This window comes from Silene latifolia, chromosome 2 (assembly GCF_048544455.1).
Source record: "Silene latifolia isolate original U9 population chromosome 2, ASM4854445v1, whole genome shotgun sequence".
NCBI lineage: Eukaryota > Viridiplantae > Streptophyta > Magnoliopsida > Caryophyllales > Caryophyllaceae > Silene > Silene latifolia.
In genome coordinates, this window is record NC_133527.1 from 177,882,481 (window position 1) to 177,953,874 (window position 71,394).

Here is a 71,394-nt window from a genome sequence, read left to right on the forward strand (position 1 = left end):
TGTTCTTTTGGACTGAAATTGTCTGAACTGAACTGAACTGAACTGAACTTAACTGAACTGAACTGAACTTAATGGAGCTGAACTGAACTGATCTGAACTGAACTGAACTGAAATAATAATAATAATAATAATAATAATAATAATAATAAAAATAATACCAATAATAATAATAAATATTATTATAATATTATTCATTAATAATAATAATATATTAATATAATCTAATAAGATATATAAAAAATAAAATATTAATATAATAATAAATATAGTAATAATAATAATATATTTGTAATATAAATGATAACATTATTAATAATAATATAATATATTTAATAATAATAACTAATAAATAATAATAATAATAATAATAATAGGTCTAATATAATAACTTATTAACATAATAATATTAAATATAATAATAATAATAATAATAATAAAAATAAATATGTGATTAAATATTAATAATAATGAGTATATTAATAAAATAATAAATATTAAATAATAACTTATTAATATAATAATATTAAATATAATAATAATAAATATGTTATGAATAATAAATAATAATAAATATATTAATAAAATAATAAATATAATATAATAATAATAATAATAAATGTATTAAATATAAATATAATAATATAAATAATACGAATTAATTATTAATAAATATAATAATAATATAATAAATATAAAAATAATATAATAATAACAATAACAATAACAATAGTAAATACATTAATATAAAAATAATAATGATATCAATAAGAATAATAATAGTAATGTTGAAATAAATCGAATCGAATCGAATCAATCGATTCGAATCGAATCGAATCAATCAATTGAATTGAGCTGAACTGAACTGAACTGAATTGAATGGAGCTGAACTGAACTTATTAGAACTGAAATTAAGTCCAAAAGAACAGGGCCTAAGAGTGTTTACGTATATCCGACACGGTATCGAGCATGAGACGACTAATTAGGAGGAGTGCTCGTCGAGGTGGCCTATTAGTTTGACTCCCTCTTTCCACTTTCTCTCCTCAATTCGGCTTCCAGAAACTTAACAAAATTAAGCTTGATATTTTGTGTTGAGTAAATACAAAGTCGAAAAGGTTTAGCACTTCAAATTACAAGGTACTATATTCTTCTCTCTCTCTGTTTAAGCATATATTTTACTGGTTGTTGATTTAACGCTTTTGTTTTTGTGGGTAGTTTCCAACTACTGTAAGCAATTTGCACAGTTATGCTGCTTAAATTTCACAATGGCACGGGGGCTTTCAACTTGCGCCCTACGACTATTGTCGACATATAGTAGACAATTACTCCGATTTAATCATCACCGGTTGAAGAATTGTGTGGTTGGCATTTCATCAAGCACTTTATGTGCATCCAGCGTGGGCGAAAGGGTTATAGTATAAGGTAGCCTTGAAAAAATATCGAAACTTTTAACTAAAAATTTCGAAATTTTCAAAAGTCAGCTGTGGCAAGCGCCCCTGCTAGCCCCCCAGTTGCTCCACCACTGTGTGCATCGCGCAATTTCTGTCTAGTTAACATCTTGCTGTTTAAATTAATGGTTGTGGAATAAATTCAACCAATTTGAGCTGTTAGGTGCCTCTTTTAGTAATCGGGTTTGTGTTGGACTATGCTGTCGAAATTTTGATGTATTTGGCTTCGTATAATGTCTTATTCTGCTAATTTTATTTGGTCAGCCATTATGAGAGAAGTTGTTACTATTCAACTTGGAGATTTCGCCAATTTCATTGGCTCACATTTCTGGAACTTTCAGGTATTTTTCGAGTTTTCAGTTGCACAGAATATTTGTTTCCCTGTAGTTCTGATGTTCTGTTAAATGGATTAAAGTGTTCTATCAGCAAATGCCATACCAAGGAAGTATATGTTTGCAGGGCATTTTTGATTGCTGATTTTGTGGCCATACTCGAGTTTGATAGCTGTCATTCACCCCCTCCATCGCTGTCTTTCGCGTGTATATTGTAATTTTTGCTTAGTGGGAGTGTTTTCTATTCTTCAACTATATCAGATTATCAGCTCATTGTCTGAAAATTACGATACATGATAGAGTTGTCATTATGCAAGAAGAGTACATTAGTTGGAAGTTGGCGTAAAATCCTCATTTTGTTATCAACGTAAGTATAAATTCATTCTAATGTAAATGGGGAGGATTTCTTATCTCTTGAGGCGCTGGAGACCCTGGAGTTATATTGTTGGTGTTGTTGCTGTATATTTGACTGTTACATATGGAATATCTGATTTAATGATTTCTACAAAAGCTATGTCATGTTCATCTTCTGTTTTTTTCCCTGCGTCCAACTACCAAGTAGTTTAGACAAATGTATATTGAGAAAAAAATGAGGAATTAAAAATCATGGTGTTGTGTGGTTTCAGTTCTAATATAGTTTCTTTCTAATAGGATGAATTACTTGGTTTGGTTGGTGATCCTGATACTGATCCCGTATTCAAGAATCATGGTTTAGACATGGATGTGCTGTACCGCAGTGGAGAAACTCAGGAGGTAAGATAAGTAGCTCGTTTTTCCATATCAGCTGGTTTAGAGGCTTTGGAGATGCTTACATACGGTCATAGCTTAGTGAGCTTTCTGCTTTTTGATCGTTTATGAATTTGCTGCTTTATACAAATTATTTTCCCTTGTATACTCCGTATTTAGTTATTTACAGAACTTTATTTCCCTGTATCACTGTATGCGTTAGGAATCTAGGATAGCACCTTCTCAAGTTTTTACTCAACTTTTAGCGGTTATTAATTTAGTTTAGATGTTCTTCTATCTCAGTGATAGTGGGGAAAGTGAGGTTTAGGTAGTGTGCTTATGACTTCTTTTTTGTTCTCCACGGTTTATGAGTGAACTTTTGTCGTCATTTGTTGCCTTCTATAAAGGGATTAACTAAGAATATGTGTGAGGGGGCCTAATATATCCCAGTACTTAAGCTCATACTAGAACCTGTCCAGATGACAAATTAATATTTACACTTTGATCATTTTGATGAGAAAGTAGATCAACATGCAAGGCCTAATATTGGTCGCATGTGGTTCTCCAACATGAGTATTGTTGATATTTCTTTTTTGTTGGATGTGGAAGCAAAAGGATGTTGTTGCTGTGTAGCTACGACTAGTTGTCTTCACATTTATGAACTGTTTATTGATCTAACCATTTGCTTAGTAAAGAAAGGGAAAGGGAGGGAGGGAGGGAGGATAGTGCAAAGGAGTTTTTCCTCCACATGTTGGAGGTATTATAACTTGGCATGTAATTGCGAAAATAGATCCCTCCACCTTTAATTATCTCCAACCCTTGCTAACTAAACAAGTTTGTCACCCTCCCTTTCTCTCCCATTCCCTCGTACAAATCCTTCCATCCAAACAAAGGGTAAGTGTTAACATGCACTGCTGAGTATTCATTCTCTTATTTCTTAAGTTCACTTGTCCACTTGTCGAAAGAAAACGTCAGTTATGTCATACTATTTACTCTGTGTTTGCTAGTCGGCATCAATGTTATTTTGCTAACCCTTCAGTAAGTTAACATATTGGGAATGTTTATCTGCTCTTGTTTGTAAGTTTGTTCATTTTATTCCAAGGAAGGTATATTAGTATATATCATGATTTTTATTGTTTGCAGGGTGCTCTTACATATACTCCGCGGTTAGTCTCTGTAAATTACCAGGGTACGTTTTTCCCCGCTCTCTCTTTTCTGCTGAAATTTTGTGTGGAGATCATGATACATATGCTTTGTGGTTTGAGCAGGAACCCTTGGATCAATGAGCTCAAGTGGGACATTGTATAATCAAATTCCAGAATTGTCGCCGTCTGTTGCCACCTGGTATGGCTGGCCTTCTTTCTTTGCAATTTGAAATGCTGTCTAGTAATGCCTTCTGAGGAGTCACATTTTTAGATTTTGTAGAAATGTGGAATCTCATCATAAATATGTCTTTAGACTCTGAGAGCGATAAGCACTCAACGTATCCATTCATGAAATCAATTGCAAATATTAGTTTTTGCTTACATTAGAGAATTGGTGTTATTGGTTTGATTTTAAATTATGATTACTTTGCAGGAGTTTGCTGTTTTTATTTGCTTGATTGCTAAGAATTTAGGCAGGACAAATAAACGAATTAAAGGACAGGAAAATATAATCTGTGGCTCTGTGTTATGTATATGTTAGGACAAAAATACTGCTAACGACATTAAAATGACTCTTGTCCTTGTAAACCCTGTCTTTATAATATCATGCTGTTATGACTGAGCATATTGACTTACCTACTAATAGATCTCCGTTTTCACTTTTCAGAGTTTCAACTATATTTTTTTGTGCTTTTTTGTTTCATGCATAAGAACTAAGCTCGTAAGTTCAACTTGCAGGAGAGGGAGTCTTTCTGTCCAACATTCTCAGCGTCAGAGACGAAACTTATTCTTGCAACGTTTGTACGATGAAGAGAAAATTCAACCGAGTGGTGTGGAAAATGGACACGCTGATTCCCAGAATGATAATCAAGACAAGAATATTGTAGAATCTTTGGAAAATGATGTCCATTTCTGGACAGATTTTTCAAAAGTTCATTATCATCCACAGAGTATATATGAAGTAAGTGGATTATGGATGGATGGTCAGGAATTTAATAACTATGGTGCTGGAAAAGATGTTTTTTCTGAAGGTTTTCGAGGCGAGGAGATGAATGAAAGGCTTCGGTTTTTTCTAGAAGAGTGTGACCATATACAGGTATCACCTAAAACCTATAGAAGTTTAATTGGGACTCCGAGCTCCTATTTATTATATTGATGGACCATCTTTTTTGTCACTTGACATCACCCTGGTCATATTAGGCTATTAATCTAGTGGCAGTTTAGCCACCACTAGAATTTTGTTGTATCAGACTAACTTCTCGTAGCATCTTGCTTGCTGAATTGAAGAAAAGATGAAAAACAATGCTATTTGATTCTTCACGAGACTGTCTCTCTGCTTACTAGGGGCTATAATTTGTATATTTGGTTGTTATCCTGTAATGATGGGATTGGTCTTCTCTACTGTTTCCAAGAGATGTATTTGGTCCACGATTATATTTGAGTGGCCAAGATTTTATGCATGAGTTCAAAGAATCCAATTAATTAATTTACTTTATTTTGATTGCTTATTAGTAACCAATGAAGTAATTTCGTGTGATAAAATTAATTTCGTACATATGACACACTTGCACACCTTCTCCATTGATTCCTATGAGCCAAATACCCTATTTTTTGTTCTGGACTTCTGGATTATGATGGAATAAAGCAAGGTTGCATACATCCTCCCCAACCACACCGCATCCCCACCACTAGACTTGCGGGTGCTCTAGGCATTGGGGTATATGTTGTTGTAGCACAGTTGAACAACACCATCAACTCAAGAGATTGTATTTGTAATCTTTGGTATTTCTACTGTTAGGACTGTTGGTTTCTCTTTTATGAAAATTAGTGTAAAAACTCGCATAACAGTTTTGTAATATATGGTGTTTCTACTGTTATAATCATATATTTGTGAGCTCTTTTGCATTGTTGCTATTTGACCGTATTAACTGTTTGGGCATTATATACAGGGAATTCAATTTTTAGTTGATGATTCAGGAGGTTTTTCTAGCGTGGCGGAGAATTTTCTGCAGAACATTGCAGATGAATATACAAATACTCCTGTAATGCTTTACACTGTCCGGGATCCTAGGTCTCATATGGGCAGTACAAGCCGGAAAAGGAACATCTCCAGGGATCTTCACGATGCCGTTTCTTTTGCAAGATTATCTCCCTTTTGCAAATTGATCATACCAGTTGGTTTACCCTCACTGGGTAAGTGTTGATTCCTTTCATTAGGGAAACACCAAGAATCGGTATTCGGTACTAACGACTGTCTACGTAACACATTACCCACTGCCTCAGACTCTTTCAAATGGTGGGTTAGGGGGGGAGCCAATATATGCAATAATAAAATTCCATCAAAATTTCCACTAAATGACTAAAATACTTGCCTACTTCATACTGCAGTAAACACTAATGCACTCACGTGACTCACCTCACTTTAGTAAGTGATTTTGCTTTATTTAATCATAACACAAAAGCTAAAATAAATGAGTTTTTGGTTCCAGTGAAATTAAAACAAAGTATTAATCATTGAATGATCTCGAAAAATGCCATCTTAGTTTTCATGCTCTTTTTTGCAGGCAAAGCCTCCTCTTATCTGCATGTTAATGATGCAAAGCCTTATCATTGCAGTGCAGTGTATGCTGCTGCATTGCATTCTCTTAGTCTTCCTTTCCGCATGGATTTGCCAGGACCTGCTTCAATATCAAGCGGTACTTATGGTGCTTTGAATATCAACGAAATTGTGCAAACTCTATCTGGCCAAAATCGACAGAATATGGTGACCATATTAGATGCTGCAGTTCCAGCACCTTATTTGACTGGTATTTTGTTAGATCATTTGTTCTAGCATAGCCTTTTACATATTGAATTCCCTTATGCTCTTTTTCTACACACTAATATTGCTTATGTTTCTGGACTCAGGGAAGCCGTCTGAAGAACCTATACTTAGCAATTTGCAGTCTTTGACTCCAGAAGTATCAGAAGGTGCAGAAGACCCGCAGTCCGTGGAAACATTGGTGGTAAATGGAGCTCTTCGATCAGGTACTTTAGATCTGCACATGGTTTCTGCTGTCGACGAAACATATTTATATCTTCAACTCTCACATCTCTCTAGTGTTAGAAAAAAATTACCCGTATGCATGCCTGCATATAGTGAAAGCATAAATTAGCTCACATTTTTATGAAAATGTGTGGTGAAAAATAAAGGCAAAAGAGACTAGTTTGTTCTATTTCATGGTCTGGCATGGTATAGTCCACTAGTCCAGTATACGAACTGCATAATGTATAACGTACAAACTGTAAAGATTATCCGATTGCCAGCTGTGGACCTCCAATGGCAGGATCATATGCTTTCTGTGTTTTTTGTTGTTGCTGTTATTCTTTGCATAATCATCTGATTCTTACCTTATTATCTTACCCAGAAGGACATCGAGCATCTGTCTCTGAAGTGCAACAGGCTATTTCCGCTGCTTACGGACAGGCGGTGCTGAGGCCTAGATTCTGTCACCTCTCTGTGGCAACTTGCCCTCTCCCAATTCCCTTACCATTCCCTACCATATTCTCTGATACTGTCAGCCAAAGTGGTCAACTTCTTGGTACTCCCAATCCAAGTTGTGTACTGAAAGGATCGCTTGATGTCCATTCGATCCCAATGGCTGCAAGACTCCGTTCTAGCAGTGCTGTCTTACCGTTTTTGTCAAACAGGCTGGAAAACCTTCGTAAACTTGGTATCCAACAAGGAGCTATTGGTGGAGAGTTATTAAAGACTTGGGGTTTTGGAAGGGAAGAAGTGGAGGAAATGGGAGAGACCGTCTCTAAAATGGTGAGGGCACTTGATCCTTATTCCGATACTTCTTCAGATTCAGATTAAGTACTGAACTTCAGAAGATACGGTCGTACACAATTGCTGTTATAGGTAGTTGAGTTTGCCTCACTTTCAATGAGCTAGACAGTCTCATGAGAAACAACTTTTAGGTTTTAGCCGGTAAAATGGGCATCCAAGTTTTTGATCTGTGGTAGTCCTTTTTCTCTCTTGCAGCATTTAGTTTAATCTAGATTAGGTTTTGGAGGTGTAAAAAAAATAAAAAAAATTAGTCTGGTGTATCTATTGTGACTTTTCATGCTTGTTTTATTCAAAGAAACGACAATTTAACTTTATAACTTAAATTCACTAGTGGTGTCGACCGGGGGTTAAAATTGTTAAAGTTGTTCTTGCTAAGTCTCCGGAAAATCACCAAGTTACTTGCCCAACCATTCAAAAAGAATTAATTAAATGTTGTGCCCATGAGACTACTAAGCTTATTATTGAGGATCTAAATGGTGATTACTTTGGTCTATTAGCCGATGAGTCTAGTGACGTGTCTCATAAGGAAGAATTAGCTATTGTTTGCGTTATGTTAATAAAGATGGTAAACTTTGTGAAAGATTTCTTGGGATTGTGCATGTGAAAATACAACTAGTTTGACACTTTTTGAGAAAATAAAGAAACTACTTGATGGCCACTCATTAAGTATGTCAAACATCCGTGGTCAAGGCTATGATGGAGCTAGTAACATGAGAGGTGAGCTTAATGGTTTGCAAAGTTTGATAATGAGGGACAATCCGTGTGCATATTATGTTCATTGTTTTGCGCACCAACTTCAATTGACATTAGTGGCGGTGGCTAAAGAAAACAAAGATTGTGACAAAAATTTTCAACATCTTGGAATTATATTGTGCTTAATAATATTGGATATTCTTGTAAACGTTTGGAGATGGTTAGGGATATTCAAGCGGATAAGGTTTTGGAGGCATTAGCATCGGGTGAATTTGAAAGTGGTAAGGGATTGAATCAAGAACTTGGTTTAAGTAGACCGGGGGAGACTCGGTGAGGATCTCATTTTAAATCAATTGTGAGAGTCATGTCTTTATATGGCACACTTATTAGAGTTTTTGAGATAATTAGTAAAGGGGCTAAATCCGTTGATGATCGTGCTAAAGCCGAAATTGGGATAGATCACCTTGAATCTTTTGAGTTTGTTTTCATGTTACATTTAATGAAAGTGGTGTATGGATACACTAATTCTTTGTGTGAAGCAATACAAAGGAAAGATCAAGACATTGTTAATGCCATGACTATTCTTGATTTAACTAAGGAGCATTTGACAAAGTTTAGGAATGGTGGATGGGATCAATTTCTTCAAACGGTTTCTAACTTTTGTGCAAAACATAATATTGAAGTCCTGAATATGGATGATTTTTATGCTCCTCCGGGAAGATGAAGACGTCGCCTTGTCAACGAGCTTAACCTACAACGATTTCGAATTGACATGTTTATAGGTGTTTTGGATAAACAAGTCCATGAACTACATAGCCGATTTGATGTAAGAAGCATGGAGATGCTAATGTGTATAGCTAGTTTTAGTCCCGCCGACGTCTTTGCTTCTTTCGATAAGGACAAATTGGTTAGACTTGCAAAGTTATATCCCAATGAGTTTAATGATACCGAGATAACACTACTTGAGTTTGAACTTGATATTTTTGAAAGTGATATGCTAAGGGATTCAAGATTTCATCTTATCAAGAGCCTTGGTGAGCTTTCAATTATGCTTGTTGAGACAAAGAAACATATTTCATATTCACGTGTTTATTTGTTATTGAAGCTTGTATTTGATACTTCCGGTGACAACGGCAAGTGTGGAAAGAGTTTTCTCCTACATGAAGTATGTGAAGAATTATTTGCGAAATAGTATGAGCGATGAACTATTAGATAGTTGTTTAGTGACTTATATTGAGAGAGATTTTTTTTCACAAGTGAGTGATGTTATTAGGCGTTTTCAACATATGAATCCTCGTCGGATGGCTTTAGATTTTTCCTTTGTAATTTACTATGTATTGTTATGACATCTCTGTTTACTACTCTTCATGAAGCAATGTGAAATGATTGTTATGACATCTCTGTTTTTCGACAAGCTATTGTCCTCATGTAGGTGAGATTATTAGTCAGACTCATTAAAGTCTTAAGACTCTGTCATATCACTAACTTACTTTTATTATTTTTATATTGCCCAGACTCATCTTAGACTCTATACATTATCGGATTCATCTCGGACTCTATTTTTCCATTTCACTTCTTCTTTTTACAAACTTAAAAAAACAAAAAAAGAACAAAAAGAAATGACATATGAGATTCACTCATTGGATAATTTCCTTTAAAAGTGGGGTTAAGACTCACCCAAAATCTTAAATTGAGTCTTGGATTTCCAAGACTCAACTTTAAGACTTAGGTAGATTATTTGTAGTCTTGAGTGAGTCTTGTCTTAAGACTTACCAAAGTCTTATCTCAAGACTACCAATAATCTTACCCTAATCATCCCCAATATAGTTACAAGTCGATTTGATATTATAAGGTCGATTTACGTAAATAATCACGAGAGTAAGAACTATAAAAAGCTATCGTTCCCTCGAATGTATTTTGCATTGTACTATGTTTTTTAAACAATCATATCTGTAAAACAAAGCACCATATTCTGTAAATCGGTTAACCTATTCGTCAAAATGAAGTATCATGTTCATAGACGAAGTCACGAGTTCAACATGCACAATTTGTTTTCATATCGTAGTTCACGTATAAACATTTCATTTTTTTTCAAATCATCATTTTCTTCACCTCGTAAACATAAATTATGATCAATTAACCATTTGCTAGTATTTGAATCCTTTTATAAAAAATGCCAAAATTTCTATCCCTATTATCATCATCACATTATCATTTGCTAATATTTGGATCCGTTTTATAGATAAGACAGATAATCCGTCTTTCCAAATAGACAAAGCTAGACCCCCCAATTCCACAAGGCCCCAATATCAAACCCTGGTTAAACCCTAATCAATAATCATCAACCTTCCCTCTCTCCTCGAAAACAAAACAAGAATGAATCAACTGTACCGCACCACCGTGCACAGGCTAGCCTACGCGGCGTCGTTATCCAGAAACTACCACACTATCCAGGCCATACCGAGGGAAGTAACGGGGCCCCGAGTTGCGGCCCGAGAAAGGGCCCAAGGTCGCATCCCAGCCGTCGTTTTCACCCATCCTTCTTCTTCATCTTCCCCCGCCGGATCTTCCGAAGTTTCTAGAAAACAGTTGTTGACTACTGAGAAAAAGCAGATTCAATCGTTGATCAAGACTGTGGGACCCGACTTTTTTTGCTCTACTACTTTCAAGCTTCAAATTCGGGCCGGGTCCGGATCTTCTGTTCTTCTTCATTCTGGAAATGTTCTTCCTATTAAGGTCATTTTCGTCTTTTTAATTAGGTTTTGGTTGATTTTGTGTTGATTAATTGTGTTTTTGTTATTTTTGAAAATGTGATGCCTAATGTTGCGATAATGATTGATGAATGTTGTATAGTCTTCGTAATCGGTTTGTAAGCGGTATTGGCTGCATTTAGCGAGGTTAGATTGAGGACACTGTTGATAATTGATACCGTGATGGTGATAGAAACCGAGATTTAATACTATGTACTTAATTTAAAATGTCGGCCGCAATACAAAGGTTCTCAATTTACAGTGTTGTTTGAAGGCGATATTGATTGCTTTTAGCGAGATTAGGCTGTAAGATTTAATGCTTTGGCATTGTGTGCAGTGTTGGTGTGTTGGTAATGACTTGGTGTCATGAGTGACTCATGACCTAGAGGACACTGACGACAGTTGATACGGTGATTGTTATCAAAACTGAGATTTAATTCTGTGAGTACAGTGTCTGTGCGGTTAAATGATAATGACGTACATTTTCATTTTCTTGGTTTTTGTTGGCACATTATATTTGTAAAATGACTAAAATTGAGTAGTTAAAGCTTGACCAGACATGTGAGTATGAGAAACTGAGTATATTAGTATAGACTAGTTTTTTTGAGTATTAGGGTTTCACGGAGTTAGGGTTGATTATTGAAAGGTGTTTGTTATTTGTTGGATTAGTTGCATAGAGATGCCGAGACAGGAAAGGTGTTGAATTTGGTGTTTGCTTGGGCCGACGAGGGATCACATTTAGAGGTTAATGTTCCCGTTGTTATCAAGGGTGCAGATTCTTGTCCTGGGCTTCAGAAAGGTTCGTATTGTCGTCCTGTTTATAAGTTCAAATGAATAATGTTGCATTATACTCAAGATGTGATGATGTTATGTACTTTTGCATTTTTTTTTCTCTTTGTGGTATGTGTGGTTGGCTTGAGATTTGTACTTCTCTTTATTGCTGCTTCTACTATTTCAGGAAGTAGACAAGGTAGGCAAGAGTTTATTTTTGCCTAAATTTTTTATTCAAACCACTCCAGAGTTGAGGATTCCTTGACAATTTAACAAGTTTCTAGTACATTTAATGACTTTAAATAGCTTGCAGTATTGCAGACACCTAGCATCCCAAATATTCTTCTACATGTTGAAAGAACACTTTTGTTAAATTGAGATTGCAACAATGTAAAGAAAACAAGGATGGAAGCATTTCGGCTGCCTTTGAAACATTTTGTCCATTTCCAAGGCCTATATCCTTAAGGACTTAAACTATTTAACATTTTGGAGTGATTCTAGCTAGAAACTTCAAGATTTTACCTTTCCAAACAACGGCCACACTTCAAAAATGATAAGTAACGAAAGAGGTATGGGTGTCTGCAAACAAAAAGACTTGCTGAGTAATTAGAGTAAGGAGGATATTCTCCCACCATAAAAACACTTGTACCTCGAACCACAAAGGAAATATATTGCTTAGTACGCTAGACAACTTTTTGCAATTGTTTTCAACTCGTGCATATTTTATATTATTTTTCAATTTTGGGAGTGTGATCACTTTTTTGGTGTAGCTCACGACTTCGTATAAGTTAAATGTCCGAGTTGTATCACCAAAAAAAGTTTGTAATTCAGGAGATATGGCTATGTTATTAAACCGCGGTATCAGTCATGATTGTGGTAATGCTCGCGAATTGTGGTTGCGTACAATAATCACTGGTGCGTCCAATGTGACTGTATATAATGGCTTATTTTATATAGGTCATATAAGTCGTGTCGGTCTAGTATCGGCCAAGCATCGGTCTAATGTCGGCCATGTCAGTTAAACATCCAGCCATGTCAGTTAAAAATCAGCCATATATGTCGAATATCGGCTGTTTTTGGTAACCCTTTATATATCGGTAAATATCAGAATGTTGAAAATCCTTTACATATCGGCCGATGTCGATTTCATACCATGGATATGGCTACAAAAGGTTGACCTTTTAGTCAGACAATGATTATAATGCCACCCAAAATGCTTTTAAGATCATTTTCTGTATATAAGGTTTGTGGACTTGTGGGATAACGTTGGATAGCATTTTTTCCATTAAACCCCACTTTCTAAATCTCCGGTCACAAAGAATTAAATATGGGGCTGGGTGGAAAAATTGGAGGGAGTGTTTAGTTCTGTCGATGGAGGCGACAAGCTCAAAGGCGTTAGAGACGATTGTTCAGCTCAACGTCATATGAAGTAATCTAAAACACAATATAAGTGTCCTAATCAGTAATCATAGGGCATTTTTTGGTGCAAAATGTCGGTTTTTTCTGAAAAACTTACTACACAAAGGCATCCTCAAAGCACTATTGAGTATTGACATTTGAAAAAGTGTGTTCATGGCGAGTGTTGGCTTTCTCACATACTGCAAAAGTGCCTTCAACCATGACTTGGTGCATTGAAATCTACATGACTTGGTGGTTGGTGCATTAAAATTTATATGATCAACAGTTCAATATGACTATTCATGCCAGGCAGCCCTAAAACTACAAGTCGTTTAGGGTAAAGTCTTGGTTTGTTGTGCAGTGTGCATGATATTTGAAAGTTCATGGGTAAACTATGTTGAAGACTTAATAACAAATATGTACTCTGTAATATGTAGTACTAGATAGTACCCACCTCATGTTTGAAATATCTGTTTCATCAACAATTCTGCATGACAATTAATGCTAGTTGGCCGTATTACCATAAGTCATTTGGCATGAAGGCTTGACTCATGCATGATATCTGACAAGTGTTCATGGGATGACTTTGGTGCATCTCTTGATCAATTTGCGGGGTGAGATAAGAGAGCTTCATCTTACCCCTATTTTTGCATTTGTTCTGTTTGACTGACCAATAACTATTTAGTTCGAAACCCCTTTTGCGACTTGCAAGAATGATTAACTCTTGAAGAATACTCTGACAATTTTGATACTTGTATTATGATGAGGATAGGGGATCGTAATATTTTCAAATTCTGAGTTCCTACTACCTCTGTTGAAATGACCGACTTATTTGGTTGTGGAAGGAGCTACAGACTTACCTACTTCCTGGCTGTCTTTCTTTTTTCTTAGTTTTCTCTCTGTTAAAAATCGCCATTTGAACTGGAGTTGTTCACTCTGCTTATTTTCTTTTAGTCTCGTTTGGACGTTAAATAGGTGTTGTTCCTTGTGCAAAACAGGGGGACAGTTGTATACAATCAGAAAGAACTTGAAATATCGTTGTCCAGCAGAGTCTATCCCACAAAAGATAGAGGTGGACATAAGCAATTTGGACATCGGGGACCGAATCTTATTAAAGGATATTCAAGTTGATCCTTCATTAAAGCTATTGAGTGGGAATAACACAAAACCCGTCTGCAAGATCATAGCTTTAGAAGGGGAGAAAGCAAAACCCGTCTGCAAGTCCGTAGCTTCAGAAGAAGAGAAAGCGAAACCAGTTGAAACTTGAGCTCTTACAGCAAGAGGCATCTTCCATAGTCTTTGTAACTGTAGACGTAGTTCTATGACAATCGATGAAAGCAGCTTGAAATTCATTGATTTCGAAAAGATGGTTTGCTTTAGTAGCCGACTTTTACTGCCCCCAACCGGTCCAAAAAAGAAAATAAATGAATAGAAATGGCAGAATACAAGTAACTGTAAAAGGGGATGCGTATTTGTAGGCTTTTCGAGTTTATTGGTATTCCACTATCAGTGGTAAGCTTTCTCCAGTGACTTGAGGAGATGTCAAATGCTGTAATGTGGTCGTCTGTTTGTTCTTTAGCTATTTTGTGGTTCTGATGAATTATTTTGTCAATTATTATCTAAAAGGCCAAATCGAATCTTTTGTGAGTTGGTTCTGTCCTATCTATTTCCCAGAAAAGTGGAAAATAATGCTCTTTTTTTTTTTTTTTTTTTTTTTACTTTTTAGTATTCCATCAGTAAACCCAGTCTCCCACCCATCAAAAACTACTACACCCTTACCCTCAAAACAATCACACCACGAAAACAACCCTCCATCCTCAAAAGTATCCCCCACCTTGTCGAGTCACTCTACCGCCCTCCGATACATCCCATCCTCTAAATCCCCTCGGCGCTCGCCTCCACCCTCACCCTTGAACTAGGGATTTTGAGAGTCGCGGGCAGCAATGAGTTTTGATCGTGTGGGGTGGCGTTCAGGGATGTAGTGAGTTTTTATGGGTGACAATCGGTAGTGGGTCGGGTGTGATGGTTTACTCGAGCAAAAAGATGGGTAGCTACTAGCGACTACTATACTAGTGGGATAATAATGGTTTAATACTACACAAATTTTCATTTAAGACAAACATTATTCGTCTTAAGCTTAAAACGGGTCAAATACAATTATCATGTGGTAATATTTAACCCATTTTAAGATTTAAGACGGATACTCTGTCTTAAGCAAGATTGACTCTTAATACTACACAAATTGTATTGTCCACTCTTGTCTAAATTCCAAGTAAAAAGAAAATGTTAAGAACATGATCAAACAACCCAAGAAAAAATAGAATGTGTATAAAAAAACAGTTGAATTAAATAGTTGAAATGATACAGTCGCAACAAAAAACCTCACCACTCATCATCAGTCACCAATCCAAAATCGAACGGCTCTAAATCCCCCTTCACAACACGTGTACAACTGTAGGCCCACAAGATCTCAAAAAATGAATATAATAATAAAGACAAATAAGAACAACTCCCCTCCAAAACATTAATACGGGTGCAGCAACTCACAGACACTTCAGCAGCAGCAGACCTGTTTTTTTTTTTTTTCAGTTTTTTAAGACTCCTCCCATTCCCTTCAATTAAAACACAAAAACAAACATTTTCTTCACAAAATTTAGGGTTTACAAAAACATAGAAACACAAAAAAATGGGGAGCACACCAAAATGTTACATGGATATAAGTATAGGAGGAGAAATAGAAGGAAGAATAGTTGTGGAGTTATATAAGAATGTTGTTCCTAAAACTGCTGAAAATTTTAGGGCACTTTGTACTGGTGAATTGGGCATTTCTCCTCTTTCTGGTCTTCCTCTTCATTATAAGGTTTGTATAATTATTTTTTGATATAAAGTTTGTTACTTTTGGGTTAATGGTATTTATTCTGATATAAAGTTAGTAACTTTTTACTGTAGCATTGCTGTTTTTTGTAATATTGATGTGTATTTGATGGGAAGTTTGGTACTTTATTTACCCAAAACACTATTTCATTCATTTAGGAGAATGGGTTTGTGTTTTGTTGTTTTCTGGTTTGTTTTAGTGTGTGGGGACAAGCAATGGTATGGGCAGTCTCTTTCGGGCTTTCTCCGACCTTCTCCTCTTACAAATGGACATCATAATATATTGTACTGACTAGAGTTTGTCATCCGCAACGTTTTATCTGTTTTGTTTGCTTGTGAGACGAGAAGATTGGAGAGAAGACCCGAAATAGAAGGTCCTTAGCATTGCTGTTATTTTATAGGAAGAAATGTTGAATGCTGGGCAGAAAAAAACATGGTTAGATGGGATTTCTGGAGAATCAGCCTGTCAATCATAGTATGAGGATATGGTTATTGTTATAGCTGAAATGAATTAATCTTGTTGTCTTTGCATTCATATTTTAGGGAATGGGTGGAAAGATTGTGTGTTGATGTATAGGTTGGCATGTTAAATGATATGGTCTGAAACAGTTGTTGATAGTTGATAGAGTACGATTTAGGCTACATTATTGTTTTGGGTTGATTGCATGTATGTTTAATCTAAAAGGTGGTTTTTTGCATATTTCTGTAACTTATAAAGGTCTCAGGCTCTGCCCTTTGGTCTTGAATCTTGTCGGAACAATGCTTTGTTGTAAATTTAGCTAGAGCTAGAAAAGTAATTTATACTGATTACGATTTGTTTCATTTCTTGTTTGCTGCTATAATGTTTGGATTGATCATCGTCGTATGCTCTATGTTTATTTTGTTGTATAGAGGTCATGAAGACAGAAAAGGGGATATATACCTTCCATGTATTTCCTATGTCGGATGCGCTTTAATTTGCCTTGTAAGAATCAAACTGACTATCCAAACAAGAGAAATTACGTCTCTCCTGTTTCTACTGTCCACCAAATCCCTCCGTTCCAACAAAGTCTTAGTGTCTTGGCCTCGTACTTGTAGTATGTGTTTAACTATGAAAACAATGTTGACAGGGTCTAAGTTTCCATCGCATTGTGAAAGGGGCTATGATTCAAGGAGGAAAAATATCTTCTGGGGATGAAAGTGTTGGAGAGTCCATTTATGGCTTGAAATTTGACGATGAGAATTTTGAGCTGAAGCATGAGAGGAAAGGCATGCTGTCCATGGTCAACTTTGGTCCCAATACCAATGGATCTCAATTCTTCATTACCACCACTCAAACTCATCACCTCAATGGTAAACATGTTGTGTTTGGAAGAGTAATCAAAGGTTTGGGGGTGATTCGTTCCATTGAGCATGTCGATGTTGACGAAAATGGTCAGCCGATTCTTGATATTCTCATTGTGGACTGTGGAGAAATTCCTGAGGGGGCAGATTATGGGATTATTGACTATTTCAAAGATGGTGATACTTACCCGGATTGGCCTTCTGACCTTGATGAAAAATCAGATGACTTCTCTTGGTGGATTAAAGCAGCAGACGACATTAAGGCTTTCGGCAATGAGAATTTCAAGGTATATATCACGGTTTTTGAATCTAATGATCGTTCTTGTACATTTAGCTCAAATGCTTAGTTGTGGATAGTTAGATACTTACATGACAGAATGTGAATTATGAATTATCAATGCAGTTCATAACTAAGAAATATTGCTAAAACTGACCTAACGACTTCTAATTAAGTAGATTGTTTGATTAAGCGACTAATTTTCTGAATGTAGAAGCAAGATTTTAAGATGGCTATGCGAAAATATCTCAAAGCTATGCGGTACTTGGATGTGGGATGGGATATGGATTCATTGGATGGAGGTGACCATTTTTACTTATTTGTCATCATCATTATCAATTTATCATGATATTGTTCTTTTGAATTTTGTATTTATGTTCGTGATTAATGTTACTATATGCCATATAAACAGAAAAGAGCACAACTTTGAGGAAAAAGAGATGCCAGTTATACACAAACATTGCGGTAAGATCAAACCTTTTTTAAAGCTATGTTCCCTGGTTCTTATTATCATGCCATATATAAATAGAAAATATCACCTCTGAGGAAAATGAGGTGTCAAATACAAACGTTGCAGTAAGATTAAAACTTAGTCACTTAATTACTGATTAAGTGTGACCGCAAACTAATTCAATGCGGAAATGTGGACCACAAACCTGTTGGGAAATTTGCTAAAGATGATTTTGGAGTACTTAAAACTTTGTCTGCTTTTATCCATGTCTTGTGTAATTTAGAGACTTCATTGCCATATTTTATAGTATTATTTTGAATAAGAGTCATATTTCGACAAAATAGTGCAGTGTTGACTGTTGTACATGCTTAATTATAGGATGCTTGTTCATTATTGATAGCTTTAGATTAAACTTGTATCGTGTATCCTTACTTAGGCCTGTAAGTTGAAACTGGGAGACATAGATGGGGCCTTGTGGGATGCTGACTTTGCTCTTCGTGATGATGAAGAATATGTGAAGGCTCACTTCCGAAGAGGCCAGGTCAGCATTTTCAATTGTGGTGGTCCATCTTCATTTTCTCGTTTATGCCTGTGTTTATATACTGCTCCACTATGTATGTTTTAGGAACATGTTTCAATATTCGGATCATTATTACTGTTTTCCTGCTTCGGTAGTATTCCCTCTGTCACAGACCACTGTGCCACAAAAGACTGATTCTTTTTTTTAATGGGTTCATAAACATAGGTTCGACAGGGTTATATTGTTATAACCTTGATTTCTCTCTATACTCCGTAGATCTGTTTCCCTCCAATTTGACGATCCCAATTTGCTTTTGTTTATTGAGGGTAATATATTAATATAAGCATATTACCGTGTAAATCTACTAAAGTTAAAAGATGACTCATACAAAGTACTTGTATATAAAATGATTAACCAACCGGTTGGAAGATGATTGATCTTTTGTGGCGGAGTGAGAGCATCATTTATCGTAAACCTAACACTGGTAACCATAAGACAGATAATGATGGACCTGTATATTCTCAAACAAAACTGCCTCGCAAAGTATTTACCCCCTAAAACATTGGATTTAATCCTTATATTTGTATGTCTCGCAATTTCTATATGTGAGACTATCTCAAAGCAGACTAACTAACTGAATGAAGAACCATTACATTTGGCTATACATGTTTCAATGCAGGCATACAATGCTCTCTGTGACATAGATGCTGCTGCTAAATGCTTCGAGAAGGCTTTGGAATTAGAACCAAATGATGGTTAGTTATATAGGCATTTCGTATTATCTTGTTCTTCGTGTTACAATTTGGGATTCACCAAAATGAAAACTTTTGTGCTTCCACTCTTCTAGGTGCCATAAAGAGAGAACTTGCTGCAACCAAGAAAAAGGTAAACAAAATATATCTTAGTATCTTAATAGTGAGCAGACATCAATTTCTTAAGCTAATGTTCTCCGTATACGATTTCAGATTGCTGATCGTCACACTCGAGAGAAGAAGGCATACACAAGAATGTTCCAGTAAACATGGTACGTCAGACGTGTTTGTCACCCTTCGTCTAATTCCAGTCCTTGTATTGTAGAAATAGAAACAACCATTTATAATTGAATGAGAAGTAGTAACTTATTATACAAGACTAATGCAGGCACTTGATGACGGATGCTGGCCTCACGAAAGAAAGGTACAATTATGGCTATAAAATTAACGAAACTAAGGGTTATTCACCTTGGAACTGAATATAATTCATCTGGTACAAACTGTATATTTCAGGTTTTTGGCAGGAGTAGTTTTCTCGGACTGGGATGGGCATAGATCTGATAATTTTCAATCTTGTATAGATGATGAAAAATACAGAAAACTTCCAAGAGTTCTTAAAAAGATGCATGGCCTGCATACTCACTCCTGTACATTGTTTTGTGCACCATCTGGTTTAGTTCAAATTTGAGCCGAGTAAGACAACCAGGTTGACAAAACTGTCTCCTGTGTTTTAAGACTATTTGCATTTCCGGGACTAGAATTCCAGAATCCTGGTTAAGCTAAAAATATATTTGTAAGAAATTTCTTTCGTGACTCAAAATTTACGATTTGTATGCCATAACCTTTCCTTCTCATTATCTCAAGGTACTCCGCAAGACGCAAATGGTAACAAAGTGATATCTAAAATGTATGATCCTCTCTGCTAACGTGGCCAATTGGCTGGGTACGAGTTAGGGGTTGGTTCAAGTACGACCTATTTCGTGTATGTTAGTATTCAAGTTGCTTGAAAACATGTTTTGGTATGCAGTAATTTAGAGGTAAGGAATAGTTTGGGTCAATTTTTTGTCTAAGAAGAAGTGATTTTGCCTTTAAATTGTGTAAATCTACCCAAGGGTTAATATTGGGTCAGCTAAATGTGGATCACATCGATCATTATAGTCGGGTCAAATTTGTGAGCTCTACAACACCTCTACTCTTTGCTTACGGCAAGAGTATGTGACGTTGAGAGTTTGTTTCCGTTGCTTGATGTTCATAGATTACTCTGGAATGAAAATGTATAGTCAGTATTATAGTAAGGGGAGTGATAACGTCACTTGAAAATTATCCACGTCACACAATATGTGTGAGTGAAGATTAAAATAACTTTAATTTTCTAGAAAGAAATAGAGTGGCACAAGCATTTTTCAAGGGACGTTATTGCTTTTGTGAAAGATTTTCGCCTTTTCGGTCATCTTTATAAATGAGTCCGAAAATGTTACAATTGACATTATTGTCCAGCCAATAAGCAAATCAAACTACCCTGATCTAAGGATAATAATGAGATGAGACAGTTTGTGAGCAATTTGAGATCGACTTAATCAACTTTCGACTCAAGAACTTAACGAGTTAAGCCGAGTTAATGTTGGATGACTTAAAAAGCTCGCGATACAAAAGAAAGTTTATCACGAATATATGTTTGCATCACCATGTCAAATATTCTCATTAATTCGCCTAATGTTTTTAACTTTTTATATTCATAATTCTTAATTCTATGAACACAAGCTAAACGGACGGTTTTTTTTTTTTTTTTTTTTTTTTGGCAACAATAAAAAAAGGTTCCTTACATAGTGCTTAGCCGACTCTCAAAGCTAGACTTTATTATTACATTATCTGAAACATAAGTTAAACTAAAAATGGGGTTAGAACGGACTGTTCAAAATGTGAAAATGTTAAATTTAGAGAATGAAGGTCAAATAGATGATATGTAAAAAAATAGACCTTGAAAATGCGATGTTATTGTTATGCATATGTAATAGCGTACCAACCTTAACACAATATTCTTGCTTCTCTTCTTCATTGACCTCAAAATCGCCCAATTATTACTCCCATTATTATTATTATAATTCCAAATTAACATTCAAGCATAAACCTCATCAAACCAACACCCTTACTTCTTTCACTTGCTTCTCACCAATGGCTGCCTTTAATCCCAGGTACTATTTCATATATACCATTTCCGTCTCACTCATTTGTTTACCTTTTATATTCATTGTAACGAGTTTGTCGGTATAGAAAATGGGTTGTTGATTAATTATTGATTAATATAATTATTATGGCAGTAGAGTAATATACACATTAATTACTCATAGAAAAGATTGAAAATTTGGAAGGAAAGTGTGATTATAATAAGTTAATAACAAGGGTTTTGTGTTGTTTGAAAGTGATGGGAATGTAACCCAGAAAGGAAGTGGGTCAGTTGATCCTGATTGTACTCAGATCATTGTGGTTCGTCATGGAGAGACTGATTGGAATGCTATTGGAAAAATGCAGGTTCTTTTCTATCCCACTCTTTCTTCTTTTAATTGCGTAAACAAATGACTGAGACGGATGGAGTAGTTATTTTTAGGTTTGCGGAATCTCAAAATACTTTTTAAGTCACTCTACATTGTCAAATTGTGGCCCTAGACTTTTTTTTTCTTTCGAGTGGGATTAGATAGTTATTGAAACAATTAGTCTCATTGTAGATGGGTATATCCGTCTAAAGATGTAGATGGGTCAAATATGTTACCGCTTTCATAATAAGACAACCCTCGTCATCCTCTCCGTTGGTGTCATTAGAAAGGCATTGCAGAAGGTGGTGAGTTGGTGTGAATCCTCTCCGTTTATTGAAGAAAGATCAGTTTCAGTTTTTCGTAAAGGGAATATATTTGCCCCTAGGTGTTGATGTGTTAGCAAAGGTATACGTTTAACTCAAAAAAAAAAAAATGGAAAGATGAAGTGTGAGCGTGGAGAACAATTAGTTGTTCCGCCTTTTTCATCATTTTGTTGGGTTAAATATAGACGCGTAGGAGCAATCATGGTCCCTTGATGAGAAAATAGACGTTCATTTCTGTAAGGAGAGTATCCATTCTCAAGTGGGTATGACTGTATGATAGAAGAAATGTCGCATAGTACAACAAATGTATGATCTTAGGAGGCAACATTCTTATCGTGTCTGATGGAGTAGGAAGAATCCAAAGTTGGGTGAAGGAGTTGTTTTCTTGAAATGGGAAAGATTCTTGTGTGTTGCCAGTTTGTTAGATTCATAAGAAAATGATTAAAATCGAGTTTTGATTGTTGTTTACTTCCAATGTTTTTTTGTATGAGTATTTGCTTGTCTCATGTTTCCATTTATGTGTATGATGTTTCACCAGGGTCAATTGGATGTCGAGTTGAATGAAGTTGGAAGGCAGCAGGCAGTTGCTGTAAGTTCAAGTTCATACAACTATACCCACTGTTCAATTTGCATTGCTAATATCTCGCTTTGATGTGTTTCTATTAGGTTGCTGAACGGCTCTCTAAGGAGGCTAATATTTCTGCTATATATTCATCTGATTTAAAAAGAGCTCTTGAGACGGCAGAGATGATAGCAGCCAAATGTGGTGGGCTTGAAGTAAGTGTCTCTGCAAATTTTGCATGTTACATACTTCTGATATCTTGTGTGCGGCAAGTGGGCAACTGTCTCAGGGAAGCAAGAGGGATTAACTATGCTGAGTATGAGACCTGAACCCGATGATTAGCTGTTTATTCCTTGTATAAAATGTTGTTATTTAAACATCACTCAAGTTTTAGGCTCACCGTGACTCTAAATCATTATTTTGACTTACATTGATCTGTTGTTCTTGTTGTTGCTCTACTTTTGTAGCTCCACAATACTATGGATTGACATTTCCAATATAAGTGGATGCACCACCTCAATACCTTCGGCTCTTTTGTTGTGTTACGAATTCAGGTTATAACAGATAAAGATCTACGGGAAAGACATTTAGGAGATCTTCAAGGGCGTCTTTATCATGAATTAGCCAGGGTTACCCCTAAAGCTCATGCATCTTTTAAGTCGTCAAGAACAGATGAAGAGATTCCGGTGTGTATGATTACCCCACTTGTATCAAATTGTGTTAGACTAAATTATGACTAACACTTGCTATCTTTCTCGAACAAGGGAAATGCATCATACAATTGTTATATTTGTCATCACTAGCTTCTGTCTCTTAACTCAATGCATGAATCTGCATTTTCTCTAATAGTTTAAGCAGTTGGTATCGGTATAAGTTCAAACTACGATGTAAGTGACTTAAATAATGTTGCATTCAATAGATTGGTAGCATTACAATGCTATTGGAATTTGGAAATCATGACTTTCTTAAATAATGTATTGCATTCAAATACCTGGATAAAAAATGATAAAACCAAATCTTGGCTGAACAGCGGGGCCTTGCATAATGCTTCACCCTCATTCATCAATTTCTTCACCTTGACTATCTTTGAAGTCCTCTTCCTAAAATGCATGTGTCGATTATTTAGACATGTGGATAATAAACGTTACAAAAAGCCTTTTTAAGGCGTTTTAAATCTAAAATATTGTGTAAATGCATGTTGTTAACCCAAATAGCCCTATAAATGAAACTACTTAGTTACTACTCTATACTTGGAGGGTATTTGGGTAAATAAGATGCAGTTTTATAATAATGCGTGGCCAAAACAGCCGTTTAAGTATGTGCTAGCTTTATATCACTATATGTACTATTGACTTGAATGTATTTTGGTGCTTGCTTAAGTTTTGTTTGGAAATTGTGGAAGTTGAGTGATGACATCCTGGCTGGTGGGTTTAAAATCTTGAAGTTTGCCATGTGCAGGGTGGTGGAGAAAGCCGTGATCAGCTGTATCAACGCTGCACGTCTTGCTTGAAGAGAATTGGTGAAGCACATAGAGGTCAGTTACCTTTATTTTCAGTCCCTTTATCCTACATTCACAACCATAGTGTCATGAGGTGTGACGTGCACCTAGGCGACAAGGTCCCTTGACAATGAGGTGCAAGAGAGTGTTGAAGGCATGTACTTTATAGACACGAGGTGCACTGCTTTCGCAACAAGTTTGTATTTTCAAGTGTATTGGTGAACAAAATTTACCAATACACTTTTTGGAGTTTTCAAAGAAATCATTTTTGGTCCGGTTTAAACTCGTCGTCAAAAGTTACCAACCAAAACAATATTTATAACTTCACAAACTACTCTTAGTAAAGGTCGGATCCCAAAGGACGGATATTGATGTAGGATTTTCAATTGCAAATGGTTGTGTCTAGGGGTGTCGATAGGAGATCAACTAAACTAATCAACAATGTAAAAATAAAGTAATAAATGCAAGCAAGAAGATGAGAGGTAAACAATTGAGTAAAAGCACTAGGGTGTCATGGGTTCATAGGGGATTCATAGGAGTTGATCATACAAACATGTTCTCTACTAGATGCAAGCACTTATTTTTGTAATGGGATCGAGTTAGTGTATATCTTACAATCCCTAAGAAGGTTTGGGCTACAAGTCGACTTAATCCTTCCTATCCAACTATATGCATGGTCTAATGAGACTCGAGTTGGTTTATGTCTTACAAGTCTCATTGAAAAGATAAGTGATGGGTAAAAAATTGCAAGGATTCATAGGCTCGCATTTCATCAAACATAACATGTGCATAAGTTGGAATTACAACAAGCAAGCAAATTAATTATGAAAACTTATTAGATTAAGCATGAATCAATCCCCGTGATTGTTTTCCCTAATTCCCCATTAACCCTAGCTATGGAAACTACTCACTCATTATCAAGTTTAACATGCTAACAAGGTTGTCAATCATACTAGCAAGGCAAAACATGATGAACAAATGAAGATGATTAACAATAATTAAAAAGGATTAAGAGAGAATTATACCTATGAAGATGATTCTAAATAATAAAGCAAATAATAATAGAAGTATTTGATGATTGATGGAAGGTTGTCAATCCTCCAAATAAACCCAAATAATCTTCTAATTACCCAAAATAAATGAAAAACAATAGAGAAATTAAGGAGAGATTAAGGAATGAGATTTGTATTAAAACTAAATTAGGAGTTGATTACAAGATTAAGATAAGATTACTAATTGATTACAACTTGATTAAGAGAGCATGCTAATCTAAGTAGTACAAATGGGTATTTATACTAAAGATTAGGGTTTCTAAGGGCTTAAATGACTATTAAGACCCTTAAGAAAAGTTGAGGAAATACTCCCAAGGAAATGAGCATCCCCGTTTTGCTAGTCCCGCATGGATATGCTCGTCCCGAGCGCCTTGGAAGCCGGCACGATGGTTTCTGTAAGGTGATCCGAGCGGATCATTAGGGGAGACGCTTGGATCCTATGGTTTCAAGACGAGCTTCTTGAGCACGGGACGCTCGGATTGTGGTGCAGGGAGACGATTGGCATTGGCAGCAATCCGCTCGGATCCTGGGTCAGACAACTTTCTTCTCTTAATTCCTCAACAATCCGCGGGGATCTTGTTGAGGATGCAAGGATTCTTTCATCATTGCCCAATCTACTTTATTATCTACATATGTCTTCTAGTATTGTCTTCCATTTGATGCTTGGTCATTAGATGCGATCAATTTAGCTTCATTTCGCCATGTAAATGCAAGGTTTGCACTCCTCTCCTACTAAGGAAACAAAACCTCAAAGAATATGCAAAATGGGAAACTAAAGATAGTAAATGACCCAAATATACACTATAAAGCATAGGAACGAGGCTAATTCGGGGACTAAATGTGCTCAAATATGAGTCACATCAAACATCCCCAAATCGAACCTTTGCTCGTCCCAAGTAAAGAGGTGACAAAAACTAGGACCCTTATTCAAACTACCCTATTAATATAGCCGATGTGAGACAATTAGCGGGTCTCACTCCGCCCCTTCTACTCACAACAAGACAACCATGAGGTAGGATGCCTTCTTGCAAGGCAAGGTGTGGCTTGTCAAAATGGCGACACATCCAAGCATTAAAGCACACAAAACAAGTAATGGATGCATCTACAAAAATGAATAGTCACTTTCCTCATCTAAGTGGCGGAAATTATCTAAAGGGGAAGTAATCTAAGGGTACACATTCCATTATAGATATGATTTCTTCAAACTATTAAGCCTAGGAGGATACCAATAAATCACCTCCTAGTTGTGTCAAGCTAAGGTATCTTTGTCCTCAATTGTTAAATGCTTTCGTCAAGAGTGGACTCCCTATGGTGTTAGAAACACTGGAGGATCGTGGAATTCCCCTTCTTACCTAGACAAGAAGAAGGGTCCTCCCCTCTCTACCATGCACAAAAGTGGATACGATGGAAAATGGATCAATAGTATTTGAGTTTCATATGGGAGTTTGCTTTTTGTTGTTGTTTTTCCTCCCAATTTGTGGCATTTAACATTTTGAGAACACTTTCTTTTTGCATTTCTTTTGATGTTGGCATTTTCAACACTTGACAATTTCAACATTTTCTTGCATTTTCTTTTGAACATTTTCAAAGCTACCCCATTTGTAGTGAGGGTGCTTATATTTGAAGCATAGGAGTTTTCATTTTTGTTACTCTTTTTTTTTTTTTGATGCAATTGCGAACTTTCTTGACTTTTCATTTCAATTTTTGAACTCAAATTCTTTTGAACAATTTTTTTGCCCATTCCCTTCGATGACAAAATGTTATAGAATATGGATGATGGTTGCATGGATCACCTTGAAATAAACGGTAGCCAAGGAGCTATCACACCACAAGGTACTCTTGACTAGGCCTTAATCCATGGGTCAAAGGATACTACACTACAAAAAGAAATAAAACAGGCGACCAATTTTGGCGACTGAAATCAGTCGCTAAACTCAATTTAGCGACTGACTTCATTCACCAAAGACCAGTCGCAGACCTTGGTCGCTTTTTCTGATTTTAGCGACCAAAGTCAGTCGCTAAATTTAGCGACTGCAATATCAGTCGCTAAATGAGGAAAATAGCGACTGACATGATAGTCGCCATTTTGGCGACCGACATGGGGTAGTCGCCAAATTAGCGACTACATCGATCCCTAATTTGGCGTTTCAGTCGCTATTTTGGCGGACCCAGCCAAAATCAGGGAGGCTCTTTAGCGACTGATTTGTGGTCGCAAAACTGCAAATCAGTCGCTAATGCTACTAACTATTTTCGTGGCTTTTTTCGTTTTCATTGCTAGCCAAATATTTACAACCTGCATACAAACCGAAGTTCAACAACGCCACACATTTCAAACTTCAACCCAACACCACACATTTCCCAAACTTCATTTCATATATTGAAAATGAAAGGTTTACAAGCTAACATATTCTAAAGTTCAAGTCTTACATGCTAAATTAAACTTACTTAACTATTGGGAAGCCAACACCGGCTCGAGTCCCCCCTCCTCGACCTTGCGAATCCATAGGATCGTAGTCGGGTCTAGGTCCGGGTTACAACTTTGCCACCAATTCTTAAACATTGTCATTTTTTCCTTTATTTGGCGGAGTATACAAAAGCCCAATTCAGAAAAGGCGGATAATGACATATGGTTTGAGTTGGTGAAAGGCTTCAAAAAAAGAAACGTGTATGGTACCGAAAGTTCAACACCGGCTTTCTATGACAACACGCGTAGGAGATCGACTTCAACAACTCCCATCAACACATATCAACCAGGAGTTATTAGTCAACTTCAAACTCAACTAAGAGAGCGTGATGAACGTGATAAAGAACTCCGCCAAATGAAGGAAAAAATGACAATGTTTGAGAATTGGTGGCAAAGTTGTAACTCCGAACCTCGACCCGACTACGATCCTATGGATCCGCATGGTCGAGGAGGGGGGACTGGAGCCGGTGTTGGCTTTCTAATAGTTAAGTAAGTTTAATTTAGCATGTAAGACTTGAACTTTAGAATATGTTACCTTGTAAACCTATGATTTTCAATATATGAAATGAAGTTCGGGAAATGTGTGGTGTTGGGTTGAAATTTGAAATGTATGGCGTTGTTAAACTTCAGTTTGTATGCAGGTTGTAAATATTTGGCTAGCAATGAAAACGAAAGAAGCCACGAAAATAGTTAGTAGCATTAGCGACTGATTTGCAGTTTTGCGACCACAAATCAGTCGCTAAAGAGCCTCCCTGATTTTGGCATTGTCAACCAAAATAGCGACTGAAACGCCAAATTAGCGATCGATGTTTAGTCGCTAATTTGGCGACTACCCCATGTCGGTCGCCAAAATGGCGACTACCATGTCAGTCGCTATTTTCCTCATTTAGCGACTGATATTGCAATCGCTAAATTTAGCGACTGACTTTGGTCGCTAAAATCAGAAAAAGCGACCAAGGTTTGCGACTGGCCTTTGGTGACTGAAGTCTGTCGCTAAATTGAGTTTAGCGACTGATTTCAGTCGCCAAAATTGGTCGCCTGTTTTATTTCTTTTTGTAGTGTAGTATCCTTTGACCCATGGATTAAGGCCTAGTTAAGAGTACCTTGTGGTGTGATAGCTCCTTGGCTACCGTTTATTCCAAGGTGATCCATGCAACCATCATCCATATTCTACCACATTTTGTCACCGAAGGGAATGGGCAAAAAAATTGTTTAAAAAAATTTTGAGTTCAAGAATTGAAATTGACAAGTCAAGAAAGTTCGCAATTGCATCAAAAAGAAAAAGAGGAGTAACAAAAATGAAAACTCATATGCTTCAAATATAAGCACCCTCACTACAAATGGGGTAGCTTTGAAAATGTTCAAAAGAAAATGTTGAAATTGTAAGTGTTGAAAATGCCAAACATCAAAAGAAAGTGTTCTCAAAATGTTAAATGCCACAAATTGGGAGGAAAAACAACAAAAAGCAAATTCCCATACGAAACTCAAATACTATTGATCCGTTTTCCATCGTATCCACTTTTGTGCATGGTAGAGAGGGGACGACCCTTCTTCTTGTCTAGGCAAGAAAGGGAATTCCACGATCCTCCAGTGTTTCTAACACCATAGGGAGTCCACTCTTGACGAAAACATTTAACAATTGAGGACAAAGATACCCTAGCTTGACACAACTTGGAGGTGATTTATTGGTATCCTCCTAGGCTTAGTAGTTTGAAGAAACCATATCTATAATGGAATTACTTACCCTTTAAATAATTTCCAAATAATTTCCGCCACTTAGATGAGGAAAGTGGCTATTCATTTTTGTAGATGCATCCATTACTTGTTTTGCGTGCTTTAATGCTTGGATGTGTCGCCATTTTGACAAGCCGCACTTTGCCTTGCACGAAGGCATTCTATCTCATGGTTGTCTTGTTGTGAGTAGAAGGGGCGGAGTGAAACCCACTAATTGTCTCACATCGGCTATATTAGTAGGTTAGTTTGAATAAGGGTCCTAGTTTTTGTCACCTCTTTACTTGGGACGAGCAACGGTTCGATTTGGGGATGTTTGATGTGACTCATATTTGACCACATTTAGTCCCCGAATTAGCCTCGTTCCTATGCTTTATAGTGCATATTTGGATAATTTACTATCTTTAATTTCCCATTTTGCATATTCTTTGAGGTTTTGTTTCCTTGGTAGGAGAGAGTGCAAACCTTGCATTTACATGGCGAAATAAAGCTAAATCGATCGCATCTAATGACCAAGCATCAAAGGGAAGACAATACTAGAAGACATATGTGGATAATAAAGTAGATTGGGCAATGATGAAAGAATCCTTGCATCCTCAACAAGATCCCCGCGGATTGTTGAGGAATTAAGAGAAGAAAGTTGTCTGACCCAAGATCCGAGCGGATTGCTGCCAATGCCAAACCGAGCGTCTCCCTGCACCACAATCCGAGCGTCCCGTGCTCAAGACGCTCGTCTTGAAGCCATAGGATCCGAGCGTTTCCCCTAATGATCCGCTCGGATCACCTTACAGAAACCACCGTACCAGCTTCCAAGCCGCTCGGGACGAGCATATCCATGCGGGACTAGCAAAACGGGGATGCTCATTTCCTCGGGAGAGGAGCATTTCCTCAACTTTTCTTAAGGGTCTTAATAGTCATTTAAGCCCTTAGAAACCCTAATATTTAGTATAAATACCCATTTGTACTACTTAGATTAGCATGCTCTCTTAATCAAGTTGTAATCAATTAGTAATCTTATCTTAATCTTGTAATCAACTCCTAATTTAGTTTTAATACAAATCTCATTCCTTAATTTCTTTATTATTCTTCATTTATTTTGGGTAATTAGAAGATTATTTGGGTTTATTTGGAGGATTGACAACCTTCCATCAATCATCAAATACTTCTATTATTCTTTACTTTATTATTTGGAATCATCTTCATAGGTATAATTCTCTCTTAATCCTTTTTAATTATTGTTAATCATCTTCATTTGTTCATCATGTTTTGCCTTGCTTGTATGATTGACAACCTTGTTAGCATGTTAAACTTGATAATGAGTGAGTAGTTTCCTTAGCTAGGGTTAATGGGGAATTAGGGAAAACAATCACGGGTATTGATTCATGCTTAATCTAATAAGTTTTCATAATTTGCTTGCTTGTTGTAATTCCAACTTATGCACATGTTATGTTTGATGAAATGCGAGCCTATGAATCCTTGAATTTTTTACCCATCACTTATCTTTTCAATGAGACTTGTAAGATATAAACCAACTCGAGTCTCATTAGACCATGCATATAGTTGGATATGAAGGATTAAGTCGACTTGTAGGTGTTGTACAATCTAATTGATTCGGCTCCGGGACCCAAACCTTCTTAAGGATTGTAAGATATACACTAACTCGATCCCATTACAAAAATAAGTGCTTGCATCTAGTAGAGAACATGTTTGTATGATCAACTCCCATGAATCTCCTATGAACCCATGACACCCTAGTGCTTTTAATCAATTGTTTACATCTCATCTTCTTGCTTGCATTTATTACTTTATTTTTACATTGTTGATTAGTTTAGTTGATCTCCTATCTCAACCCAATTGTGACACCCCTAGACACAACCATTTGCAATTGAAAATCCTACATCAATACCCGTCGAGTAATTTGTGAAGTTATAAATATTGTTTTGGTTGGTAACTTTTGACGACGAGTTTAAACCGGACCAAAAATAGTTTGTGAAGTTATAAGGAAGTAGAAGCTAGAGATCATGTGGAGAGCAGAATGGCGTAATGAAAGTAGTATAAGAAAAAAAAATACAGAAATTGTTTGGTAATGTTTCTCGCTAGTTGTATCTTATCTACAAGCTGCATCTAGGGTGCACTGAGGCGCTTTGGCTGTGCCTCACTGAGCCTTGTTGTGCCTCACCAAGCCTTGGGCTTAACTGCTTTAGCATCGTCACTAAAGCGTGCATTTTTTATGTTTGAAGTACATACATCCACCCTACTTACTCAGCCAAAACCAATAGCCGTTGCCCTGGGGTGATGTTTACTTGTGGTTTCACCGGTGACCGTTCAAATGGTGATTTCACCGGTGATGCTTCAAATGGTTGTTTATGACTGCCAATACCAAGTCATTCTGAGAGTTGGGCTTTTTTATTGTTCGTTAGTTAGTTACTTAACTCAGCTCCTGATGCCATTTCAGGTCAGCGAGTTGTGGTTGTCTCTCATGGAGGTGCAATACGAACACTACATAATCGGGCTGCAACCAAAGGACAGTCTCCAGGCAAGATATTGAATACATCCGTGAGTGTACTTGAGTTATCGGAGGGAGACTTGTGGTCTATCAAATCTTGGAATGACGCCAGCCATCTGAAGCAAACAGATTTTTTGGAGTCTGCTTTTGGTGGGGATTCTTCCTCAGGCTAGCTTATTATGATAAACATTGTGCTTTATTCAATCCATTTGTGCAAGAAGAAATACAAGCATCGCGAGAGCCTAGACATGAACTATAGAGCCTGAGTAAAGGCAGTTATTTTGTATAATCTTGGAGGCAAAGATGTGTTGAACCCATTGATACTTTTTTTTATCATAATAAAGAGGTTTTCAACAACGCTTAATCGTCTATTATGTTTATAATGGGGCCTGGTTGATTGCGAGTCGTGATGGTCAGTCCTGTAATTACGTCTTGCTTTCTGCTTTCGTTGATGTGACCGATTCTTATCATATGGATTGTGAAAACGCCGGTTGGCAGCTGGAGTTAGGTTTAACTGTTGATTGTGGACAATAGCGGTGTTGGCTATGAAAGCGTAAGATTTATGTTATTGATGACGTTCTGATTGATGCATTATTATTCTGAGGTATATTTTGTCAAAACAGTGGACTCAAGCGTGAGGTATATGTATATGATAGCACAGGCATGCGTGCGCCTGAGTCAGCATTCCTGATATGGTGCTGGTTATGGGCAGCTCATAGCTGAGTCGAATATTTGGTGATCGCGCCTGGTATCATTCTTCATTGTCTGCTGCCTTCCAAGAAAGATCACGTCTGTGTGTGCGCGTGAGTGCACATGAATGAGGGGGGCGGGGCTACTTTGTTTGAAGGGTTCCTATGCCCCATAATTTTCGTATCTTGTCATCAGTAGAAGAGACTTAATGCAAAACCACAGAATCCTCCTGAAAATCAAGGAATCAGAAGTACCAGAGAAATTTGATTTATTTGTTTATAATCAACCTTCTTCTGCAGACCTACTAACTGTTACAGGTGCAGGAGTTGAGTTTGCCAGCAGAGTTTGTTGTGGGTCCCTTAGAAAGAAGCTACCAGAATGACCTTTTGTAAATTCCGATACCATGTCTAATGATTCATCCGATCTACCCATTAGATGAAGTCCAGGAAAATGATTTCCCCATATATCATACGTAAATCTGCCTTCAGGATCCGTTCTTTTCTCTTCTACTACCTGGACTGCTTTCTGGGGTTTCACCTTTGGTCCTGGGGCTCGAGCATGTGGAGAGATTGCCATTCTCGAAGGACATAACCTCTCTGTCCCCGAAAATGTAGCACAAGGCAACACCACTGGTTTACTTCTTGTAGAATCTGGACAAAATGGTCGTCGAGTATATAACAGGTCAGTACAGTTTCCAGAAACTTCTACGGAAACAGCTGACTGTGTACTTGTGTAACTCGTGGATTCGTCAGAACGACTCTCTCTTGGGGACAGGGAACACGTGTTTTTAGGTGAGGGAGTTGTGATCGGTGACAGAGGAGATGACGGTGTGGAATTCCCGCTTTGACTGGTTGAAACTTCTATATGCGCCATCAGCCCTGAATTGACTCCGCTTCTCTTCCTCGGCCTCCTCCTCTTGTCCTTACGAGTTCTTACCGTCAAACTAACAGGTGGGGCGTCCTTGCCACCACCACTCTCTATTTCTATCGACTTAGATATTGAGGAGGCCGAAAAACTAGTTTCAGTAGTAGCATCAGATGAACCTGCAGTCTTGCAATCAGCATACTCCACGATAATCGCCTTTTTCAAGTCCCCTTTATCTCTTTGAACCTTTTTTAAGCGAGTCGATGTTTTCTCTCTTGGCCTAACAATAGGAATCGATCTCTTCTCACATGTTATCAAGTAATCTACCGGGGAATCAGAGGGCGTGATTTGGAGTGTTATAAACCAGAACAAGAGGATCATTAAAACAGCAGCTATAGCTAGAACCACGGCAATAACGCATACCTTAACTTGCACCCAGAAAATGGATTTCCTACAAAAATTAAGAATATCAATCGGTATACTCGCTTGCATCGGTACTATAAGCATTCCAGAAGCAAACTTGAACTCCAGGTCCCTATGTACCACAGGCCTGGAAAAATCCGCTTGGTACGATATATCAAGTTCATATGATTCCCCTGGCCCAAGAGCAAACCCCTTGCAATTGTGTACTAAAAACCCATCCAGCCCACATGATGCCCCGGAGACCTCTATCCTCTCGATTTTGAGATCAAAATCACCAGCATTTAAAGCAATCAGCTTCTTCAACATTGGCTCAACAGGAGAGGACACATTTGTTGGATTAGGCAGGCTCGTATTGAAATGGAGCTCGTGTTTGAGTTCAGGGCCCTCAAGCAAGACCAAGGAAAGCAATCCACCATATCCACGAAGAGATAAACGCTCTACACCAGATAAATTGTTTCTTATCAAAGCCAAGCTCGTCCATTCACATCGATTGGAAGGGCGAAAGAAGATGGGACCCAGTGATGCCGTGCCATATGGATGTAGGAAAGCCTCCGTCACAGTATTCTCCACCATGGAAAACCCGTATCTGGTTGGACCGGCAGAATCATGATGGACAAAATTATTCAACCAGGGTGACGGGATATGACTGATGTGAGGTTTACAATTATCCACGATTTCACCCGAATTTAGAATTAGCTGCACTGTAACAGAATATTGGCTGGGATTTTTGACAGTAATTGACTTGCCAGAGTATCTGTCTAGTGGCACCAGTGGGAAAAAAAGCTCGTGATCATCAAGCAAATAAAGATCATTCATCGTCCTCTGATCCCTCCATTTCTGAAGCACAAATTCATCCACTTCAGTATCACCCATTACCTATAATTAGCAATAAGATATAATTATAACAAACTAATACGGAGTAAGAAATATTTAATGTACTCCATCAAACAAAGAAAATAAATAAATTGCATATGGACTCATTTGCTTTGTGGTTACAATCCGTCTTATTGTAGACGGACACTATCCGTCTAAAGCTGTAGACGGATAGTGTCCCTCTCACAAAATGCAAGTGGGAGGGTAAGTGGGGGTATTCATTTTCCACCTACTTGAACTATCCACTCTCATTTTGTGAGAGGACACTATCCGTCTACAGCTTTAGACGGATAGTGTCCGTTTACAGCTTTAGACGGATAGTGTCCGTCTAAAGTTGAGAATTTGTGACGCAGTGATGCCTGTAAGAACTAATATGGATGATAAGAGCGGCATGCTACCACATTTGAGTTCAATTTCAATATATCCACAAGGAGTCAAGTTCCTCGAGGATGGTAATAATTTCCTCAAGAATATAGCGGGAAGGTATTAAAAAACCATCATGAAACTTATGAAAGGCACAAGAAAAGACATTGTCTTCACGTTTTATCAGAATCATTGTAAGGACCAACAACAACAAAAAGGATGCACACAACAAGGGCAGCAGCGACTATTTTGTTTCATACCTTGGTAAATGTTGACGGCCTCTCAGTGCTCAAAGGAAGATGATTCCGTAACACTGGCTGCTGTTTGAGGCAAATCCCAAAAAGATTTTGACAAGGAACCTCGAGGCTAGGATTCCTTGAGTCATTTGCCAGAATAACTAGCTTACAACTCAAACTCTGATGGGCCATATTGACAAATGATTCAGAATTGACATCTGAAGTATTGTACGTTACCAATGCTACTTGTGTGACACTGCCAGGAAAAAGAAGGAGGCCTTTCACGTATTTGATCTTCAGGAGCTTCTTGCTTTCAGCAACTTCAGTAATCTGAACAACTTTCAGTAAATCTGATGCATTGTTCGTCACAGACACAGAAATGGTAATTTCACTTTCAGAACAACTCCCAACAGCATCAATGAACGCCGATAGTGGGGGTGCAATGTCTTTCCATGTTGCTGGGTTGTTTATTAAAGCCTCGAAAGGAACTGTAATGGTTTCTCTCTCTCCATCCAATAGTCTAAGTCGCCCAATAGTGAGAACTACAGAATCCAATAGTTCAATTACGTCATTTGAACGCTTCTTATCATCAGAAAAGCTGTATCCGTTAAAACCAGGATTCTGTTTGAAACAGATTACCTGTGCTAAATGAGTATTATCATTTCCAATTGCTGAAAAATATGCAGTTACTTCCTTCCAGTGAATGGCTTCATCAAAAGGATTGGCTACCGATAACTTCCTATTCGGCCACCCACCAGAGGAAACATTGAAACCCAGCAGCGGTACCAGTTTGTCTGGAGATTCGATTACACTGCCTTTAGCCTGAACCAAGAAACCACCTAAACTCGTTTGTAAAACCAATTCTGCTGAAGACGATCCCAACCATTTAGGCAAGAAAACAAATGGTATGGAGGTAAATTCACCGGGCCCCAGAAGTACCTCACTAAAATTGAATGGATGGAACTGTGAGTCAGTGCTAAATGGTTCAAAAACTTTTATCACATTTTCATTGCAGATATTCTCCAATCTCAAGAAAGCTACAGAAGGATGGTATATATAGTTTTGTCCCCAGTCCAACTTCTTGGGGCTTATACTAAGACAACGAAACGATAATTCTGAAGATGGAGACTTTTCTATCTCTATGTTCAGTGAGCTAATACCCGCCTCTCTCTTATACAGTAAACGTTCCCTACCAGGAGACAGAACGATTGGATCAGTATTATTTACACTATGAAGAATTGTCGAGTGATCAAGCCATCTGATCTTCAGAAAACAAGCAAGAGTCGCCCCATCAACTAAGTGAGTCAGAAAATCATTTGAGGACCATCCGACATTAATATCTGGTTTTTCTTTCGAACATTGTTCTTTTGAGTGAGAATCATGCAATGTCGAATGAAAGGGAAACTCCTCGGAACAACAGCAAACATTCTCACTGTCAGAAAAATGCTTCTGCCACCGAGCCCTATAATCCAAAGCAAAATGACACTGGTAGCTGTTCTCCAAACCAACGGCACTATTCCTGATGGAGCTACAACATGCACTATTATCTACAAGATTGCACACCCCTTCCAGAGGAAATGATACACATTCAGCCAGGCAAGCAAGGGTGCAAACGATACCCAAACTCGCCCAAATGTAAAGAACAGTAGCTGGCTGCAGCATGTCCCTGCATGATGAATACACAAGTAAGCATAGCTAGCTCATACCCTGTGTATAATGAATACATATAAGCAAAGCATTCAGTATATCCATCCGGCACTATATTATACCCTGTGTCTCCCAAATTCAGGAACCTAACCCCTGAAGTGAACAGCTGCTAATGTTCGACTACTAATCGCTGAGTCCATCTAAGATATCACAAATTACAGATAATTGCACATACACAATCCATCATAAGATGATAATATGAAGCGGACAGTGGACCGTCAAGAACCCAAAACAACAAAAATCTCGAAAGCATGAGAAATTTAATGCTGTAGAACATAACAAAGGTGAATACATAACCAAAAAACTTTCTTTTTGCCAATATTACCTGGATTTTACCATTTACAACACATCATCATTCGGATTTATTCAGTAATTTATAAAAATACCCAGAATGAATTTATTCATATCAATCCAAATATACAATGCGTTCATACTAAGCAATAACATCATTAACACACCCACATGATTGATTTATTTGATTTTATTTTGGATTTTTCCTGTATTAATTACCTGTTCAAGATAACATCATTAACTTCAACAAGTACATCAATACTTCAATCAATTCATATATAAAATGAAGTAACCAACTTATCATATATTCACACCGTTCCAATCATTTATTTACCTTTGATTAAAATACCCTCACAATGAATATAAACGTTAAACAAATGACTGAAACGGAAATATTATAACCCAAGCTTTTCAATTCTAACAACTTACCAAAAATAAAAAGTACAAATCTAACATGACATTTAAAAATAGATGATAACATAACTTATCCAAAACAAGTAAAGCAATCAAACTAAATAAAAGTACAAAACAAACAGATGATATTAGTTATTTACATGACAAAATACCCTTTAAAGTTGCTGAAAAATTAAATAAATAATTTCAAAAAAAAAAAAAAAGACAGAAACTTTTACCAGTTAAGCTGAGCAGAAAATGAAGTCAGAAAAGATGGTGATTAGGGTTTTGAATAGAATATTAATGAGATAAAACAAACCATAAAATCATGCAAGTTTGTTGGTGTTTTTTGGTATTTTTTTTGGTAAAAATGTGAAGAATTTGGACGGAAAATGGAGAATAAAAGCACCTGAAAACCTGAAGATAGAAAGTAGTGGCCTGAAAGTACGAGCGATAAAGGAAAAGAGTAGACAATGAAATTCATGCTACATTTACCTATTTGTCCATCCACTTTCCTACCCTATCAGTCTATCACCACCAAGTATCCGGGTAAAACAAATACGGACACGAAATAGACACATAATATGGCAGGTAGACATGTCAAAACTCGACCCGACCCGAAATCCGATCCATCCAACCCGGCTTTTTTGACCCGCGACCCGTTTGACTCGAACTCGAAATGACCCGTTATTTTAGGGTCGAGAGCCGACCCGAACAGGTTGACCCGTTGGGTCAAAGGTAAATCAAAATTTTTATTAAAATATTAATATTTATATATTATATTTGAAAAAATAGTTAAAAAACATTTTTTTATCACTTAAAATTACAAAAATAACTATAAAGTTAATTTTATATAACTTTTATAATATTTAATAATAAAATAATTATTAAAAAAACTTTATTTTAATAATTATGTCAATATAATTAATGTAACCGTTGAATATGATTAAAATATTAATTTTAAATATGATTTACATTCTAAAAAAAAAATTAATTAAAAAAATCGTTTAAAAAAGACGTTAGAAATTATTTATTGACTCGTATTCTGACCCTAACCCAACTCGTGACCCGTATAACCCGACAAGTACATATTTTGATTGTATTTAGGAATTGTAGGCTCCATTTGAGAAGATAAAAAAGTTTTAGAATATGAAAAATGGCATGGGTCTGATTCGAATGGAAGAGAGATGGACTACTTGATAAATATAAGTAAAATCAATTGCTAATAAGAGGAGTAATCTATAAATAGATATAATCTCTTTTCTCCAAGGAATGTGGGACACTTGCGTGTGAGTTTTAAATTCCAACACGCTCTCTCACGCGTAAGCTCCCTTTGGAACCCCGAGCAAAACTATGAAAGCGCACCAAAATGGAAATTAACGAACCCTTAAGGAGGCCCTCCACCGGTGCCATAATTTGGTCCCAGCTTAAATTCAAAAACCAAGAAGAAACATTGGGTTTGATACCATATTAGAAATTTAGAACATGCACAAATTCTTCTTTGTGACGGAGGGTATCCGTCACAAACAAGAGACGGGTACCATATTGTCTCACAAAAAACCCATAGGGGGTGAGAGAAGGAGTACATGTTGTGGGTGCCCACCTTGTCCCCTCTACCCATTTCCACTCACAAAATACCCGTCGCAAGATCCGACCCGTCACAAGCAAGACTTATTGTAGAACATGAAAATGCCCATGGGACTTACAAGAACGTAGGACAAACGAATCAAATGACAAAGAAAAGTAAGGTTTCATTCTAAAACTAATTAATAGTGACCCCATTGATAAGGTACAATCTCACTTTTTCAAGTATAGGACACTCACATATAAATATTATATTCCAACAAAAACTAGCTTACTCGACTGAAATTACTTATTTAGTCCGTCTGATTGTAGACGGACACTATCTGTCTATAGCTATAGACGGATAGTGTCCCTCTCACAAATGAAAGTGGGTAGTGCAAATGGGGGTATCTATTTCTTACCCATTTGCACTATCCACTTTCATTTGTAAGAGGAACACTATTATTCGTCTATAACTATAGACGGATAGTATCCGTTTATAATGAGAATTTATGTTTACTTATTTGACTAAAATTTCAGCTACCAAAATTTTTCATTTTGACCTTAGAGTAGCATGTCAGATCCAACCATCAGAGGTTAGAACCCATAAACACCATTTTCTTTTACCTTTTGCTTTAATTTTCAAGTACTACATACAAGTTCACAAATTCTTATTTAGGGCGAGTATTATAAAGAATTATCGAAAACATATATTTATACATAGAAATGTCGTTTCTCGAGGTTATAATTGACAACAAGGAACTCATTACTCAGTTTATATAAATTTCACTTATTTAGAAGAAATATATGGGCGACTTTTTGCATTATATAGGGACTGTAATTTCCATATTTTTTACTCTTATTGATTATTTTTTTAAAAGGTGACCAAATAACCCAATTTTTAAATTTTTTTAAGTTTTAAATCTGACAGATTTTAAATGACAAACAAACAACCAGGGACAAAATAACTAACTTGACAGCCACTTATAAAGACAACATTAAAGAAAAACTAAGCTCATTATTTAGGAAAAAAATATAAAGAAATTAAAGTTGTAAAATTTTATTTGCTCGAGGTAATGACAACCGTTACTAGTCGCCCTCATTTCACCACTACTTCACGCTCGTAGCCTTTATTTTAAGCTTCATCGTTCAATTGAGTAGTGGAATTGTGACAATTATATAACTTTAATGCATATGAATGGAAGTATGCAACACTATATATATAAATTAGTTTGTAAGCTTTAAAACTTATAAGAACACCCTAAGAGGCTAATAAGATCATAGTGGAATTAAACAAGATGTTTAATTTATAAGTTGTGTACCAGAATGGCAATTCATGGACTATACAACCAGATGTATATGTTGTACGGTGTAGAACCTGAGCTTTGTGTCAAAGTATCCGAGCTTTATATTAAAGAATATGAGCTTTATTAGAAAGTATTGACTTCATTCATTACACATTAAAAACATGAAATTTAAATTAGCTCAGAAAGAATACATGTAAGCTCGAATTCTTATACTTGGTTGTACCATGCTTATGGTACAACTGGATGTATAATCCTATTTGTGCCAGAATGGTCTTAGATAGCCTAGTGGTTAAGAGTTAAGATGGAGTATTGTGATAATAGATTACTAATTAAATTCCGCTTCTCCGTATATTGTACAGTCTTAGCATTTAACACAAAAAAAGTTGTAAAGTGTATGATTAAGGCCCTGTTCTTTCTGACTTAATTTCAACTCTTTTGAGTTCGGCTTATTTCTATTCAGTTCAGTTTTGTTCAGCTTCAGTCAATTCTGTTCAACTCATCATCTTTTCACAAAATTAAGTCATATATTTCAACGGCATTCATCGGTTCACCTCGTCAGCTTCATTCAGTTCAATTTAGTTCAGCTTGTTTCAGTCAAAAAGAACATGATTTAAAGGGTAAATATGTAAATTGAAAAGTAAAACAACACCATGCATGATAACTTATGAGATGGGGAAGCATAGAGGACTTTTAGCTTGAAAGTTTCTTGAATGACGCATATGATCATGACTATGATTATGATAAGAGAGCTTAATTATTACGGCGGGCGTATGAGAAACTTTCTTTTGACATTGGATGGCAATGTTTAATTTTGGGGCTTATATATTAGGTGGGGTATGTTAAGGTCAATCGGTGCTTATGTATTTTGTTGTTATTCACTTGGAGTATTTTAACAAATTAAACTATTAGAGAATATTAGGAATAACATCTATTTATGAGACGTGTTCAATCTCGAGTCGAGTTTACATGAGCCGAGCTTTTATCGAGTCGATTATTGTTTGCGAACTGTTTCGTCTCATTAGCACTTATACGCATCGTCATGCACTGCCACGAGCTTTAACACGTCAAGGGAGTCTGATTGTGAGCCACGTACAGCTCATTGGTTGCACCGATACATACAACACATGTCGAGCTGGACCACGGTGCCATGTCTTTAAGGTTTTTTTTTTTGAGAAAAGATCATTAGCATTAATAAAAAGTCATACGACATCTACAACATATGCCAAACTCAATCAGATACAAATCGATTACAACCATAGGAAATAAATTTTTGTTCAAAGAATGAAACACTGCAACAGAGTCTCTATCATCGATTCGCCGCAAAAGGCTTTCATCCATAAGAGGGTCTCCGAATCTTCCTTGACGAGTATCCATTTCTTCTGACGTGATTGATTGTAGCCATGAATCGGGCAAAATATGTAAAACCATATAACGATCTATAACAACGCTGATCTTCTGCTGACTTATTAGAAAACTGCAAACGAACCAGAAAACGAAAGCTCTTAAACTGAAAGAAGGACACCACCGATAGACGGAGACAGAGCCCTCGGAAAAAGAGACGAAACAAAAACGAAAGCGGAAATTAAACAAAAACATAAAGGAAACAAAGCGGAACACAGGAGAAAAAAAACGGAAGCCACCGCCTCCCTACCAACCCACAACACCGCCAGATCCAAGCACCACCCTGCCACACCACCTCAACAAACTCGTCCGATAAGACCCGAATGCCCCACATACACCACGCAGGCCCGAGAGGAACGGCGGACCCGTATGATCCGAACGGGTGTGGGTAAGAAAGGGGAGGAGGGTTAATCGGAAGAGAGGAGACGGGTCGCCGGAGAAAGGTCTTGAGAGACCCCATCCCCGACGACATGGTAGGGGGTAGATGGGTGGCGGTGGGAGGAAGGAGGAGAATGGCGGCAACAAAAGGGGAGGATTTAGGGTTTTGTTTTTTAGAGAGAAGGGGGAGAGAAAATTAGAGAGAGACTTTTTCATCTTTAAGGGGTTGTTTGGTTGATCAAGGAACTTAATTTTCCTAGGAAAATACAATTCATGGGAATTAAGTTCCCTCATCCAATTCGGGTGAATTTCGGAAAAGTGTTTGGTTGCTTATGTAGGAACTAATTTCCACAGGAACTTCCAATGACCAAGGGGGAAGTAGGTAAGCAACTTCCCATATCATGTAGGCATTGGAAGTTCCTGGGAAGTGCTAATTCCTACATTTTTCAAAATTTATGACAACCAAACAACTCATATTTTTCAAAATCATGGGATTTTCCAATGCCTATGTTTTCTAAGTGGCAACCAAACAACCCCTAAGATTTTGGATTAGCTATAAGTTGCGAGTTGTTACGACCCTCGTGCAACCGTTTGTATTTGATCTCATGTAGTATGCCCTCTAAGACACTCTAGTTCATTTTTTGGTGTCTCACAAGTTGCTACTTGCTACCATCATGCACCATTTGTATGTGGTTTCTTGTGGTTCGTCACTCAACACAGTTTAGGTTGATATGCCCTCCTGCATCATTAATCTAACTAGTATTAATTTTATTTGACTAAGAACACGATCTCGACACAAACAGGTACAATGAGTTCAGTGTCGACCACATCAATTGGTTGAACTGCGACGACATCATTGATCCAATTAATTTAAGGGTAATATTAAATACAACTCTTAAGTATTTAATACTTTTTATATGTGATATTAATTTAGAAATTAATAAATCAAATTACACATTACTCAATGCAATGAATACAGATATTAAGAATTTATTTCCTTTTATACCTCCTTAAATACAGGCATACAACCCTTATCATTTCCCTTAATTTAAAACATTTTTTACCTATTGTTTTGACTGGAGGGGTATATTAGAGAATAATAGATACAATCAATATTTATGTTAAAGTTAATATTATGGTTATCATAATATTATATCTAGAATATTTTAGGAACTAGTATTTGTGTCCGGCCGTGTCCGGGTTATCTCTATTTAGCATTAAAATTTATTTTCAATTAAATAAAACTACTTTAAAGTTGCATAACTCATAAATTTATCATTAATATATTTTTTTATGACATATCATAAAATTACGATAAAATAAATTATGAGATAAATTTACTACTCCCGCTATTAATATTTTACTTAAATCGATTAGTTAGCTAATTGTTCATATATACTTTCTTTTGCTGTTAGTATTATTATTTTTATTACATTCGTTATTACAAACTTTAATGTTAAATTTTCTTTTCTTTTCCACTATAGTGTATACATTAAATTTAAGGCTAATCGTTTTATTAAGTCTCTTCCAAGTGACCGTTGTGCAAGAGTTCATTATCGTCGAGTGCAAAGCTAGATGATAGCAGGGGTAGCACTTGCTACCCCAACTCTGAGATATACTTGAGAATCAAGATTTAACGATTTTTTTTTCCAAAACAAATATACTTGAACGGTTGAACATGAGACATATCATAAATATAAAATAATAAAAGGAAATATATTAAAACATCATGTTATCTAATTTTGAAATAAAAAGTCTCTTTTGTATAGGTGAGTGGATGATTATGTTTAGAAACAAGTCCAATTTTTAAAAATATTTGTTACTCTGTCCCTCCCAATTTTATTGTCCATTTCCATAACATTTATGTCAAAATAATTGTGTCTTATTTGTAAATTTTGTAAGTTTTTATACCACAAATCACTCATCCTTCTCATTTTATTAACTTTTATTATCAAGTCAAGTTGAAAATCACACATTTCACGTAAAGTAGTTTTATAAAAGGTAAAATGATGTGACGGTTTTATACCGTCTTTATCAACCCAATTCTTAGCTACTTTATCCCCGATTTATGATATTTATTGCTATTTTAGCTCACTTATGCATTTCGGTAGTAGTTGCGTTGTTTGAATGTGTTTCTACGCAAATTTTGTTTAATGTGTAGGTGTCGTGATCGATCATCGTGTTCCGAGTTTCGGAAGTGAGTTGGACATTTCTACACTAGTGTCTTGGACCAAACACAAGCCAATTAATAGGGTAAGAAGAGCCAAATGCTTGTGGATTGAACCAAGTCAAGGCCCAAAGCATCAAAGTCAAAGTGCATAAGCAAGCAAAGAAGATGAAGCGTCACTAGAAAATGCCACTCGGAGTGGCAAAACTGGCTGATCTTCTAGCCACTTGGAGTGGCAAAACATTGGATTCCGCATTGGATTCCGACAACTCCTTAATTCTCCTTTATTTTGGCAATTATGTTCATACTTTATGAGACTTTATGGAGATGCTCTTTGAAGACCTATATAAGGAGGTGTTGTTGACAATTTTAGATATACTTTTACATACATCTTTACATTTTAATCATTAGAATACCAAATAATTTCCAATTTATAGATTAATTTAGTAATTAGTTTTTGTGTGTAGAAGACTAATTTCCTCATCTGGGGTCAAGCAATTGAAGCAAATGAATTAGTATTTTGTAAGACTCTTTACTCTATATTTTTATCTCTTGAATATTGATTTCTATTCTCAATTCATTATTATGATTATCGATAGTTATTACTAGTTTGATCACCTAGTTTGTCTTATCTCTAATCTATTGCTAGTTTAGGAATTTGAATCTTTTGTTCACTTGCCCAGACATTAGCAGCAACTATTGTTCATCAATTGTATGCTTTTCATCATTGCTGAATTGTAGGAGAATATTAATCATATGAATTAAAGTGTAGAACCGCTTGTGTATGCATTTGTTTATCTTTGTTGGCTTCTCTAGTTATAATTTATCGCATGATTGAATTTAGATACGCTTGGACTAAATTGTCATTATCATAACGGTTGTTTATGTGCGCTTTTCGGAATGAATAACTAAAAGTAAGAAGAAGTAGAAATTCATCTTTTCACAACAAAGTATTCAAGGGTAAATAGAGTCTAAAAGTGTCAATGATCAAAACTACATCATTTGTGGAAATTGTAAGACCCGAGACCTTTTAATTATTTGATTTATGCTAATTATTTATTATTTTATTTTGTTAGATTTAGACTCCAACCACAAACACCCCCAAATTGGTTATCTTTGAAATATTTACATAAGCACACGCTAAACATAGACCTTCCTTGTAGGATCGACCCCTACTTACCCTTACTATTGTTAGAGTTAGTAGTGGATAAAAATACTAATTTGGAGACTCACGATAAGTCTAGCCAAATTTTGGCGTCGTTACCGAGGAAGGCATTTGTATTTTGTGTGCTTGTAAATATTGTTTTTCAATAAGGGTCTTGTCTCTATTAAATTAGAAAATGTGTTTTCATTTCCCCCAACAAGAGCATGAATTACTCCATCACTACTTTGAAAGGCTAGAGATATACTTGGTAAATCGTCCATATTTATGTAAGAGTCAAGGTTTTTGGGTTGGAATTTACCATAGTTTCAACCGAGGTACTCAAATAGATGTTCAAGTCGAAAGTGAGGGTGAATTTTTCGAGTTAAAACATGAAAAGAAATGGGATGTACTTGATCTTTTGGTTGAGAACTCCCGACAATTAGAAATGACTATTCAACTCTAAATCATACTTTTGATACCTCACCAAACAATGAATCGAGTCCAAAACATGATGTGAAGAACCTTGATTATTCTACTTCTCTTACCCTTGATGTGAGTGCTCCAATTTATGAAGAAGAAGAGAGTTATGACTTGGATTTGTTCACATTTTCCTATATTGAACCAGTTGTGGATTTTGCCTTCCCCTCGCAATTTGATGACGACTCTTTGGGTGGAGATTCAGGTGGTATCTTACGGAATTTTGATGATACTTTTGTTGGGTATGGGGAAAAAGAAAACATGTTTGAGATGGACCCATTTTCCAAAGAACCATACCATGAATCCGTGATTGTTTTTGAAATATTTATAGACCCGGAAAAAAATGTTGTTCATGCTTATATCATTATGAGTTGTTTATGGTTCCTTTCCATTACAATCTATTATGATATCTTCACTAACTCTTTTGCTAGCTTGTATGATCTTCCCTTAAGGGCATTGACATGTTCCGCTCTTAATTTGAATAATGTTCTTATTTGAAAGGGTAGTGCTGTGTGACCCTATACTTGGTTCTTAAGCACGAATATGCGTCGTGCGGGACATTAAACCAACGCTTACGGGAGGCAACCCGGTTTTTCTTATTTAATGCATTTGCTTTAGTTTTGAATAAGGTAGGTTAAATCCGCCATTTGATGCTACATGGGTGATGATGGGGGCACATTTGCAAGTTTGGATGCTCTCTTTTGCTCGGTAATTTCTATACCCACCCTTTTCTTTTTCTCTCATCCTTTATTTTGTCATTGAGGACAATGTCATGTTTAAGTGTGGGGGAAGGGTATTAGCTCATGATGGTGTGATATAGTTGCATTTTAGATAAATTTAGTCATGTAGTTGCATTTTAGAAATAAAGATGGAAATCACCTTGATGAATTATAATTATATACATATTTATGCCTCCCCTTAGTTATTTTTGGTACGGTTTTCGTGCTAGTTTATATTAATTACATGCCTTTTATGTTGGAATGTTGTTACTTCCGCTATTTGATGTTTAATGCAGGAATGATGCATTTGAGGAGCAAAGGAATGAAATGGGCATCGTGGAGTGGGTGTAATACTCCGTTTTTATATTTTTATAAAATAATATTATACTCCCTACTATTCACCATTTTCTTCTCTATTTCCTTAAACGGATTATTCACGTTTTCTTCCCTATTTCCTTTTTTGGTTTGATTTGTGTGGTCCAAATTTAATAGCATCTGGGGTAGTGTGTTTTGTGTGGTCCAAATTCAATTTCTTATTTCTTGTGCAAAAAGGAAAGGGGAAGAAAATGGTGAATATGAGGGAGTATTATATTTAACGAGTTATATTTGAGACGGAATAATGAAATAATAATAATAATAATAATAATAATAATAATAATAATAATAATAATAATAATAATATGATATACTATACGTGTATTTTATGTATGGGTTGAACTTCGGGGACGAAGTTCTTTTTAAGGAGGGAAGACTGTAATACTACGGTTTTATGAGCCTCTGGGTACACTATCGAGTGGGCCTTACTCTGTCGAGTAAGGGTGTTTTGCTTTTTAAAATAGTTTCGGACCTGTAGGGTACTCGATCGAGTAGCCTCGGTACTCGATCGAGTAGGCGGCACTCGATCGAGTACGTCAGTTACTCGATCGAGTAGCCCGGTTTACGGGTAATGTTTTGACGGGTTTTATTAATAATGCGGGAATGATATATAAGGCTTTCGTCACTTTTCTCAAAACACTTTTACAATCTAAAAACCTTCAAGAGAAGATTAGAAGTTACGTTGAATCATCCTCGCCGCATTATTAGCAAATCCCGGAGCTAGAAGTGTCGGATCCTGTCGTTCTTTACATCTTTGTGATCCTTGCGTCGAGGGTAAGATCTACGTACCGAATTTGTTATATTTAATTAAGTTTCGTTAAACCCTAATTTTGGGATGGGGGTTTTCTATGTTTATGTTGATGTGGTAGTGATTGTATGATTATGTGTATAGGAGAAGGGTTCGTAGAGAAAAGGTTTTGAAACAGCTGCTAGATCGTCTGATGTTTGTGTTGCATTCCAGGTAGGGTTTTCCTACTCAGTATTGGCTACATAATGTGTGGTGATTGTGGTTGTGATTATTGGTTAATTATGTTGTTGGTTGATTTTGACGGTTGTTGGTTGTATATTGTTGATTGATTGTGTAACTGTCTGTGTTCTTCGGGGCGTGTCCCTGGCTGAGTGGAGTCACTTGCGGGAGTGGCTTCACGCCCTTGATTCGCCCTCTGTGGAACCCGTCACAGAGGGGATGTGCACATTAATGAACTTGGGTTTATCGCTCGATGGAGATGAGCGGGGATTTGGTGGGTACGGTGCGGTCCCCCCGGCGGCGTGGAGTACTTGTTGCGATGGGTACTGGCGGGGTTACACACTTTAGTGTGTAGTCGTTTGTGTGGAGTTTGGAGATGGAGACTGGGATTTGTATGAACCGCTGAGTTTGTTTGTGACGTTGTTTCTTTGTGGCATTTGTTTTTATGTAATCGATGATCGACCCGTTTAAATGTTTTAAAAACTGTGGTGATCCATTCGGGGGTGGTGAGCAGTTATTGAGCAGGTATGATATGACGCGTATGGGATAGCTAGGATGAGTCATCACGTGGCAGTTAGAAGTCTTCCGCTGTGTCAGACGATGTTTTGTAGCTTTGATAGTTTTAGCAGTCGACCGTCTGAGAATCTTGTATTTCTTTTTATCAGTTTTGGAGTTGGTTTGTAATCACTTTAAATATTATTTACTTTTAAGTATGTTTCGTTATTGTCTTATGATTATCATTGCCTCGGGAAACCGAGATGGTAGCACTTCCATGCCTTAAGTGGTCCTGGTAAGGCACTTGGAGTATGGGGGTGTTACAAAATGGTATCAGAGCGACGATCCTGAAACCTGTAACCAATGAATCCAATGAACATAGGGAGTCAAAGAAAATGAACCCGGGGTAGAAGTTGTAGGAGCTAATGCAAAGACTTGGGAGACGTCCTAAAGTCGCGAACTCGCCCTGCAATTTTTAACCGGTCACCATGGGATATGTGTCGGGATCGTTATGTGCTTATTGTGTGCTTTGTGTATCTATATAGTAGTATGTTGTATGAATTGATGGATGCATGCATGTGGAGGATGGGAGATCTGAGTTGAAAGATGATGATGACGTGAATTGTATGTTGGTTAATTGTAAAGCATGAAAGTATAATGATTGATACATATAATTTGGCATGTTATAATTATGAAAGGAAAAGTGTTTTGTTTATATATATATAAAGCGATGCGTAAGTATATATGTTGTTGTAGTCGTTTTGAGTAAGAGTATAGAAAGTTGGGAGTGTGAATTGAACATGTGTTGAGTGAATATGTTGAACGAATATGGTGGATAGATATGTGGCATGATGGATGAATTAGTGGAAAAAGATGAATAGTCGTTGTATGATAATATGATTTATGATTAAGCATGTTATATAATGGAAGTTATTTTATAATGTTGTTATGCTAGTAACATGTGAATAGGGGACTTGATGTCATGTATTTGTGATTTTGTTTACGAAAATTGATAGAATAAAAGCAGGTGGGTAAGTCATGATTGGCAAGTTAAATAAATTATGTGCATGATGAATATTGTTGCTTTGCTTTCGAAAATAGTAACATGTGATTGGGACTACTGGTTTTATGAGTATTGGGTTGTTTTTGTTTACCTTGTTGCCGTTTAAGTTATTTGGAAGTAAAATCAAGTAGTTGTGTTTTTTGATTATAAAGAGGTTGTCTTTAAACTGTTATAACTTGAGATGTATAAATTATTTTAATGTGATTCCAATTGGAGGTGATATATTGTCCTTTTACGATTCTAACGATAGGTCACACGCCCAAAAAGACCAAGAAATAAGTGAGTTATGACCGTTTTACGAAAACTGGACAGTGTTGAGAAATGCGTAGGGTACTCGATCGAGTGGCCCTTACTCGATCGAGTGCACCTTGGTACTCGATCGAGTACCCCTTACTCGATCGAGTAGCTCTGGTAATTTGTTATACGTGTCTCTGACTTTCACCTACTCGATCGAGTAAGTCATTTACTCGATCGAGTGGCCTGTACTCGATCTAGTGACCCCTATTTTGGGTCATATGCTTATATTTTGACTTCGTTGCATATTATGTTTAATTCAAAGGTGTTATTTTGCTTCTTTATGCATTGTTTTACATGTATGTTGGTCTTGACGCGTAAGTTACCCAATCTTGTGGTGTAGTGAGTGGTACCTGTGGTGAGTATGAATTCGGTGGGAGGACATGAGTTATATGTGGTTGCGATAGATAGTGAAAAAAGAAAAGGAAGATCGTTATGTCTTAATTGAGACATAGAGCATATTTTCTGAGATGAGATGAGATGAGATGAGTGATATGATTGTGTGTTGAGTAACGTAAAAGTAAGTGAATATGGGCAAGGGGTGATGTGAGTCTAAGGAACGTGAGAATGAAAGGATTGAGAGTAAGGATGTGGATAGAGGCAACTTGAGATGTGTGAAGAATTATGGAGGGAGATGGTTAGGAGTCGTTTGGGTTAAGAATATACATAGTGAAAGTTCGTTTTAAAGGGGTTGAGAAGAGTGGTATATTGTGAACTTTGTGGAAACATGTCGCGAGGTGGATTTATAGACAGTGAGTGAGTTTGGGAGATTTGGTTTATTAAGAGGTGAAACTACTGTGGGATTTCCTTGGGCAATTAACGGTATGAACGGAATTTTGATTTCTAGAGATGTACAAAGGAGATGCAATTGTTTGAACAGTGAACGTTGATTTTATGGATAGATTAGAGGCAAGTGTGAGTGATAGCATAATAAGAGAAGATCCATGGTAAGAAAGAGTGAGATGATATCGATATGAAATGATGGGATTTGAGTTTTGGAGCGATGAGAAGGTAATTGGAGCACTAAAGGGTTAGATAGAAGTAATAAGGAGTTGAGCTATTAAATGGTATTATTGAGTATAAAGAGAAAAGAAGGATAAAAGTAAGCTGAGAAAAATGTTCACCGAAGTTATGTGACATAAAAGTAAGGAATCGCCGAAATGTATGATACTATCAAGAGTAAGTAAGTTAATGGTTATACAGAAGTTTCAGGACAACATGATTAATCATGAGTTTCGAGGAATTAAGGGAGTATGAAGTTGGTGGAGTATTTGCACGATACGAGATTTTTGGTGGAGAGTTAGATGACGATACAATTAAGGATAGTATTGGGAAGAATGTTGAGGTAATTTTGTTGATGGGTTCGATGTTCGTTATTTGGGATGTTAACCAAAGATAGGAAAGAAATCGTGATGTTTAGAGATGAGTGTAAGAGGTTTGATGTCCGGGTAGTGGTAGTGTTATGGTTTGTGACTAGTGGTTAAGGGTGATGGTATATTAGAAAGGTAGCAATTCTAAAGAGGTTGATTTTGTAGAGACCAGATCGATATGTATGGTTGTGAGAGAGTATAAGATGTGGCTATATGAGGCGGTTGTTAATAGTTGAGTATTAATGGTATGGTTACAATTGGCAGGGGGTGATGGATATGCGAATGGGAGAATATGTTATGAGGGGTATACGAGTTAAGCTCGGGTGAGAGGTAACTTTTATCAGATGGTAACTTACGTGATCAGGATTGACTAATCGGATGTGATTACGTGTCTATGATGTGTATAAATGTTTACGTGGGGTTCTGACCTCACGGGAAGTGGTATGGTGTGATAGTTATAAAGCTGTTATCTGAATGTTCTGTAATATATGTTGGATACGGTAACCTAGTGGAATGATGATTAAAAAGGTAATAATTTGATTGATCTGGCATGACTGGTTATACTTGTATGTATTCATGATATATGTTATTCCGTGATGTGGTAAGGGGATGATATTCATGAGGTTATTATCTGTTTAATTCATATAATATGTTGTTTTGTGATTTAGTAAAGTGGATTTGAGTAAGTTTTTCTTGTCCGAGAAGTTATGTTGAGTCAGTGCTTATGGGATTGTGTAAGATGTGATGACTATCGATGTGGTTGTGGTGCCTCGGGTGGTGATCCGGGCACGGTATTTAGTGTTGTGATGCGGGTATTTTCGCACTACGGTGTGGCTGTTGGTGGCGGTGTTGCGATGCCGTCACCGGTTGTGGTGGAGTAGGCGGGATGATTATGATTCGTGTTTCGAAAGAAATACCAGTTACATATAAATTGTTGTTTTGTTTGATGTTGCTTCCTGTGAGTTTCAGTTTGTACAGATAGACAGTTGTGTTGTTTATTGATGTTTCTTACCAGTTAAGTTTTGGAATGAGGGTAGAGTATGATATGAAAGAGAGTTGTATATGTTTTCGTTGTTGTCATGGTATAGTGACATTCTGTTGATGGGACACAGTTGTCAGAAGTTGTTACAGTATTTTTGATCTTGTTTTAAGATGAGGCTTTAAACATAGTCATGGTAAGTGATTGGTGGAACATGTGTTGTATTGATCTGGACGCTGCAGGTGGTTCATAATCAGATTTTGGGACAGTGAGTGTAGGGTGTTGGGAATTAGTGTCATGTTAAGTTTTGTATGAGTTTTGCGGTAATGAAAGAAAAGAACTTGAGAATCTAGTGTGAGTGTATGTAATAATTATGGATCGTGAGTTATGAGTATAGAAGTGGTGCACGTATATAGGATTATGTCATTTTGGCGGTAATAGGGAACAAGTGAAGTTTTGGGTTAAGCTAAGGATTTTGTGGTATAGGTTAGGTGGTGTGACGAGTGAAGTGAAGTATGAGAGATGTTTAAGTAAGAGAACCTTGGATATATGATTAACGAGTTTTTAGATTATAGGCGGTTATCTATGACATGTGATGGTGATGAGAATAATGAAAAGATATAGCTAGGATTTTGTATTTGTGAGTTACGAGGACGTAACATTTATCTTAAGAGGAGTAGGATGCGATAAAAGAGATTTTGATGGGTGTGCATATGGTAATATATTTGGAAGTTTGAGTCTTGATGTCGAATAAAAGATTGATTCGTGTTGTGGTTGATTTTGTTAAAGGCCATGGTCGTGCTTGTAGTAGTGTGATGCTTCGGAGTGTGAGAATATTTTATATAGTGCTGACAGTTGGATGATGATGTATATAAGTTCTATAGTGTTGACAGTTGGAGGATGAGGTTATGAGTGTGAGTAAACTTCGAGGACGAAGTTCCTTTTAAGGGTGGTAGAATGTAACATTCCGTTTGATGTTTGTGAATGTCTTGATATTGGATTTTCTAATGGATAATACGTTACGGAGCTAGCAACGTCTGTGGATAGTAGTTGGTGGTGTTGGGAGTTGGTGTCGAGAGAGAATATGATGTAGTTGATACGATATCGTGAGACATGTTGTGGAGGTAAGTATAGTTGGTGGAGTTGATGTTAAGAGTTCATGTGTTATAGGGTGAGGTTTTGTTTTTAGTCTTAGTTGCGTTGTTGTGTCTTAGTCAAGTTGGTAGGTTTGTTTTTATGTATGGGTTGAACTTCGGGGACGAAGTTCTTTTAAAGGAGGGAAGACTGTAATACTTCGGTTTTATGAGCCTCTGGGTACTCTATCGAGTGGGCCTTACTCTGTCGAGTAAGGGTGTTTTGCTTTTTTAAATAGTTTCTGACCTGTAGGGTACTCGATCGAGTAGCCTCGGTACTCGATCGAGTAGGCGGCACTCGATCGAGTACGTCAGTTACTCGATCGAGTAGCCCGGTTTATGGGTAATATTTTGACGGGTTTTATTAATAATGCGGGAATGATATATAAGGCTTTCGTCACTTTTCTCAAAATACTTTTACAATCTAAAAACCTTCAAGAGGAGATTAGAAGTTACGTTGAATCATCCTCGCCGCATTATTAGCAAATCCCGGAGCTAGAAGTGTCGGATCCTGTCGTTCTTTACATCTTTGTGATCCTTGCGTCGAGGGTAAGATCTACGTACCGAATTTGTTATATTTAATTAAGTTTCGTTAAACCCTAATTTTGGGATTGGGGGTTTTCTATGTTTATGTTGATGTGGTAGTGAGTGTATGATTATGTGTATAGGAGAAGGGTTCGTAGAGAAAAGGTTTTGAGACAGCTGCTAGATCGTCTGATGTTTGTGTTGCATTCCAGGTAAGGTTTCCCTACTCAGTATTGGCTACATAATGTGTTGTGATTGTGGTTGTGATTATTGGTTAATTATGTTGTTGGTTGATTTTGACGGTTGTTGGTTGTATATTGTTGATTGATTGTGTAACTGTCTGTGTTCTTCGGGGCGCGTCCCTGGCTGAGTGGAGTCACTTGCGGGAGTGGCTTCACGCCCTTGATTCGTCCTCTGTGGAACCCGTCACAGAGGGGATGTGCACATTAATGAACTTGGGTTTATCGCTCGATGGAGATGAGCGGGGATTTGGTGGGTACGGCTGCGGTCCCCCACTGGCGGCGTGGAGTATTTGTTGCGATGGGTACTCTGGCAGGGCTACACACTTTAGTGTGTAGTCAGTTGTGTGGAGCTTGGAGATGGAGACTGGGGATTTGTATGAACTGCTTGAGCTGTTTGTGACGTTGTTTCTTTGTGGCATTTGTTTTTATGTAATCGATCGACCCGTTTAAATGTTTTAAAAATGTGGTGATCCATTCGGGGGTGGTGAGCAGTTATTGAGCAGGTATGATATGACGTGTATGGGATAGCTGGGATGAGTCATCACGTGGCAGTTAGAAGTCTTCCGCTGTGTCAGACGATGTTTTGTAGCTTTGATAGTTTTAGCAGTAGACCGTCTGAGAATCTTGTATTTCTTTTTATCAGTTTTGGAATTGGTTTGTAATCACTTTAAACATTATTTACTTTTAAGTATGTTTCGTTATTGTCTTATGATTATCATTGCCCCGGAAAACCGAGATGGTAGCACTTCCATGCCTTAAGTGGTCCTGGTAAGGCACTTGGAGTATGGGGGTGTTACAGGCTGCTGGTGGCGAGGAGGGTCAAGGACGCCATGGTGGTGGCCAGAGGTGGCAGCATTAGTGGCGGCTTGGTGGTGGTAGAGGGTGTGTGTCGTGTGTATTGTGAGGATGGGTGTCGTGTGTTGTTGTTGTTGTTGAGCTGCTGGTCGTGGTCCACCGTGGCTGGTGGTGGTGGCCACGGTGGCAGCGGTAGGTGGTGCTTGAGTTGGTGGCTGCCGGAGTTAGGGAGGGAGTGTGCGGTTGGGAGCGAGACGGTTTTTGGGCGGGAGTTTGAATCGGGGTTCGGATTTAATTATATTAATTCATATATTATAATTAGTTATTTAATTATATAACTAGTTTTGTGACCCGTGAATTTCACGGGATATTATGTTTTTAGTGTGACGTTTTTAGTGTTTCTAATAATTGAGACTTTACAAAATATCAAATCATTTAGTAAGATTACCTCATGAATAATTAATAGTAAATCGTGTACTAAAAATACGGGCATTGACATGTTAACATAAAGATCAAAGTCGATAAATTAAAGAGTGCTATTTTTTCAAAGGTAAAATGATGAAAAAAAAATCAACAAATACCAAAATAAAAAATACAGTTGAAAAAAAAACTAAAAAACTATTACTCATTCACGTTAATTTCGTCAATCTTACACTTAGTTTTTAATATATAGTTCTTTAAGCAATCCTAATATTTTATTTCTCCATATAGTATTCTTTCTCCAATGAATCGTCCCTATAAAAAAGTAACTCAGTAATTAGTGCGACTTAACCAACAAAACAGTGGAATTTATTTTATACAATATTATCATTATTAACTTAAACTTCCTCTTAAATAGAGAAAGAAAAGTATGTTAACCTTTGATAGGTCAACACCACAAATCTTGGTAGACCGTAAATGAGAACAAAATAAATACATACGATGAAGTTGAAAAATGTGATCAAAACTTCATACCAATGGAACTTGCACTAAAAAAGAAATAAATTAGTTAATAATCTGAAACCTTAATACATTTACCTTAATTGGAATATTATCATTGGAAGATTAGTGACATATTTAGTTCTACTAACAATAGGGATGAGAAAAAATTTGGTTTATAAATTTTGCTTTCCAACAAAAATATATAAACAATTGAGGATGCGTTTATGACTTTTGAGCATCATTTTTTCATTATTATCAAATTTAATATAAGTATAAATATGAATCAAGGCTCATGACTCTTGAGTTTTGAGCATCATTTTTTTCATTATTATGAAATTTAATATAAACATAAATAAGGAGTAAGGAGAAATGAAATGTATAAGGTTTGCTTGATTACTAATAATTATAATATATTTTTTTTTTACAAAATCTACTTTATACAAGAGTGGTTTAAGATATTATCATTTGTAATTAAATATGACATATAGATTATGGTAGATAGTTGGCTTGCCTTTTAATTAGATTTATAGATTTTTTTATTATTATCAAATTTAAAATAAGTATAAATATGAATCAAGGTTCATGACTTTTGAGTTTTGAGCATCATTTTTATCATTATTATGAAATTTAATATAAACATAAATAAGGAGTAAGGAGAAATGGAATGTCTAAGGTTTGCTTGATTACTAATAACTAGTTTTGTGACCCGTGAAATTCACGGGTTGTTCTGTTTCTAGTGTAATACTTTAGTGATTTAATACAATAACATACTACGATCAATTCAATTTACGGTTTTCATGTTTTAAGGGTTGTATAAATTCAATTGGTCTTTTACACAACAGTTTATCAGAAATTAAATTTCATACATTAAATATACTAAGATACCCCTATCAAAACTAAAGTAACTCAATGCAAGCTAAAATGAATTAATAATATAAGTATTCATATAATTAAATTAAACAAAACTATATTATCAAACAAAGATCCCCAAAGATAGAGCACCCTCACAAATTAGATATCAAAATTTCATCAACAATTATGAAAATAACATAAAACACACAATTAAAAATGTTATGACAAAACTAACATTTCATACCCCCATAAAATTGAAGCTAATACAATAATAAATTGCGGAACTAAAATTTTTAAAGCAGCAACAGCTTGAACAACAATTGGATCATTATTGTCGAATACTTCCCTACTAAACAATATTATACAAAAAATGCCATGTCATCCCCTCAAATTTTCCACCTTTTTGTGATATTTCAAAATATATACAATAAATGCTCAAAAAATTATTAATCATCCACGATTGCACGTTGATGTCACCAATCTTTAGTTAGTATGTAAAACATAGTTGTTTAAGCAATTTTGTTATTTCACTTCTCCTTATAATCTTATTTCTTCAATAAATCATACCTATTAAAAAAAAGTAACACAATAATAGTGGAATTTTTTTTATGCAATATTATCGTTATTAACTTATTTCACCGTAAGTAATGAAAAAAGAGGGAATGATAATCAAATCCTAGAGATGTAAGTATATTTACCTTGGAAGAGCTTAACACAATAAATAATCTTGATAGCACCAAAATGACAACAAAACAAACACATACGCGAAATTGAAAATATGATGAACACTTCATAACCCAACGAAACTTCCAATAAAAAAATAAAAAATTCGTTAATAATATCGGTGACACATACCATTCCACTAACGTTAGAGATAAGAAACTTTTTTGCTTACAAATTTTGACTTCCATTAAAAATATATAAACAATTGATGATGCGTTTTATGGCTATTAAATATTATTTTTTCATTATTATCAAATTTAATATAGGTATAAATAAAGATCGAGTTCATGACTTTTGAGCATCTTCATTATTATGAAGTTTAATATAAACATAAATATGGGAAAATGAGAAATGGTGTGTAAAAGGTTTGCATTATTATTATTATTATTATTATTTTTTTTTTTTATTATTATTATTTTTTTTATAGAAGGATGCGCGCAGCTTTCATTGAAAGAAAAATAGAAGTTTACATGAAATTGGTGGGGAGCCGAGACACAATCTGGGCTCCCACACCCTTAGCAATAGCAAATCTAAGTCTAGTAAAAATGTAAGCGGCCACCCGAGCCCCCGCATCCTGAGATATCGAGAATTTCTGGATCCGCTTGAGCAAGGCAACAGCATCCGAACCCAGCTCCCCAAGTGAAGAGAAAGAGAAAGGAAGGAAACCGTAACCCGCCACCGCGCACAAATCCCCATACTTAGCACACTTTTTCGAGCGAGCAAAGATCGGCGAAACCCCAGGCACAAAATCCGCCATCCCAGTCTGAGTCAAAGGAGAAGAACGTGTCAAGTCAACGCACACATCACGCCCTCTGTCCCAAGAATAAAGCAATAAATCCGCAGGACGAAGAGAGCCACCATGTCCCATTATTATTATTATTATTATTATTATTATTATTATTATTATTATTATTATTATTATTATTATTATTATTATTATTATTATTATTATTATTATTATTATTATTATTATTATTATTATTATTATTATTATTATTATTATTATTATTATTATTATTATTATTATTATTATTATTATTATTATTATTATTATTATTATTATTATTATTATTATTATTATTATTATTATTAGATTTCGGATCATATGAGAATGGCACAAGCGTGAGAACCGTGAGAACGCGCGTCAGTCGTTGGATCTTGTCTGACGCGGCTAATCTAAGGGCCTATAACGCGCGCTGCTTTACCAAAACTTGAGGGCTTTGTCTTTCTTTTCTTTGAAATCTACCGCGCTTCTTCGTTAAGCTTTCAACCATGGATTCCGACCTTCTTTGTTAAGCTTTCAACTATTTCTCTCTCCTTATTCTCCGTGGAGTTGCATTTTCGTCTTTCTGTTGGATTTTCTCTTACCTATTTCGTCATGAAGGTGAGTACTGTTTAGCTTCAAGCTTTTCTTGATTTCGTCGTTAATTTATGTAACTCTACTGTAATCTAAAATAATGTTTCTTATGTTCATTTTGCCGGATTATTTATTTTATTGATGAATTTTGAGTTCAGTATTGTTTTTAAAATCGAAATTTGTGTTTTCATTTGCATGCTATCGGAATTTGTATTTGTCGCATTGTTTGTTGATTTCGTAACTTGCTTATACATTTCGATTTGTTTGTTGTTCTTTAGTTTTATCTAATTTGTGCTTTTTTGAATTTTTGTTGAATTTAAAGTACTTTTAACGTAAGTAGCATCAATTGAAGACCACATGCAAAAGGTCATAATTGAGTGCACATTATTGTTGTAGATCATGTACATTTCAATAAAACCGATAGGACATTTCTTCGTGAAACGTGTACAACACAAATGAATCGATTAATATTACATGCAAAACTACTTTCGATTATTGAAGCGCAAAGGCGATCCTGGGCTGTTACACGCCGTATTTCTCCGAGGTTGAACAACCTCGGTCCCTCTGTTGATGATCCTACTCCAACGTTCTCCCGTATTACCACCCGGATGTCACCTAAAAGTTTTGTTGATGTCCTTCGATACCTTGATTACAACCAATGGTGTGCTCTGGAAGAGATTGGTTTTTCTTCATTGTTTTGGCTAAGGGTTACAAGGCTTCCTTTACGCCTTGGTTATTGGTTAATTGAGAACTACAACCCGTATTCGGATTTTATCATTCTACCTGATAAACAGCGCTTTCGTGTTTTCGCTTCTTGTATTCATGATCTTTGTTGGCCTCCCAATTGGAGGAAAACCTGTTTTACTTTCATCTTTGTAGTGATGAAGATGCGAGAATGTGATGCGTTTTACGCGCATTGGAAAGCTCAATTTCATGTTGATGGTCAAGTGGATATCAAGACCCTTGCAGAGCATATTATTTGTCATGATGATTACAGTGATCAATTTAAGATTAATTTTGTGGTGCTTCTTTGTGTCTTTGTTAATGCGCAACAATCGAAGCCGTTCGTCAATCACCATGTACTAAAATCGCCGAGGAATGTGTCCGCCATTGGTCGGCTTGATTGGTGTCAATTTGTCATGGAGAGTTTGCGGTATAACACAAAGGATTGGGTCAAGAAGGGGAAGAAGAATCACTTTGGTGGACCTCTCCTGTTTCTAATGGTACAAATCTTATGCGTTACATTTATTGTTAGTTATTATGGTTTTAAAACCTGCCATTTTCCGATTATAATCCTGTTTTTACTTGCGGCTTGTTTATGTTGACCGTGTTGTCCATGAAAAACGATTCGTAGAAAGAGATTACTATACTCTTTTGAATTGGACATCACGCACTTTTCTCAAGGGAAAAGCAGGAGATGGAAGCTGGTCGGTTTGGTCTTGGTCGTGTAAAAGGTCGATTGATGGAAAGAATTAGATTTTCTAATCCATGTAGACAAGTGGTTGAAAAAGTGCGGAGAGTGTCGAGGGATGTTAGTATGCGATACAAAATCTCCAATTTCATACTCGTCTCCAGGAGGTATATCCATTTATTCTTGAAGTATTCACTATTCCTTTTCAAGATTCACTTTGAAATATTTTCTTTGTACCTTCATAGTACTAAAGATGTACCTTCATAGTACTAAATATGTACCTTCATACCGTGCCTTGTCCAGAGTTTGCGATGATGACTACACTTTGCTTCAAAGAAAGAGAGTCATGGAAGATATGGTTGTGTTAGATGAGAAATACGCGGTTGGTTTGCAATGTTTCCCAGGTGAAGAGTGTGTCAAACAGGCCCATTCAGCAACTGAATTTGTATATTTGACATATGGTGGTGGTACCGAAGATGTGTCGTGTGCACCGCCGTGGGAATCCAGCACACTAGATGAGGATGAACAGTTTATTCTTTGTAGCAAATGCGGTGAGAAAGCGTACAAATTGAAACTTGCTCGTGCTAAACACAGAGAACAATGTGCTAAGTGGAGAAATTCATTTGTACCTGTCATTGGTGAATTTTCGTTCGATTTAGGGTTGGAGAAAGACTTTGCTGAGAGTGAGGCAAGGTTAGCCGCGGCTAAAGGGGTTAAACGGGATCGCCGTGTCACCTGGTGAATCTTCTTCACTACCAAAAGGGTTCATTTCATGGCAAGTCCTTCTTATATACCTCTATCCAAAGAACAAGCAACAGTCATCTCGTTTTGATCCGTTGTTTTTCGCTATCCAAGATGACACCAATGTGTTAACGCTCTTCTTATGCGGTTCACCTTCAAGTGGTGATTATGTTTTTGATGACGGGGCATTAACAATCGTCGTTCAGGTAATCTAAAATGTGAACTTGTTAAATTAACATTTTGTGAATGTCATTTTCACTGTTTCACACCTGACAAGTAATTTGTTATATTTTTTGCTCTAGTGAGCACTTATATTCGTACAAGACTTATTTTGCAACGCGAATGCATTTGTGGTCATTAAAGCCGTCTGAACATGTTTCGAGTGTTGTCATTGATTGCTGGTCATCATATTTGAATTGTAAAGAGGAAGAAAACAATCTTGGTACTCCGAAGCGGTTCTTTTTTACCACGCTTGTGCATGTAAGTACATTTACATACACTCTTAAATGCTGTGTGTAATATGTATTTTGAAATATTGTACTTCCCTCTTTCGTTACTTTCCCATGCGATCAGTATTAGCGAAACCAAACCCAGGTTTAAGTGATGAAAAAATTTATGAATTATTCGAGGCTCGTGCAAACATGGAGTTGCAGCTTTTTCCGGCAATAGAAATAGCTTCTATCGCACTCGTAAGTTGTTATTGTTTGCTTGACATACTTTGCAATTTTCTTTGCCATTGTTGTATTGCATTTTAAAAAAATTGAGACATACTATTATCGCATAAGTTCTTTCTTTTTTAGATTAATTCCAACTACTAAACTCATTTGAACCTCAACTTGTATATACCCATTTTATATTAAAAATATTTAGATTAGGCCAAAGTAGGATAAATGGCCATTTAACACAATGTTAATGCTATAATTTCTCAATGTACTTTCTAAACGTCCTAAATGTACTTTTAAAATATTTACAATGTTAATGTTGTAATTTCTCAATGTGGGGAATATCTTATATGCATGAGCGATTTGCAACTATATGCACACGTTGGGAACATAGACCATGATTCATACTATCATTCCATGTCTACATTCTGCTTTTGTTTTATTTCAATTGCTTGAGTCAAAGGGAATTTTCTTTGCGTTTGTATTAAATAAGGTCACTTTATATTGCAATGTACTGTTCTCATTTTTTACATGTGCGTCATGATTAGTTAAAATGTACCCTTTGAAGAGTTTGACTGTACTTATGGTTGTACGTCATTTGTTTTGTAATTTCAGTTTTTTTTCCCAATTGTACACGAGAAACACTTTTTCGTATACGTGGTTGACCTGGTGAGGAAGCGTTTCGTCATTCTTGACAACTCACTCTCAGATGAAGATGCCATCAAGAAATATGGTGTATCTCCACTTTATAATGTATGTTTGAATTTGACACATTTTTGTTGTTCTATTGACTTTTGACTATTAGTCACGCTTAACACTGGTTTACAATATTTTGTCATAGATTGATGCTTTTGGAAGATTTTTGGGTGAGAACCCAAAAACTTCTGACTCTAGCAACATTGTGTTGGCTATGGATCCCATTGTTGCAAAGCTTAGTTGGAGAAATAACTACAATGTTGATGACTGTGGTATATACACAATGAGACACATGGAAACATTTATGGGATTAATCTCTTGGAAATGTGGCCTGATGAAAAATGATGTGAGTGTTGGTTCTTATTTTAAAGAAATTCATGTTGATTGTGTTTTGCCTATCTTGTTAATTGTTGACTTCTGTTTTGCAGCGGAGCGTGCTTAAAGTGTTACGATACAAATATCTATGCACATTACTTATGTTCGAGCACAACGATTGCCATGAAACTGTTGCTGATCATGCGAAGAAGGGTCATTTCTCTAAAGCTAGTGATTACATTTAATGTTCAGATATTATTTACGCAGTATGTTAGAATTTGTCTGATGACATCGCTGTTCATGTAGTATGATGTTTTAAATTCTAGTGTACGTTAGTATGTGTAATGATTTGTAATTGCATAAGCAAAATGTTGAATTTGTGAACCAATGTTTTGTTGCACTTAATTAAAGTACTTTTTTGTCTATTTTTGGCGTGCTATTTACTTGAACGTTATTATCTCCTTGAATAGCGACTGAATTAGCAAAATAATATAATGTACATTTCAGGTCTACTTTTAAATTTCTTCTGTAAAACAGTACATGCACATTATAAACATACATAATGGACATTTGAATTAAATTGAAAGCACATTTATTACTATTATACATTGAAAAACAGGAAATAGGTCTAAAATCACTTCAAAGATCTATCTATAACGACATCATAATCTAAGTATATGAATGAACTTTTGAAGTTTTCTATCTTATTAAACGATCACATGCATTACAATTTAATTAATATTTCATGTTCTTTTTAAAATAATTTAATGTACCTTTAAATATAATATAATGTACATTTTCCAAACAGTGCTTAATGATATTTTAGTTGCACCTAATTATCAAAAAATGCACATTATGAATATAGATTATGGACATTTAGAACTTTTAGAAAATACATTGACAAATTATAACATTACCATTGTGTTAAATGGCCATATATCCTAATTTGACCTAATCTGAAGTTTTAAATTATAAAATGGGTATATAAAAGTAGAGTATCAAATGAATGGTTCTAGTAGTTGGAATAAACAAAAAAAGAAAAATAAAATAAAAAATGGACTTGCGAAATTATAGTATGACCCAATTTTTTTAAAAAAAACCGCCACTTTAAACTTCTTCTCTTTAATATCTTATGTATTACTTTTTGATAAACCTGTCAATTAAATTGTACCTGCACGTTTTCTCATTCTCAGATCGTTCATTTACTCTTATCGCTCTCTATCGGAATGAAGGTTATACTCTTTGCCTTTAATTATTTGCTAAAAACAACTGTGTTTCCTTTTCATACGCCTTGAATTTAACATAGTTTCCTTAGTGTTAATGTTCGAAGATGTTCATTATAAATTAGTCCTACTATTATTTCTCAGGTTCATCAATATGTCTAAATTTATACGTATTGTTTCCTAATGATTTTGATGTACTTTGCTATGGCTTAATATTTTTAAATGTTTAGGATGTATTTTCTTCATGTACTTTTTTAATGTTTAGCATTTACTTTCTGGATACGTGTCCTTCATATCAATATGTCGGAATTTATACGAATTGTTTGCTAATGATTTTGATGTAGTTTGTTACTAATGTTTAGCATTTACTTTCTGGATACATGTGCTTCATATTAATATGTTGGAATTTGTACACATTATTTCCTAATAATTTTGATGTTCTTTGCTATGGCTTAATATTTAGGATGTATTTTCTTCATGTACTTTCTTAATGTTTAGCATGTTCTTTCTGGATATCTGTATTTTTAGAGGCTTTATGTTTCTGTCTTATATGTTTTTTTTCTCTTTTTATTTTTTAAAAAAAACAACATTTAAAACTGAAGAACACAGATGTCACTATGGTTGTGCAAATCAGTCCTGATTCACCTACTGTTTGTCAACCTCCATCAAGATTCAACACAGACTCTTCTTCTCACTGAGATAATTGAAGTTTTGACAGTCCTACAATAGGAGTAGTACATCATCCTAGCATTTGTCATACTTTACAAACAGTTGACAAAAAAATTCTTCATTGCGATAATTGATGTTGCCGAAACTGACCCTACAATAGACGAGATTGTTAATCGTCCTAGAGTTCGCCACACTTCGTGTAGCATCTTAAAAAACTCCTCTTATCCTTTGTTGATTGATGTTCCTGACAGCCCCATTGAAGATGGGATTGTTGATCCATCTTGTAACTGGCCACGCATTAAACAGACTGTGAGGGACAAACATGACATTGTTAGGGCTACCTTAGGAACAAGCTGTGCAGAAGTGCCACCGATAGAAATTCTTGCTCATTTAACTGAAACACCAATTCAAACGTCATATAAAACAGACCAGGTTTTCAACAAACAGCCCACTTCTGCTAGCAAACACATAGCGGCTCTTCGTAAAGTGAGAAAATTAATTGCTGAACGGAATAAGGATGCGCCTACAAATGCTGCTGTGTCATTCAGTTTAGGTGTGTTCCCAGAAGATGAGGACTCTTCTGTTTATGCAGCACCAGAGCGGGGTAAAAAAAGAAAGAAATTGTCTGCTGATCGTCCATCTTTATATCCGAAAACAGGGAATCAATATCATTTTAGTAAGAGTCCTTCCTGTGAACCTCTCCTTGATGCTATTGACGACACGAATCCCTTCATACCTTTGACATCAATGCAATATCAGATTTCAAATTATGTGTTCACTGGCCACGGCTCTGTGGATAACAGTTGGTAATTACATACAGCAGATTAAATATTTTATATTCATTTACATAGTTCATCTTTACATATCTGCTGCTAATCATAATTCTATTACTGTTTTTTGTGCAGTAATACGTTATTTGAGTTCAAAAATAATGTCCTTGGTTGGGATCAACTGTTGTCATTAAAACCGTATCACTATATCTCAAGCTTTGTCATAGATTCTTGGTCGGCATATCTAAACTACAAAGAAAAGGATGGGAATCCAACCAATCCCACACGATTCTTTTTTAGTACACTTACATATGTAAGTTTGGTCATTGTTTTCACGTGTTTCAGTTTACTATTTCCAACATTTTCACATTACTAAAATTTTATCTTCATTGTGCAGTTGTTATTAATGAAGAACACAGGTGCTTCTATTGATGATCATCGTTACAAACCTTTCAAGCGCCGCATCGAAGTAGAATTAAATGAGTTTGAGTGGATTAATCTTCCATCCATTGAACTAGTGAGTCCCTCACTTCATTTAGTAATTGAAATTAAATTCAAGATATTCTTTGTAGTAGTCTATTTAAATAGAAGTCGGTGAATGTCTTGTCAAAGTTTTCAAAATGTGCTATTACTTAACATGAAATTAACCTTTATTTGTCAGTGACCTTACAATTGTTTCTTTCCCTGATGCTAGTTCTTCTTCCCTATTGCTCTTGAGAATCATTTTGTGTTGTACGTTTTCGACCTGCCAAGGAAATGTCTCATTATTCTTGACAACCGCATTAGAAGGGGGAGTGTCTTAGAAGAGTATGGTGATAGTGTACTTGAACTGGTAAATTTACATTCTCCTCAACTATGAATTATTATCGTTCACTTGTATTGGTAAATTCATGTATATTATGGTTCATCTCGTCTAATTTTTATTATTGTGTTACAGGGTGATGCTTTTGCACGGTTTTGGGGTGAAAATCAATCAAATATGGAGAAAAGTAATATAGTAATGGGCATGGATCCTACAATAGCAATGCTTCCATGGAGAAATAACGAAATATTTTTGATGTGGTATTTACACCATGAGGCACATGGAAACATTTATGGGAATAGCCACTTGGGACTCATTAATTTGTCCAAAATTGATGTGAGTTTTACATTTTAATTGTAACTTATTTAGAACAAATCAATGTTATTTTGTTGGTTATTAAATTCTAATTTCATGTTTTTTTTTTTTTTTTTTTTGCAGATGAGATCGTTGACAATCTTTGAGATTCAAGTACCTATGCACGCTACTAACATTTGAGCACAACAAACATCGTAATAAACATTATTAGACATGCATTAGCATGTAACGACATTCACAAATAGTTCCTGAATATGATTTATTAGTTTGCTTTTGTACTTTTGATCTTTGGCGTATGTACATTGAAGTTGTCTTTGGATGTGCATTCACCCAAGGTACTTGTTATAATGTACATTCTATAATGATCAGTTGTCCATTTTAAAGAAAACAAATGTTCACCAAAATCAATGATCTTCTTGCTTTAATACGAGAATGTTCATTTTAAGGAAAACAATTTTACATCTTGTGTAACTTTCTTGCTTTAGGATCTCACAATTGATACAATTAATTTATATCGTGCGTGGTCATTTTAATACAAGAATGTTCATTTTAAGGAAAACAAAAAAATATACTCCGTATACACCAATAGCAATATTCGAAATTGAGTAAATATGTACAATTAGTACGTAGTATTTTAATTTAACAAAAAAGTATATCATATGTTGCACACAATTTTCCTACTTGCCCAAATAACCCCAACACACGTAAATCTAGGGTGGACCTAATAATACCCTATTATGGAAGTATAGGCAATTTATGTTCTTATAAAACACACAATTAGGTGTAAATCTAAAATAGATAAAAGGAATACTTCTTTCAAACAATCTTTCCAAAGAAAATAGTTCTTTCAACTACGGAGTATTAGGTAACTTCTCCATAAATTTTGGTTATACTCCACCTTCGTTTTCAATACTTCTTCATTGCCAGGTAATCACGTTCATTTACTAAATTGTCCTGAATTTCGTCCATTCTTTTGGTGTATTTCTTAGGTAATTATACTTGGTTGATTTAAATCATTGACAAAATCACCAGAAAATCACGCCTCTTTTGTTGGTTACATTTTTCATCGTTTTCAATTTAATTAGATGTTCATGTCAAGTTTAATGGGATGTTATTTATTGTTTACAATTGTGTGAGATTTTACGTGTGTTGGGATAATTGGGGCAAGTACGAAAATTGTGTACAACATATGAAATACGAGTAATAGGTAAATTAAAATACTAATTGTACAATTTACTCAATTTCGAATATTGCTCACAGTGTTCATCGTTTAATTAATAGTGTTTTTAAAGTTTACAATATGATGTTCTAAATGCTATCGTCCAATGAACATTTTGGCATAACCATTTTAAATCATCTCACTGAGCAAATCATGTCATTATTTTGCTTGGGATTGGTAACAAATTCTGAAGAGGAAGACAGAAAACAATTCATTGCACATCATCTTGATGCAAAGAAGACAATGCTAGGATGGCTATTCAATAGGAAGGACGCCATAATTGCAGGGGTGGAGGATAACTATGCAAAAAACACAGTACTACAAGATGAAACTTACATGCTACAAATCTTTCAAAAAGTTAATCAAGCTGACAAACATAACATGGAAGCAGTATGCAAGTGTTGGGCTAAGATGTTTATCCTACACAATGAGGAAGCCCGTTTAAGAGAGGAATATGAAAGCAGATTACAGACAAGCATTTCATTTGGGGTTAGAACGACTACCAGGGATAATGTAGTGGTTTTCCGAAGGTGTCTTTGTTACTTGACAGACAATCTCTTAACAAGGAGGACATTGCACCTGTTTCAATATCATTTGGCACCCGAGTTAGAAAATCTTGTTGTTGTAGACAATGAAGAAGAAGATTTTGACTCTATTCCAACGTCAATTTCCCGACCAGCGGTCGAACTTGCTTTTATTCTATTAAATCAAACCGAGTAATATTATATATAAACAGGTGAGGTACATTTGAGTATAAGTTTTATATTTACCTCATACCCCTTGTACCTATTGTTGATTTTCAATGTCCATTCAGAATATAAGAATATAAGTACATTCTCTTATTTGTTAATGATATTTCATTATATTGACTTAGTACCTTTTGTAATTTTTGAATTTTCGATACATCATGAAAAGAATTGTCCAATCACTGTATTTACAATGTCCATTACGTGCAATAACAATGTACCATTTAAATTAAATAATATAAATTAATGCATCTAATAATTACACTCTCAGATGCAAGTTGTAAAATAATTCAGGTGAAAAGACACCACTATTCATGATTATTTACTTAAATGAGACATGTGTCAAATGGAAGTTGTAAACTAATGCATGTGAAAAGACAAATAATACTACACTCATAAATTGTAACTTCTCCTATTCTTATCCAAAGCAGTTTATATGTAAAACTCACTATAAATACTTACCTAAACTACTGTGGTAATTGCAAAATCTAAGGAATACTCATACAAACCGTCTTCTTGCCTTAAAAGGTACTCTAATTTAATTTTTTTTTTTTTTTTTTTTTTGTTCTTATTATTTTTTCCCTGCAAAAGAAATGCATATCTTCATGTAAATAAGTATATCGAATATTATTGCAAGAATAATGCAGTAATGGAATAGTAATATGCTCTGGTAATTTATTTCATACAAATAAATGTTTCTATCTAATGTATTCCTGCCAATGTCCATTGTCATGCCTTTAAAGGAACATTTATTTTATTGATAATGTTCATAGGAAATATTGTTGTGCACTTTGATATAGCATATATAAAAAATGTATTGAATGTTAATGACAGTAAACGACACAATACTATTTAATTAATATTAGAAATACTTACAAAAGCCATTCAAGACTGTTTCAAAATCACTTTAAATATAAAACTCACTATAAATACTTGTCTAAACAAGTGTGCTAATTACAAAATCTATGGAATAATCATATAGAAAACGTCTTCACTCCCTTGAAAAGGTGATTTGGTTTATGTAATATAGTAGCCTATATAACATTCAGATTATTTCATTTATAAGTATTATTTGATTAATCAATATGTTTTTTAATCTTGTGAAAAGAAATATATACTATAGTCCCAGATGAATTAAAAGTTGTTTGTGTCGAAAATCAAAGCGCATTTGTGGCTTGAACGTTTTGCCAAAATTAAGTATAGTAGATATTTCAATCTGGCAATGTGCTTAATATTTGCGGAGAAGATTATTTTACCTTTTTTGTAATGTCTGTTTTCACAATAACATTGTTTGCTCTTTGCATGATTATACAATGTGAAAGCCCACGTTAATTTGTTTTACCCTACAATATGGCCTTAAATATGGTTGAAGTTGGTACTTCCCATACTGCCTTAAGTTTATTGTCACTCTTTTTAAAATACGTTTATTTTTGCACGAACAGAATATGAGTTCGATTACCAATATGGAAATAATGTCGGATATCGAGCAAAAACTCGCTAATGTTGAGTATGATCTCGCTGAAACTAAACGTGAAAGAGATTCGCTGGATCAACATCTTATTGAGGTGCTTGGTCAAAACGAAGTATTAGAAGAACATCGAAGCGTATACGAGAAACGGAAATAGTGAAATGAATGCAAAGTCACTACAACAGAGGTGGACATTTTTGAAGCGCGAGATGAAGTTTATCACAATTTGAAAGAAAGAGACAAATCGCCCGACAACTTGAAGCTAATAGACAAAAACGAGTACACGAGGTGACATGGACCGTCGGTTTCTCACCGGTGTCACAGTACACGAGAATCATATGCTCTTCTTGATGGTGAAAAACCTATACCTTGGCCGTGATCGTGAAGGCTATGGAATTAATAGACGCGGTTATAAGAGACATCTAAAGGAGGACTTGCTGGAGGGTGAGAGCAGTGTTCATCCATCTGTTTTGCGAATGTGAGTAAAGCGTTAAGAACTTTGATGTTAATTTATGTATAATTATAATATGCGGTTAAGTTTAGGAACATATGCGTTTTGATTAAGTATTATTGTCAGAACATATTAGCAGTTTATTATGAATGTTTATTTGAATCTAAATTATTATCATCTACCTAAGCTTTAATTGTTTAGAATTGACCCTTTCTAATGTAAAGCCGATTCAAGACGATCAACTATAATGTACTTTCAACATTTTAAAAATGTCCATACTACTATGTAACGATGTACCAAAGCTTTAACCCCGCATTTCTTTCAAAGATTATCCTCTTAAAATAAGGAAATGGGTTTGAGGTTGAACTAAGCGGACCATTGTCGCCTAATGCAACCATAAATCCTTCACCGTGTCCCGTTTTAAGATACTCAACCCCTAATTTTAATCACGTCCCCCAAAAGGGTTCACTCGTCCCCTCTAGGGTGTCTTTTTGTCTTGCCGCCTTCGAATGAGAAGCAAGGGAAAGGGTTTAGGGTTTGATTAGGGGATCCGCGTGAGCGGTCCGCCTAATCAAACCCTAAACCCTTTCCCGTCCCGTTTTAGGATACCCGGTTCCCCCAAAAAGTGTTCACTCGGCCACTCTAGGGTGTCTTTTTGTCTTGCCGCCTTTAAATGAGAAGAAAGGGAAAGGGTTTAGGGTTTGATTAGGGGGATCCGCGGTAGCGGTCCGCCTAATCAAACACTAAACCCTTTCCCGTTCCGTTTTAGGATACCCGGACCCCCAAAAAAGGGTTCACTCGTCTCCTCTAGGGTGTCTTTTTGTCTTGCCGCCTTCGAATGAGAAGCAAGGGAAAGGGTTTAGGGT

General features: G+C 36.0%; 6 protein-coding genes across 13 annotated transcripts; 5 read left to right on the forward strand and 1 right to left on the reverse strand.

Moving 5' to 3' along the window:
* The first annotated feature begins 997 nt into the window (after positions 1-997).
* Positions 998-7,791, forward strand: LOC141643471 (uncharacterized). Of its 3 annotated transcripts, none has more exons than XM_074452647.1 (10): positions 998-1,134; positions 1,710-1,786; positions 2,429-2,530; positions 3,647-3,692; positions 3,772-3,847; positions 4,387-4,744; positions 5,598-5,841; positions 6,213-6,455; positions 6,556-6,675; positions 7,056-7,791. In XM_074452647.1, the coding sequence occupies exons 2-10, from the start codon at positions 1,715-1,717 to the stop codon at positions 7,502-7,504; spliced, it is 1,710 nt and encodes a 569-aa protein (XP_074308748.1). In that variant the 5' UTR covers positions 998-1,134; positions 1,710-1,714; the 3' UTR covers positions 7,505-7,791. The 3 variants fall into 3 exon arrangements, with proteins under 3 accessions (XP_074308748.1, XP_074308750.1, XP_074308749.1); XM_074452649.1 differs by having other exon boundaries at positions 1,018-1,134; positions 7,059-7,791; XM_074452648.1 differs by lacking the exon at positions 998-1,134 and adding an exon at positions 1,329-1,419.
* Positions 7,792-8,534: 743 nt separating this feature from the next.
* LOC141641701 (uncharacterized) lies at positions 8,535-8,894 on the forward strand. Its single transcript, XM_074450353.1, has one exon. The coding sequence runs from the start codon at positions 8,535-8,537 to the stop codon at positions 8,892-8,894; it is 360 nt and encodes a 119-aa protein (XP_074306454.1).
* A 1,555-nt stretch (positions 8,895-10,449) lies between these two features.
* On the forward strand, positions 10,450-14,736 carry LOC141643473 (uncharacterized). Its single transcript, XM_074452653.1, has 3 exons — positions 10,450-10,906; positions 11,590-11,719; positions 14,088-14,736. Exons 1-3 carry the CDS (start codon positions 10,547-10,549, stop codon positions 14,354-14,356), a joined length of 759 nt encoding a protein of 252 aa, XP_074308754.1. The 5' UTR covers positions 10,450-10,546; the 3' UTR covers positions 14,357-14,736.
* An 867-nt stretch (positions 14,737-15,603) lies between these two features.
* Positions 15,604-20,106, forward strand: LOC141643472 (peptidyl-prolyl cis-trans isomerase CYP40-like). 3 transcript variants are annotated; one of them, XM_074452650.1, is made up of 10 exons: positions 15,604-15,949; positions 17,073-17,573; positions 17,778-17,865; positions 17,976-18,028; positions 18,451-18,555; positions 19,214-19,289; positions 19,382-19,419; positions 19,500-19,558; positions 19,675-19,710; positions 19,800-20,106. In XM_074452650.1, exons 1-8 carry the CDS (start codon positions 15,776-15,778, stop codon positions 19,551-19,553), a joined length of 1,089 nt encoding a protein of 362 aa, XP_074308751.1. In that variant the 5' UTR covers positions 15,604-15,775; the 3' UTR covers positions 19,554-19,558; positions 19,675-19,710; positions 19,800-20,106. The 3 variants fall into 3 exon arrangements, with proteins under 3 accessions (XP_074308751.1, XP_074308753.1, XP_074308752.1); XM_074452652.1 differs by lacking the exon at positions 15,604-15,949 and adding an exon at positions 16,263-16,337; XM_074452651.1 differs by lacking the exon at positions 15,604-15,949 and adding an exon at positions 16,331-16,399.
* Positions 20,107-21,253: 1,147 nt separating this feature from the next.
* On the forward strand, positions 21,254-32,322 carry LOC141643476 (phosphoglycerate mutase-like protein 4). Of its 2 annotated transcripts, none has more exons than XM_074452659.1 (7): positions 21,254-21,478; positions 21,707-21,815; positions 22,679-22,729; positions 22,807-22,917; positions 23,257-23,388; positions 24,161-24,236; positions 31,903-32,322. In XM_074452659.1, the coding sequence occupies exons 1-7, from the start codon at positions 21,276-21,278 to the stop codon at positions 32,124-32,126; spliced, it is 906 nt and encodes a 301-aa protein (XP_074308760.1). In that variant the 5' UTR covers positions 21,254-21,275; the 3' UTR covers positions 32,127-32,322. The 2 variants fall into 2 exon arrangements, with proteins under 2 accessions (XP_074308760.1, XP_074308761.1); XM_074452660.1 differs by lacking the exon at positions 31,903-32,322 and adding an exon at positions 29,899-30,044 and having other exon boundaries at positions 21,257-21,478.
* A 489-nt stretch (positions 32,323-32,811) lies between these two features.
* On the reverse strand, positions 32,812-38,310 carry LOC141643475 (uncharacterized). 3 transcript variants are annotated; one of them, XM_074452656.1, is made up of 3 exons: positions 38,033-38,310; positions 35,427-37,068; positions 32,812-34,806 (listed from the first exon to the last, which is right to left on the reverse strand). In XM_074452656.1, exons 2-3 carry the CDS (start codon positions 37,062-37,064, stop codon positions 32,926-32,928), a joined length of 3,519 nt encoding a protein of 1,172 aa, XP_074308757.1. In that variant the 5' UTR covers positions 37,065-37,068; positions 38,033-38,310; the 3' UTR covers positions 32,812-32,925. The 3 variants fall into 3 exon arrangements, with proteins under 3 accessions (XP_074308757.1, XP_074308758.1, XP_074308759.1); XM_074452657.1 differs by having other exon boundaries at positions 38,203-38,290; XM_074452658.1 differs by having other exon boundaries at positions 32,812-34,767; positions 38,033-38,268.
* Between the last annotated feature and the right edge of the window lie 33,084 nt (positions 38,311-71,394).

Coding starts and splice junctions, on each gene's coding strand:
- LOC141643471 (XM_074452647.1), top strand. CDS start 1,715: ATGAGAGAAGTTGTTACTATTCAACTTGGAGATTTCGCCAATTTCATT. Junction 2,531..3,646: donor GCAGTGGAGAAACTCAGGAG/GTAAGATAAGTA, acceptor TATTGTTTGCAG/GGTGCTCTTACATATACTCC. Junction 3,693..3,771: donor AGTCTCTGTAAATTACCAGG/GTACGTTTTTCC, acceptor TGGTTTGAGCAG/GAACCCTTGGATCAATGAGC.
- LOC141641701 (XM_074450353.1), top strand. CDS start 8,535: ATGTCTTTATATGGCACACTTATTAGAGTTTTTGAGATAATTAGTAAA.
- LOC141643473 (XM_074452653.1), top strand. CDS start 10,547: ATGAATCAACTGTACCGCACCACCGTGCACAGGCTAGCCTACGCGGCG. Junction 10,907..11,589: donor GAAATGTTCTTCCTATTAAG/GTCATTTTCGTC, acceptor TTGTTGGATTAG/TTGCATAGAGATGCCGAGAC. Junction 11,720..14,087: donor TTGTCCTGGGCTTCAGAAAG/GTTCGTATTGTC, acceptor TGTGCAAAACAG/GGGGACAGTTGTATACAATC.
- LOC141643472 (XM_074452650.1), top strand. CDS start 15,776: ATGGGGAGCACACCAAAATGTTACATGGATATAAGTATAGGAGGAGAA. Junction 19,290..19,381: donor GGAATTAGAACCAAATGATG/GTTAGTTATATA, acceptor CCACTCTTCTAG/GTGCCATAAAGAGAGAACTT. Junction 19,420..19,499: donor TTGCTGCAACCAAGAAAAAG/GTAAACAAAATA, acceptor ATACGATTTCAG/ATTGCTGATCGTCACACTCG.
- LOC141643476 (XM_074452659.1), top strand. CDS start 21,276: ATGTTATTGTTATGCATATGTAATAGCGTACCAACCTTAACACAATAT. Junction 21,479..21,706: donor ATGGCTGCCTTTAATCCCAG/GTACTATTTCAT, acceptor GTTGTTTGAAAG/TGATGGGAATGTAACCCAGA. Junction 21,816..22,678: donor ATGCTATTGGAAAAATGCAG/GTTCTTTTCTAT, acceptor ATGTTTCACCAG/GGTCAATTGGATGTCGAGTT.
- LOC141643475 (XM_074452656.1), bottom strand. CDS start 37,064: ATGCTGCAGCCAGCTACTGTTCTTTACATTTGGGCGAGTTTGGGTATC. Junction 34,807..35,426: donor GGCCGTCAACATTTACCAAG/GTATGAAACAAA, acceptor TGCTAATTATAG/GTAATGGGTGATACTGAAGT.